A 72,089-nucleotide genomic window follows, 5' to 3' on the forward strand; every position below is an offset into this window, starting at 1 on the left:
CATTCGTTTCAGCTCAATCATGGGGGGAACTCTTCTCAGTTTTCTTCTAACAATTACTCATGTGTCACTCCTACTAAACTCAGCCATTGCAGTGAATCCAAACAAAGGGTTTAGTTTAAAGATGTAGACTCCAAAGAATCACCTTTATACCTAGGTGACCATTTAACACGGGAAAAGAGGCTTCAAAGACTCGTTGAGCAATCCAGAGCTCGAGGGCGTTACATTTAGTCACAAATATTACTCAAGAGCAATGCAACACACTCCATGAATCCTGATGCTACACGATTTCCTACAGTTTACGAAGCAGGAATGTTTTACGTTGCAAAGGTTGGATTAGGTACGTTTCCTGGTAGACAATAGACATTCATGAAAACTATTTGGCAATTGATTCAGGTAGTGATCAGACATGGCTTCAGTGCGAAGGTGTCGTTATAGCTTTTGTTCAAGATATGCCACTTTATCCTTGGAACTTGTCAACTACATTTCATCTTGTTCCTTGTAACACACCTGAATGCCCGCAAGGTCACTGCAATGATGGTGGTCAATGCATTTACATAGCAGCCTATGCCAGTGGATCAGCTACATCTGGTGTTGTTGCTAAAGAGACGTTCACTCTAGACTCTAACACTGATGCCGTCGAAAATATCGATTTACACGTGAGTTGCGGTCTCCGCCAAGATAATTTTGATCGTTTGTTTGGTGATAATCATTCACGTGGCAAACCTAATATGATTGCAGGAATGCTTGGTTTAGGGAAAGGCCAATGGTCTTTTTTAAATCAATTTGGTACTGCCCGGACAAGGTAAATTTTCCTACTGCTTCGAGACGTTTATCTAAAATATTAAGGCATCCAACACATATTTAAGGTTCGGTGAAGATGCGACAATTGGATTCGCAGCTCGAAACGTACATGCAACTCCTATTGTGGTGCGGGAGCAATTTCGGACGACATACTATTACTTAAATCTAGAAGATGTTAGTTTACGTGACAAAACAGTAGGATTTCCTAGAGATACCTTCAAGCTTAACGATCAAGGTGAAGGTGGTGCTTTGAGAGATTCTGGTGCTAGACTATCTTTATGTATAGAGATCATTTTGACATAGTTGTAGATCTGGTGAAGGCACATTTTAGCAACCTCGAAGTTGACTACGTTGGTCCCAGAAAATATTTCGCTACTAATTTCGATGCTTGTTTCCGGGGAAGCTTTGATAGTTTCAACTTTCCTCCTGTAACACTTCATTTTGAAAAAGCAGACTGTGTTATTTCATATCATAGAGCTAACTGCTGACACTGTTTGTTTAGGCTTTCTTTCCAATAAATACTAATAAGCCAGCTTTTATCTTAGGAGCAATGCAATAAACAAATAAACGGATTGTGTACAATACCATGGTTGACGCGCTCTACTTCGGTGATGAGAATTGCACATCAAATTCATGAAACTAGGGACGATGGCATCCATCTAGCTGGGCATTAGCCAAGAATAAATTCAATTTTATCTGAAATTTAATAAATTATTATTCATTTTAATGTATTTGGATTTTCTCCTGTTAGTCCTGAGGGAGTTTGAGGGAGTCTCTCCAAATCACCGTTAGTCGTGGGGGAGTTTAGAGGAGTCTCCTAAACTCCCTAGAAAACACCTGTTAGTCGCTGGGGAGTTTAAAAAAGCTCTTGAACTCCCTGTTAGTCATAAAACCCTACAATATTAGGGAGTTGGTTTCTTTGGGGAGTTTGAAGGAGTTTTTAGTGTATTTTGGTCTCACAACAAATCTCTCAAAAGAGTAGAGATTTTAGTGTATTTTGGTCTCACAACCAAATTTGGTTCAAAATCTTTCTTTTCAAATCATACGGATTTCTCAAATCTCAGCAACAAAAATTTTGTTCCCAACATGATGAAATGATTATCAGATGATGGCCATTATGATATGGTGAAACATTTCTATGAAAATATTAGGATAGTGATCTAGAGTCCATGAAAACGTGTGGATATATAGATTTGTTTAGATCTACATATCCCGTAAGATGCACCAGCAAAAAAAAATGTAGAAGTCTTCACAATTAGCGCTTCCCCGAGTTGAATTACATTACCACTTCTGCAACCACCGTCAAAACTATTTTCTCACCACTACCATCACCACCTATAACCAACCACTACTCCCTTAACCACCCCAAATAAGAACCCTAATTTCAGAAATAAATAAAGGGAGTTAGAATTGAATGGAGACCGTTAAATTGAAGGGGAAAAAAATTATCTCGTTGCACAAAATAGCATACTGTTGATACAGAGATATGATCATTTTCATTTATTTTTTTTCTTTTGATTAAAGATCAATGTTATTTGCAAATGAGGGTTTATTGTTTCTTAAAAGAGAATGAGTTAGGAGTGTGAACTCTCTCAAACTCCCCCAAACTCCCTCTAATAAACTCTCTCAAACTCCCTACACTCCCCCAAACTCCCTGAACTCAAAAACACCAAACTCTCTCAAACTCCCTACACTCTCTCAAACTCTCTCAAAATTCCTGAGATTTAAAATACACTCAACTCCCTAGAAATCACTCGAGGACTAACCCCCTGATAGAGTAAAGTCTTCAGTAAAAAGTATACAAGCGTAAAAAGTAATTACATAAAGTAATAGGAGAAATTTGGTAAAAGTTGTTTCAACTTTCGAGATTTTTTTTTTTTTGATGGAAACAGGGGCTTCAAGAAACCCCTAAATTTTATTTATTAGAATACCTCATTCAAATTGAGGTTTGAAGGATTACATTGATCATTTACATCAATAAACAGGACAATACAGATGGTAAAAGATTTACAATGGAAACTTAAAGAAACGAGATATCAAAATCCTATTAAACTTCTGCAGCCCTTTGAAGGATTGAAAATCCTTATAATGGTTTTAAACCATTTTGTTTCTTGATCATCAAAGATATCAGATGCTTCCATAAAAGGGAAGTAATATGCCCAAATTAATTTCTTTAAAAACGATCTCCATATTTGACGAAGTAGATCGTTTTCTTCCAAAGCAATGCAAATCCAAATCCACCAAAAAACCCTAATTAGAAAATATGAAAACAGGTCCTGATAATTTTGTGAAACCATCAGACCGATCAGAAAACCATAAAAATTATTTAGAAATAGTTTTTTTATTGGAAATTAAATATATACAAGAAAACAAACTCAATCCGTCTGGTAGATCTGAAAAATCAAACCAAAACCGGATGGATCAAGGATTTAAGTTTTGGAAGAAAGTAGTTTCTTTTTTCTTCTTTGGTTCAGAGAGAAAAGGGGAGAGGAACTTTCGAGATTTGTAAGGTCATAAACAGAAGAGGAATTCATTTCATTTCCTCACCATCTGTCTCTCTCTTTCTCTCCAGAATGAAACCCTAGGAAAAAAATAGTCAATTCAAGATACTCTCTCTATCTAATCGTCTATTACTTACTATCCTCCTCCGATCTAGTCAAGGATTGGATTTCATGATGAGGTACAATCTACCAAAGGAGATCGTGCTAGAGATGTTGATTAGGTTACCCACCGAATCAGTATTGTAATGTAAACTGATATGCAAACTTTGGAGGGATCTTGTTCGTCTTCATCATTCTCTCAATTGCACCTGATTCATCTTAATTCTGCTGATGGTAATTTTGGTAAGTTAGGTTTTATGATCTTTAGTCGTGAGGAAGGGCATCCAAAATCCTATTATACTGAGTATGATGAACATTTTTATGATACAAGACTGTACAGTAGTGAAACAAGGATAGATATAAACCCTTTGTTTAAGAATTGTTCTTTTATTGGCTCGTGCAATGGTTTAATATGCTTCGATTCATGGAGGAGAGACGAAAAATTTGGTAAAATACAACATGGACCTACTTATGTCTGTAATCCAGTCACTAGAGAATATATTATCCTTCCGGATCTTGAAAGAAAGTACTTGTGGTGGTATGGGTTTAGTTATAGTTCTTCCACCAATGAGTACAAGTTTGTTAGCATATGCGAGTCTAAGGAAGATTTCAATGTTCAAATTGTCCAGGTATACACTCTTGGCAGTGGATGGTGTGAACACGTAAATTACAAAGGCATTTATATATTCACAAACAAAGTTCGCACTCTAGGTACATACTCGCACTGATGACAAAATTACATTGATTCCTTGGCTCAAAACCTTCGGGTTTATCATAGCCTCATCTAATAATGTTGTGAGAGGTGTTTACGCAGGGGAAGATAAAGAAAACGAAGCATCAAAGTAAAACTCATGGAGCATTAGACGAATATAACGTGCTGAAATGTAAATAAGACTGGGATTTACGTGGTTCAGCACTAAGGCCTACATCCACGAGGTTGTTGTTTCACTATATACTTGATGATTACAAAGATAGTCGAGTGACTTTGGATTTTACATAGGTCTATGTATTGTAAAGGACAAACTTACACTCACAATCCTTCTCTCTCTCCTTCTCTCCCCTAGTTTTTTCCGATCCCCTTACTCTTGGTGGAGAGGGGGTATTTATAGGGTTAGAGTGTGGGACCCATTTCTGAGGGCCGTTTGACACGAGATGTTGTTCCATATTATTCTCTTGAACTAAAGGCTTTAGGTGGTTTTCTAGGTGCTGTTTATTACTACGCTTTCGATCGTATTGAAATATGGTTATTGAAGAAGAATAAAGATAATTATGACTTGATCTGGAGTAAAGAGTTTAGTTTCAGCAGTCGCATATCATCTCCATTTGGATTGACGAAGAGTGGTAGGCTTCTGTGTTATGTGGATAAGAAAATTTATCGTTTCGATTCAAAAGCTTCATCTGCCAAATTGGATGTGAGTTTCGGCAAGTCTATTTTTCAAGCAGTCCCTCACAAGAATACTTTAGTTTCATTAAAAGTATTAGGAGAAAAGCATACAAAAATTATGGAATTTGATGAAAGATTGAGGTCAAGCGAGGAAACAGGAAACACTATTAACTGAAGAAGCCGCAAAACGGAGTATGAGAGCTCTAGGTAGGTGTATTGATAATTACCTTCATTGAATTTTTCAGTACTTTGAGAATTTAGATAGCAAGGGAACTTTTTTGGATCGAATTATTTGACTATATGCGCCGATATTATGTTATATCATGTATGATTTCTTCCTGTAGTGTTTTATTGCTATTTATGTTCTGCATTTTATGATTTAATCTTAATGGAGAATGTGGTGCTAACTTTAGTTAACTTATTTGCTTGTCATAAAAATTTTAAAAACAAAGTCTGAGCAGTCTGTCTAGGAATTATTATGGGAAATAGAGAGCTTTTCTAGTAGTCCCAGCCTTCTAGGATATCTCTTTGATACTTAGTTCTCAGCTGATTTCCTTACTAGTGTTGTCATTCCGAGGTTTAGTGTGTAATTTGAGTACATGAGCTGAATTTGTTAAGTCACAGTGCGTTTGATAGGAAAACAACCGAAAAGTTGTCTTAGTTAATCGATAAATGTAATGTAACGGAAATTGGCGACACTAGCTGGCAGAGCCTTGTCACTGTATGCAAAGGGAATGATGCTGTTCTACAAAGGGAATATGTCCCTATGTTTTTTATTAGGCCAAGTACTATTTCAACTTTCAGTTTTGATTTGAGCATATTAGAGCTAGACATTCTCTTATAACAGTTTAGATGTGACATGATAGGTGGGATGTACCACAAAGCTCTCTGTGTCATTTTTTATCTAAACAATTAAGTGTTCTCACCTCGTTGACCGATGGATAGTCATCATTAGAAGATGTCTGCGAAGGCCTGCTTGGTATGGTAGATTCCTAGGTACTACATTGTGGGTCTAGTAGCCGTCTGACTTTAGGCACATTTGTTGATTTGCTAGCTGTTTGATCCAACTGCACGAAAATTTCATGTGTAATATGATATGGATTAGCAACTGAGTATTTTTCTACTATGTTTTTGAGAAGGCATCGGATTTCCATAAATTTAGCTCTGTTGTGAAGGCGGAGGGATGCTCACCATCACTTATTCATATGTTAGTTTTCTTTGTACACTGTGATCGTTTTCATACACAAGAAATAAATAAACCACCTGGGTCTAACGCAGTGCCTATCTTTTGATTATCTGGATTTGTGTATTAGTGAAACCATCAATTTTTTGTCAGAGTGAATATTTGGTTTTGGTTCTGTTTCCTAATGTGATTGTTGGAGTGTCATTGTTTTTTCTATTTCTGTTTCATTGTTTTTCTGGGCGCTGATCATTGAGTGGCCTTATATGTTTGTTTGTTGGTTATTACATATTTTCTCGAAGCTGATTTTGTTTGGCATTGCAGCACCATTTTCTGAAACAGATGCCGCTTTAGCTGATGGATACACTGGAACAGTCTACTCAGTACTTTATAATGCTTATAACTGACAATTCAAGGAGGCAAAAAGCTGGATAGGAGGAGTGAAGAAGAGAAGTTGTTGTCGCATGTAATATGACTGACGATCTGTCATAGTAGTAGTATTAAACTGACACCTTAATTGAACAGCTTTATTAGTGATATTAACGTGTAAGCATGACCTTGTTTATTTAATGAGGGTGACTCTCTAGCACAGGAGACCCAACAACAATCCATATCGTGCATGCCATGTTTGGCATTAGTTGTGGCAACTTTTTCATCCCATAGATGCATATATCGTGAAATGATAGAGCATTGTTTTGCAGAGAGATCCCATAGATGACTTTGTTTGCTGCTCTTCTCATTCTTACCACTGTGATTTCTTCTGTCGGTAAGCATTTTTAGCTTAGCGTTGTTTTGCTTTGCTTTTTTCTTTTCTGTACATCCTTTTCGGTTGATATTTTCTTTGTGCCCCTTCTTTTTTTCGATGCTATTAAATGCCTCAATTTTACAACGTAAAGATCCGTTAGCATAATTAGAGATTAGTCGCTCGTTATTTCGCTAAGTTAGTGTATTGACATTTTCAATCCGAAAGTTCTCTCTGATTGTCACTTTTTCTCTCTGATTGTCACTTTAACAACACGCAAAATGGATGATTTGTCCAAATATTTTTAAAACAAGGTTCTAATGGGAGAGTAAAAATTAGTATTGGTGAAATGAACACAAAAAAACATAGCAAGAATGAAACTGGATTCATCCTGGCTTAAATTTAAAACTTAGTGAGGATGAAACTGGATGCATCCAGATGTAAATTAAAAATAAGAAAAAATATTTTTTTCCTTTTGATAAAGAATAAGAAAAAGTATTTGAAAATGCGTAAGATGAAATTGTTTGCATCCTGACTATTTTTACATTTTCGTCAATTTAAAACAATTTTTTCATCCAGGAATTGTCGTTACTGAGTTAATTGACGAATCTTTTTGTACAAAACCAGCAATATTATAATTTTATGGAGGTCATTTTGCGCAAGATAACAATAACGAAATTTCATATTTTCTTTTCTATATTAATTATGGAATTTGCACCTGTATATATATTTGGGGATCGCTTCACACTCTTAAATTCAAATTATCTCCAAAATATCGTTAAAACATCAACTCCAATTGTGCTATGCCAAAGGAAAATTAAAACCAAAATATGAGATCGTGTGGAAGTAAATATGTGAAAAGATTTCTCTTCACGTTAAATTTTTAATGAGCTTTTTGATAAAGTACCCCTACTTTTAACATTACATTAAAAAAATGCTCCCGTTTTTTAAAAATTTGTTAAAGTACCTTTGCCTTGACCGTTTTTTTTTAAACGGTAAACGGCAGTTAGCACCTGTTAACGCTTTGGTGGCAGTGTCAAAAAGTTCAAAAAACCCTTCCTCCTGAATAGAGTTGGATTTTTTTGAATCCCATACTTGAAACGCCGAGTCGAGTCGAGTCAACTCCACTTTTCTTATTTGTGCTGTGCAAAATGCAGAATCCACATCTTCTGCTTGAGCTTCATTGACCATCTTCTTCACAGTCCACATGCAGTATAGTCAACAGCAACATAATGTTTCCTACCAACTGCTCATACCCATTTCAGTTCAGTTCCTTTTCTGCAATATACGGATTAAACCCATACATTCATACAACACCAACAGATTAAACATCCACTTGTAGTTCAGCTCAATAGCAGCTCCTGCAATTCTAGCCAGCAAACCAACACCCATCAACCAAAACAACACCAGTCTCTTCTAGCAGCTCAAACTATCTCCCAGTGCTGACCACCTGCAATCTTACTCATTCACAATACCAACAACAACTTGAACTGCAGCTTTCTGCCACACACTTGCAATTGCCTGTAATACCATCGCCACGGCATTTGCTCACTGCATAACCCATTTCTGAGCCAAACACACAACACTACCAGCTTCATGTTTCTATCTGTTGCATCTCACTACTACCATGCCTTCTACAGTTCTGCAACAGCATAAACATCCATTTACTTTGCAACTTCATTACTCAGCTTCATCACTGCAGCCAACCAACACAGCCATTTCCCATTTATCACTTCATGTGCATACAGCCATTACCACCAGCATCAGCTCATCCAATATCTTCTTAGCTCCCATTTATTCTCTACATTCCCAACCTGCACCTACAACTGCAGTGCCATCACTGTGACCATGGAAGTAGCACCAAAATAAATCCACTGCATCCATTCTTGAAATCTCAGTGGCAAGCAACCATCAATGGCCCATTTCTGCCTACAATTTCAGTTCCTTGTACAGCATCAACACAAATCCACCATCTGTGACCTAAGCATACATCTAACCATTACATCAATTCAATACTGCCACCATCTCAGACTCAAGTCCGTTACAGACCCATGATAATCACTATTTCCACCTCTACCAATCCAACAGCAGAGACAACCCCAGATTTCAATTTCTTCTCGGCTTCTCAATCACCAGCACAAGGTCTTCTTTGTTTTAACTTCAATTCACTAACAGAACCTTCTTCATTTGAATCTCCACCTCCATGAACCCTGTAAGCACAGCAGCTGCAACCTTGTTCTGCACCACAAAATCACTGCACATAAAAAATCAAACCCATCTTCATCTCAGAATCACTTTAATCAACTCATCCTCATCCCGGCATCAAACCCTAGTTCAATTTCAACAGCAATCCACCAATTGTTCTTCTGTCTTGGATTATTTATGGCCTAACCCTAAGTTTCATCACCCATTATATCACCACCTGTAATTTCTTCCTCAAAATAAAACTATAACCTTCTTCTTCACATCCTGTTCTTCAAAACCCATCCTCTGATTTCCTATAAATTACTCAATCACCAAGAACCCTAAATCTCTTTCAAATCCACACCAAAGCTTAAAATCAACTAGTAATCCCTATTTATCATCTTCATCACTGAAAGCCCATCTTCTATTCTTCAGTAACATGATTAATTTCACATAAAATCAAAAGATAAACCACAAACCCTAAATTTTGTTACCTGATACTTTCCCTGATTTCGAGTTGATTATATGAATCAATGCCACCATCACCAGCCATTCCATAAACTTCTCCTCTTTCTCTCGATCTTATGCAGGTGTATAGATAGAGTTAATTATAAAATAACTCTTAGAATCAGAACAACAAAGAACAGGGGAGAAAAGAAATAAGAAAGAGAAGAAGAAACATAAGAGAAGAGGAAGAGTGTCGGCTGAACTTTCTCTCATCTTTGATATAGTAGGGGTTTATGGTAATTTGACCAAGTTTTTTTTTGACTAAGTAAATGATTGTAGACTCAGCATGCGGGCCCAAAACGTTAAAATAGACTATAACGGAAGTTTAGAAAGTTTGGAAAAAACGGGGACATTAATTTTATGGATTTAGAAAAACGGAGGCATTTAATCAAAATTCCCATTTTTAATTTTTACGATTTTCAATAATAATGTATATAAAACATTTGCAGACATTACCGCTGGCTTCTTTGGAAACATTTTGGATACCATAGGTGTTGGCAGCAACTTGAAGATGTAGATCGAGTTTGTAACACAAACGGACAAAGAGAAACCATGTTTAATTGGGGCCCGGAAAATAATTAGGGGCTTCACATTATAGGACAAAAAAATCATCAAAGCCTAATCGTGGATTATCCCTTATAAAATAATTAAGGCTAAACTATCCTAGATAATTAGTGTTAATAATTAGTTAAGTTAAGTTAATTAGTATGGTAAGATTAAAATCAGATTTTAAAATTAAAATTTGAAAAAAAAAAGGGTTTTTATAGAGATGTCGTCATCTCAAAATGAGGGTGCTAATGAAGATCCCATTGATTAAAATGAAGAAAGAGTCGATCCATAAAAACTATGCCAGAACTCAGAGAAAGAGTCGTCAGTGTCGTGAGATATATATTCCAACAATTCTAGAAAGTCGTCAATGAATTGATACCACCGTTGACGACTCAAAACCTGCAATTTTTTCAGATTATGAAAAATCGTCATGGTAATATAGTGATCACTGACGATTCAAACAAGGTTCGTCATCTAAAAATTTTCACATTAATGATCCTCAAAGTTAACGACTCCAACAAGGGTCGTTAATGGGCTATTCTAAGCTCTTTGTAGCAAAGCTTTTTATAACAAAGGGTCGTTAGCTTCTAATATCTCTTTGGTCGTTAGCTTCTAAGCTTTTTTACTTTTTTTTTTTTTTGACACAATTAGCTTCTAATACCTCTTTGGTCGTTACTTTTTCACGTTTTTCGGATATTTGAGTAATACTTGTAGCTTGTTACTTCTTCACGTAACTATCTAGCCTAAACGAATTTGTCTGTAATACATAATCAAACAACTCTTAGATTAGTTTTGATTCACTAAAATATGACAATCAAACTTGACATACCAATGCTTGATGGATCCAACCCATCTATGTTCTGACACTTTATATTTACGGTTTTAGGATATGCCAAAGGTTTTGAACAATTTTTAGTGGTCCACGTGGTCTTTGTTTATTCTTCTATTGAGATTTCGAACAATTCAGTTGTGCACTAGTCTTCTAGATAGTTACGTGAAGATGGGCTCTACCTCTGCGCAAATCAGACCATTGGTTTTTACTCTTACGAATTCTAATGTACTTAATGATAGATAATGACGAGTTAATAGACAAATATTTTCGGAAATGGAAACAAAAATAAAAACACAAAATTGATCAAAAAGATCAAAAGCAAGAATTCCTTGGTGAAATAGATTTCTAGGTTTACATATTGTTTATATAGCCAAAAATCAGAAATATACTGTTTAAATAACCAATTTGGTTATTTCACCCAGAATATTTTTTATGAATTAATTGGAACAGACCGATATGTCCCCATCTTCATCAAATGTTTACTGGGTTGGATAAGAACAGAGTAATCTGCAAAAAAACATAGTACAGCAAAAAAAAAAAACATAATTAATTGCTATGTTTTTACGAATTAATTGCAAGCAAAACAGAGTACGTAAAACAGAGAAAAAAAAATAACATAGTACAGCAAAATAGAGCAAAAAACAGAGGTCTGTTACGTCATGAGTCGGAAACTGCGTTGCTCGACTTACTTGGTCCATTAAGTACGATTGCACTGATTCGAGACGTACACAGCAAACATCGCAGACTCATTTTGGATCTTATGTCCGAAATTTTCCAGGCAACATACTCCTTCCTTTAGAACATTCACCGCAAAATATCCCTTCAAAAAATCTACAATTATGCTCATACACATAAGATCATGAAATATCACACTACAAAACATACATGAGGGACTACAACTGTCAGGTGGCCATTTCAGTGGCACGGCTTCAAGAATTTCCTGTTTTTTGCCAAAATCTGCTTGAGTAAGTGTTTCAGCCATCTTCTTCCAAGCCTTCTCAAGAATATGTCATTAGAGCCATGAAATAGTGCATCCGTAAATATCGCCAGAAGCAAGAGCTTTAACATTCCCTTGCTCCAAGAGCAACATTTCAAGTACCACATCCCACATGGTTAACTCCTTATCCTCCCTCACACACTGACTCCAACCCATGTCCCCTTCAGGGATGTATTCACCAACAGTGTCATAACATTCATGCCCACTTACCATCATGGGTGGAACTGATACAGGTATCCAGGCTCCAGTTTCTTCGTAGAGAGGTGGTTTTCATAGCAAAAGTATCTACCTTTCTTCTTGGGTTCAGAATCTGAGCTTATCTCAAGGTCTACATCTATGGCAACATCAGAAGTTTCTGGCTCATTCATTCTGGGGTATTCACGGATCATAATAGGTCTATAGTCTTCACTGGATCATAAAACCAGTTTCATCCTAGTTTAAACATGGGAGAAACCAAATTCCACCAAACATAAAACTGGATGAAACAAGTTTCATCTGAGTTTAAAAATGAGTGAAACTAAACTCAACCCGATCTAACACACAATGAAACCAATTTCATCCTATATTAGACATAGGTGAAGCTAAATTCAAGCCAACGTAACATTAGATGAAACTATTATCATCCTGGTTTAAACATGGGTGCAACCAAATTCAATTCATTGTTGAATTAGATGAAAGTGGTTTCATCCTGGTTCAAACATGGATGGAAACAAAATTCTATTCAATCTAAGAAATGATGAAATTGGTTTCCTCCTATTTTAAACTTGTGCGGAAACAAATTTCAATTTTAACTCAATTTAAAACGGAATGAAACTGGTGTAAATGTGGATGGAACCAAATTCATTTTCATCCTAATCATTAGAATTAGGTACACCTACATATCACATATTAAACCTGGATGAAAGTAGTTTCATCCGAGTTTAAACCTGCTGAAACTGCAGATTAAACCTGGATGAAACTAATTTCATCCTATTTTATAGTAACATGGTTCACCAATAACAACTCAATACAACTTCACAGCATACACACCAATTTCACAACAAATTTCAGGTTTACAAAAACTTTGACCAGATTTAATAGAACTTAAATGTATGATTTCAGTTTCGTCCAATTTTAAATGGGTAATGTGCAAAATTGTCTTAAAATTAAGCATGTGAGAAGATTATGGTGAAATTAAGAAGCAGATGAAACCAATTTCAAAATCATAAAAAGATAAATCAGAGAAAACCTAAAATTAATATATAGAAATGGTAATTACCCTGTTTGTGGTGATGATTAAGCGATTTATTGGATAGGATTTTTGGTGGTGATGTTGATTCGTGAAGATGAAACTAATTAGAGTTTATTGGGTGGTGGTGGTGGATGTCGAATATCAAGATTCGGTGTCTTATGGTGGTGGTGATATCAATGCCAACGATGATGTCGATGTTTGTGGTGGTGGTGGAGGAAGGTGGTGGTGTTTGTTGTAGATGTCGATGGTGGTGGTTGTAGTTATTGTCGATGGTGGTGGTGGTAGTTGTGGTCATAGTTGATGATGGTGGTGGCGGAGAAAGATAAGGAGTAATAACCATATGATGGTGTTAGAGTTTTTGGTGGTAACGATGATGGCTTGTTTTTCGATGGCGATGATGGAGAACTCGGAGAAAGTTTAGATCTGGTTTTGATGGGGAAGAAGAGTGAGTTTGTAATGGGAAATGGGAAAAGATAATGGAGAAGAGGGAGTATAATGGTCTGTTTGAATTTCTTTTCTTAACTGTCCATCTCACCCAGACCCTATTTTTACCCGTCCATTTGACCCAAGAAAACTACATTTTTGGCTATATAGCCCATTTTCTGAAAGAATAACTATATATTCTTCAAAGATTTGACAATTATACATTCGATTGAAAAGCATCACCAGCCACATTGATTTCAAAGTTTCGTTATTTGACTTTTTCTCCGCTCCATATAAGCTATAGATATATCGAGATTATTACTTTATTTTATTTTTTTTGCTTTTTTACATATTGTTTGGTACCATGAAAAGAATAGAATCTTCCGGGAAGAAGAAGGAAGCAGTTACCGTTTATGATGAAGCACTATCAATATCATTGGTAATTTAAGGGGGAAAAAGGAAGCGGAAAACTGCAAGTAAATGTAAAATCATAAGAAAAAGTAGTATTGTGTCAACTATATATATATATATGTAATTGTGAATAAGACGAGAAAAGTTATGATGTTAATATTTCTGAAAGAAGACAAAACAATTTTTCCTATCTCCTGTTCCGGTGCAGTATAATTCACTACTTCCGTTTCTAATAATAGGAAGGTTTATGTGTAAATTTACACATAAACCTGCCTGTTATTAGAAACGAAGATAATATTTATTATGGTTCTATTTTTGCTCGTATTTTTTCACCTTCTCTTCTTATTATCGGTAGATAATGCTTCATCGTAAATAGTAACCGGCTTTGTCTTCTTTCCGGGAGATTCTCTTCTTTCCATAGTATACAAAATAATGTGTAAAGGACAAGAAAATGAGACAAAATGGTAATCTAAGTTTCTGTTATTTATATGGGGCGCGAAAATTGTTGATCAACGAAATTTAAAATCAGTATGATGAGTATACTTTTCAATCATGTAATTACCAAAATTTTAAATAATATATTTTTGTTTCTGCTTTATTCTCCAAAATATGAGCTCATTAATTTACGGTTGTCTACGACTAGGTTTTGCAAACGGTAAAGAAGGATAAAAATGGTTTACTGGCGGAGCCTATTACAAGATCTTACACATATAAAATGTATGGGTGATTTCGAAATATTTGAGAGCAAGCAACTGTTCTCTCTCCTCTCTCTCCAAGGGGAAAAAAAAATCTAGAACTTCTTTTTCTTGCTCAGATTTAGTATTTTTGGGCTAGATTTGAGCAAGGATTTTCTATTTTTCATGAAGAAAAATAATGTAATTTGTGGTTTTAGGTTTTGTTTTTGTTGTTTTTGGTGTCTATGGACACATTTCTTCGCTATTTGGGTGATATTCTCTTCGTCTTTAGGACGATTTTTTCTTCGCTCTAATAGCGATTCTCTCAAATCTCTATGGTGTTTCTTGGCTTGCTATTCTCGATTCATCAAGAACATCAATGATTCTGCTCGGATTCGGTTTGGATTCATCTTCAACAAGAGAGATTTAGGGCATCCGGATTCGTTTGGATCTACAAGATTTTGGACAATTTACTCTATTTTATATGGAGCATCTCTTATTGAAGAAGATAATTATTTCAAATGGTCGGAGTTGATTCCGGGTCACACCATCATTCGTCAATACTACTGGTACAAAAATTCGAAATCTTTGCGGTACATGGCTCTTTCTTTTCGCAATGTATTTGCAGAACCCCGTTTACTAGGAATTACTGATTGGTCCTATATACAGAACCCCGTTTAATGGGTGGTCCACCCACTGGATTGTTTTACTCGCTGGTCCGAAAATATGTTTTTGGACTAAAAAATTTATCTTCTAGTCATGTTCACGTGCGAGTGATATAAACCATATTTTTTAAAAGGCGAAATTATCCTTTCGTAGAATTGCAACTAGCAAAAGCTGCGAACCAACCTATTTCATTTTCTCTCCCAATTTGAAGACTAAGTATGAAACCAGAAGAATTTATCACCGGCGAAATCAGGGAATCTCGTCATCAACATCAGCAAGAAAGCTAAGACTTCTTCTAATCTCTCTGATTTTGATTCTAGGTATATTTTTCTTTCAAAATAAATTGTTCTGGGAATTTCATTTGAAGGTTAATCAAAAAAATTTATTTCTTTTTCAATTCATAGAGCTAATTTGAAATTAGAGTGGAGATTCATAATCAATCCAACGTTATCATCGTTTTAATTTACAATTTTTTATTTTTTTCCACAAAATTGTAAGATCGGGTCTTTGCTTATATTAGGCCTATCTCTTAATAGTATACACTGATCCTAAATGTGAATTTATAGTGATGCTTAGCATGATTTAGTCTACATACCCCTCTGAAATTTTCTGAAAATGATTAGATTAACATTATGACCTAATCTTCCTTGACATTATAAGACACCTTGAAGAGTTTCTTAATACATACCTTGATGAATTGGAAATTGTATTCCTAGAATTACCAAACAAAAAATGAAACTTTCTGTTGGTGGTATGCATTATTTGTTGGTATGAGGTCAAGGTTCCATATATTGCAGGAAAGTATACAATTTACTAAGTAACATTATTGATCACCATCACAAGTACGGGACATCTCTCAGTTGGATTGTCCTATATTGTAATTAGCATAACAGATTTGAAGCTATTTAACATGTATTTGTTGTAATTTTTGATCTTCTTCAATTTTTATTTCTTAGGGTTCGTATTTTTTTGAAAATTTTTGTTACAAAATTACTAATTTCATTGTTACCGCTATGAATTTGGGGTTTTTGTCTGTGTAGTGGAATATTGGAAGTTTCACAAAAAATTTCAAGTTTTGGATATATAAATTTAGGAGTTTTCACATTTTTTCTAAACCTTTAGTTCATGCTTGAATACATATAAATATGTAGTAAGGGAAAGAGTGATTAGTTGATGATATATATTGTATAAAATCCTAGCATTGTCTATGCTTGGATATATTGATATGTACTTAGGGAAAAGTGATTCGTTGACGTAATACATGTCAATATGTATCCTTGAATACCAAAGAAAAATATGCGGTATGTGTTAATACTATACATAGCAATACGTATTGTATTGTTGAATACAAGTAGAATTCATCAGCACTACATATCAATATGTATTATATAATGATGGATATGTAGTGTTGTCGAACAGATACTTTTGAAGTACACATACATCAGTACATATCACCATGTACTTGTTAATGTATTCTTGTTACTTTGTTTTCAACCAACTCTCATTACCTTAAAATATCAATATGTACTGTTTGGATATATATGGATAGTTAAATTAGTGTTTTGTGTATAATCTAATAGTACATGTTGGCATGTACAACCCTCTTTTATGCTTGGATATGCATTAGTACATATCAATATGTAGGTTAATGTTGTATTACCTTGCTAAAGAAAAATAAATAAATAAAACGCTTTGTTATTTTTCTTAGGAAAAAAATTGTTGCATTAGAGTACTGTGCTTTTTGAACTATAATTTTATTATTTATATATGATCATGATGTTAGACTCTGACCACCTTTTTGAACTACAACACCTGCAAGAAGATGGCACCAAAGGAGATTTAGGAAGTTTATGCAAAATGCCATGGGAATGAAAGATGTGAGAGTAGATGTCTGTCGAACAAACACATTTGGGAAAAGATTTAGTGCAAAAGGAAGAGCTCTACTCACTTGTCACTGAGCATAAGGCTTGTCAGCTGGATCATCTGGCGTAATACTTACCTGACGTGTGTCATCAGCTGGAGAAACAGGTTCTACGTGCCAGTGAATTGCGCAACCACACTTTTCTTTGGCAGAGATAACTTCTGAATAGGGCAAACCAGATTATCACACTCAAAAAGAATAAGAAGGCTCATCTGGCGGAATTTCATGCTAGTTATTATTGGTGGCATTATATATTTCTTAACAGAATAAACTTGAGCATGTTGTACTTGTTGTGTTTCTAGGGAGGATTATTTTGTTAGTCGGCTCATCAGTTTTATTTCTTTTTTTCCAATAAGTGTAAAAATACACGTAACTTCTGAGTAAGAGTTGTTTTAAAACGATATTTTTTCCAGGGTCTGGTTAAGGCTTTCATATCAGGGATAATTTTACGCCTTTTTCTCCGCTTCCATGGTGCAAATTGTCTGCATTATCTTTTGTTTTATTAATGAAAAACTGCTTTTCATGCTTAACATCACATAATTTATAGTATTACTGCCCTTTTGCTCTAAAAAAATTCTGAGTATAAGTTCCAATTTTCTTATTGTGCATCATCTTTCACAGTACATGCAAATATGTACTGCCCGTATTCAAGGATTCTTACTCTTTTTCCAGTTTTCATACTGACAATATAGAACATCAATATAACTCTACATATAATAGTTAAGAGAAACACCAAAAAGAAAAATACAAACAATGCAACATAATCCATCATTTACATTATAAGATTTCAAATTTCCATACTAATATTTACTGCCAACGAAAACCTAATCCAATTACGTCGTACATACCAATACATATGAATATCCACTGTCAGTAATATTGGCCTACTTTAAAGTCTTCATGTCTTGGATTTAAATTTATTTTTCTGGTGACAAAAACAGTTTTGTTTGCATTGTACACACACCATAGTATTTGATGGCTCTGCATAACAGTGCTTGATGAAGGGTCATTGCTCTTTCCTGAGGTGAGTTTGCATATTCTCTTAAGTTGGAAATTCCCAACGCCTAGTAAACAAGTCAATATATGAAGAAACAAACTCATCATCTGCGGGGTCAATAGATCTTGGAAGATAAATTGTGAGTACCTACAACATCCCAGATACGACATGTTCCACTACTTGATGACCTGTGCGAAAAAGAGAAACATCAACATATAAATTACAAAGCAACTTAGTATCAAACAAACAGTAATAACAGTACACATCAACAAGTACATATCAACAAATTGATAAGTTTATATCAATATCTAGTATCTACTGCTTTCACCCATTACATATCATTATCTAGTGTAGGATCAACGAGTATATAATGATATGTTCTTGTACCTAATACTAAGGTAATCTAGTATCTCAATACAATGATATGTTCCAGTACATATTTTTGCAAGGTAGTATAAGTTGATAAGTACCTAATACTAATGTAATCCAGGTATTCAACAGTACATGTTGATATGTACTACTGGTGGATTCTACTTGTATTTAAGCATAAAATACATATTGATATGTATTGCATCAACAAGTCCTTTTTTTCCTAAGTACATGTTGATATATACTCTAGGATCATGTCAGGCGTAAACTACTGTACATATCGACATGTACATCACTAACGAATAAATTTTACCTAATGTACATATCGATATGTACTGTAGGATATATTCAAGAAGAACCATGCTAGGAGTTTATATGTATTGCATCAACTAATCATTCTTTCCCTAAGTACATATTTATAAAAAAAAAATACTCACCAAATCGAACTCCTAGCAATAGTTTTAACTTCTTCCATGAATCCTTGAAAATGCACAAACATTCTTGCATTCAGTATTTGTGATTGAACTATGAGCAATAGCAAAGTGAAGATTTAATACAACATACATTCTGAAAACTGGCCACTGGAAGGAGAGAATCGTGTGATTGAACTATGGTCATTGATCCTATGCTGATTAATGACCTTTAGGCTTAACCAAGAATGTGAAAATTTGGTTTCATTTTAGGTACAGAACAGAGAATTTTTTCTCAAAGCTCTGAGAAAGCAAACTCATTCATATAAATGGAGACTTACATACCTTGCGATTCAGGTAAGGATGACCTGTTCAGAAGATCTGAGGACCATGCATGTACACTAGATGAACGCACCAGCTCCATATGGTCCTGATACGATTCTCCCCCACTAACACAACCCCCAACACCACCAAAATGACTTCTATCAGGCAAACCATCAGCAGCCATGGCTCCAGACGAAAATGGAGAACCAGATTTCCAACAGAACATATCAAAATGTACCTACTAGATATCCAACAGAACATATTGGATACATATCGATATTTTGAACATCAGTATAACTAACAGTACATATCAACACGAACATCAGTATGACTGCCAATAAATATCGATATGTACTATTGAATATAACCATCAGTACATATCCTAGTAAGTACTTTCAACAATACATATTGATATGTACAATCGAATCGTACACAAGACATAACTCATATCAATATGTGTCGAAGGATATTAATATGTACTGTTTGATTTAATGGTTCTACTAAAAATCAAAAATCATACAGTACACATGTTGGATTGCATTACCTTGTTTTAGCAGAAACACCAGGTTTCTTTGATTTCGCCTTCTTAACAGATTCGTTGTTCTTCCTTGATTTGGTTTCACAAGTAGATTTCTTCTTCTGATTCTTTGACCCTGGTTGAGAATCAGGAGTACTTGTTTTTTTCAATCTTTTTTAACCATTTACTTCGAGAATTTCAGATCACAATACTTCGAGAATTTCAGTAGGAAAACGAATTTATGAGTAACAGGAAAACGAATCATAAAATTAGATCCAAAATGAATCTCCATCAGAATAACTATGTCAATCTTATACGATTTTTCGTTTAGATCTGATTTTTTTCAGTTGATTTTGTGATGGTTTGAACGGATTTTTGTAATGATTTCATCAAATCTAGGGTTTTGTCGTTGATTTTTCTTTTGTTTGCTGATGACCGATTAAGAAGATCACTTGAATACGATGAGGTAGAAAAAAAATGAGAGGAAATAACAGGGAAAAGTTGTTTAATGGAAGAATTGCAGAGAGAGGTTGGTTCTTTAGTATTCACACGTATAATAAAAAGGGTACTCGGGTCTTTTTGCAAAGACCAGAACTTTTTTGGACCTCCTATTAAATGTTTTTTCTGGATGGACTACAGACTAACCCGGATCGGGTTTTATGGACTAAACAGGAAATTCCTTATTGGTGTCATCATTTGTATTTGGGTTTTGATTATCTCGTATTTTGGTGTTTTTGATAATCTTGTAAGCAATCATGTAATCACTATTTTGGTTTGAATGAATTGAAATGTGATTTTCAAAAAAAAAAAAAAAAAAGAGAGCAAGCAACTAAGTCGCCAGTGAACTCCTAAATAGGAAACATAAAAAACCGGAGAAAAGAATTCTTAACTAAAATCAGGAATAAAATTGACATAATTAATGTGATTAGAGTATCTCCAGCTATTGCTATTTGGGCATCCGTAGAAACTCTCTTATTAAGGCTTTTATTCTGGAGAATTTACGCATGTACTTCCTCCGTAACACATATATATAGACGGAGGGGTCAGTTCTCTTGTATTAAAAACGTTACGTTGAATTCATCGACTTTCATGTTTCTTCTTATTTTATCGGTCGAAGATTTCACAGATTAGTTGAAGATGGGCGCCTAATTCCAAATAGGCCTCTATCAGTGCAAGTCAGCTAAAAAGACAGTGTTGTTGGATCGAGAGAAGAATGAGAAGTGGACCCAAACCTCCTATTAATAACACAATTTTCCATGTACAATAAATAAGATATTTGTGAAAAATTTTATCTTGAAAATGGGTATCCACCTACCTAGCGTGACAAAGAAAATCGAAAATTCCGCTTATATACCATGTACAGAAGAAGTAAATATAGGAACTCGTACGGCTAATAAACAATTCCCAATAGTATGCAATTTGACCCTTATATCTTTTGTACGATGAAATCCTAATCATTTACTTTTATTTTAATTAAATAATTATTACAACTGAAATCAGCCAGAAATATGACATGGAAGCAGATCCCGATAGTTTAGATCGGAGGACCTAATTATTAAAGGGGGCCAAATTCCATGTGTCATAAAATAATAATATTTTCACCCCTCAGTGGGAGATGCTCTTGTGCAAGAAAACAAAGACAGTGTAATTGTGAGCTTAATCTTAGCAGGCCACTCCTAGATGTCTCATCAGCGGCAAAAGTCACCTCTCCGTTAGTATGTCATATCTTGCTTCTGCTGCTAGCCATCTCTGTCGTACGAACCAAGGTACTGACCTGCCTATAAAAGCTTGAACTACTACTACACATTGAATCTGATCGATCTCACCACAACTTTTGAAAACCCCATTGAGCAGCCCAGACCAATCCATAGACCACTGCATTAATTTCAGTTCGTGGTGATGCTTAGCCCTATACTAACAGCGCCCACTGCCACAGTCATTTCGATCTAGCTGCTACTCCAGCTCTTGCAGGTCTAGGATTTTCAAGGAAGCCCCATCGCAACATGAAAGAAGCTTAGTTCTTTGAAGTAGATCTCCACAGTCATGCATGCACTTTGAATTCTCATTGATAACCGGTAACCACACATCTTAAACTGAGTCACAGTTTACCTTGGCTGCCTCAAAAGATACCTTGTTACGTAATACCCATAATTCCACTCTATGGCTAGATTAGCCATTGCCGGAAGGCCGTTTACCGTTAGACTTGAAGTAACATTTTATAAATATTTTAGTATTGATTACAGAATTATCTCTAATTAAACGTACATACACTCAATAATAAAAGAGATGGCAATTATTCTATTCCCTCTGTCCTAAAATTTATGTCCTCTATTCTATTTTCGTCTGTCCTAAAATGATGTCCAGCTTCTGTTTATACTCATATTTTTTAGTCAAACTCTCAAATATATCCTTGAAACTTTTACAATTATAAAATTATTTTAAATATCACCAATCTAAATATTAATGATATCTTCCTTAATAGGAAACAAATTTATTAAATCACTCCATAAAGATTTTTCTTTTTATCTTATATTTAAATATTTTTATAAATATTATAATTACCGATGTATTTTTCTTACATACTCCATATACTCCTTTTAATTTTAGTAATAATATCTCATTTAATAGAGGTAGTCTTGTACATTCCTTCGGTCTCCTTAATATCTTGATTTAGTCAAAGCGGACTAATAATGTAATATTGATTACACAATTATCTCTAATAAAAGGTACGTACACTTGGTAATAAAAGATATGATAATTATTCTAAATATTTATTTTGATATTGATTACAGAATTATCTCCGATGCATGCATGCGTTTTGAAAGATATGGTAATGAATCTAATTATATTAATTTACATAGATAAATTATATAGTTCATTTGCATTGCTAACAAAGGAAAACAAAACCGCACAAGAAGAAGGTTTTATATCTCTAGTTAATGTGTACATGCAAGAGGAATGTCGGCATACTAAATTCTTGATATCCAAATATTTTATTGATATGTTTTCCTAATAAATCTTGATATCCAAAGATTTGGTTGTTATTATAAGTTGAGGATCAAATTTCACGTACATAGTTGTGTCTATCAAAATTCGTTTTAGCTCAAACATGGGGAGAACTTTTTTCATTTTTCTTCTAACAATTACTCATGTATCACTCCTACTAAACTCGGTCATTGCACTGAATCCAAACAAAGGGTTTAGTTTAAAGATGATCCATATAGACTCCAAAGAATCACCTCTATACCTAGGTGACCATTTAACGCGGGACGAGAGGCTTCAAAGACTCATTGAGCAATCCAGAGCTCGAGAACGTTACATTGAGTCACAAATATTACTGGAAAGCAATGCAACACACTCCATGAATCCTGATGCTATACGATTGGATACAATTTACGAAGCAGGAATGTTTTACGTTGCAAAGGTTGGTTTAGGTACGTTTCCTCGTAGTGACCAGCCATTCATGAATTACTATTTGATGATTGATTCAGGTAGTGATTTTACGTGGCTTCAGTGCGATGGTGCCGGTGAAACTTTCACTCAAGATATGCCGCTTTATCCTTGGAACTTGTCAACTACATTTCGTCCTGTAATTCCTGTTCCTTGTAGTAACAAAGATCTTTGCCCGTCAGGTAGGTGCAATCATGTTGGTCACTGCACTTACGTAGCAAGCTATATCGGTGGAGCAGTTTCATCTGGTGTTGTTGCTAAAGAGATGTTCACTCTAGGCTCCAACACTGGTGCCAATGAAAATATCGAGTTATACGTGGGTTGCGGTCTCCACCAAGAGAATTTTGATAGTGCGTTTGGTGATAATCATAAAACTGGCCGCCCTGATGTCATTGCAGGAATACTTGGTTTAGGGCGAAGCCCATGGTCTTTTCTAGGTCAATTGGGTTCTGTTGGAGAAGGTAAATTTTCCTACTGCTTCGAGAGGTTTAACCGAAATTTCGAGGCATCCAAAACATATTTAAGGTTCGGTGCAGATGCAACAAATGTAACCCCAGCTCGAAGAGTAGGTGCAACTCCTCTTGTGATGCCGGGGCAATCTCGGAAGACATTCTATTACTTAAATCTAGAAGATGTTAGTGTAGGTGACATACCAGTAGGATTTCCTAGAGGTACTTTCGAGCTTAGCAGTCAAGGAGAAGGTGGTACTATGATAGATTCTGGTAGTCTATTATCCTCAATGTATAAACCTCATTATGACAAAGTTCTAGGTTTAGTGAAGGCACATTTTAGCAAGCTCGGAGTTAAATACGTTGGTCGCAGACAAGTTTTGAATGTTTCTTTGGATGCTTGTTTCCAGGGAGAATTTAATGATTTCAACTATCCTCCTATAACACTTCATTTTGAACAAGCAGACTATGTTATTTCAGATCATAGATCTAATTTTATTAGATTAACTGGGGACACCTTTTGTTTTGGCTATTTGCAAAAAAGTACCACTACTGGCCCAGCTTTTAAGTTAGGAGCAATGCAACAATCAAACAAACGGATTGTGTATGATACCATGGTTGATGCGCTCTACTTCGGTGATGAGGATTGCAAATCAGATTCGTTGAGGAGTGCAAATCAGATTCGTGAAACTAGGGACAATGACATGCATCTAGCTGGGCATTAGCCAAGAATAAATTTATTTTGTCTGGAATCTAATAAATTATTATTTGTTTTATTTCTTCTTCTAGTCCCACTGCCAAAATATACAGAGCTACTTCTCCATCCTCTTATTACTATCTATTGACTTCAGAACCTATCCATCTAACAACTGAATTATCACCTGGTACTGTGGAAATTGAAACGGCCTTCGAATTTGAATTTCCTCACAACTTCTTTACCATTGAGCAATAAAATGCCACTACCTGTTGTTCATTTGTTTCTTCACTTTCCTTGAAAACTCCTTAATGACATTCCTGTCGGAGAATGTTAGAGGAAGATCTTCGTCAAGCAAGGTCAAACTTTGATAAAATCTGTTACTAGAGCTGGTTGTCTTATCAGAAATTCCGGAGTTGGATTCATCAGGTGAGTCGGGCTCTTCAGGTATATCACGATACAAATGTTCAAGTATAAAAAGCGCAGTATCACGATCCCGCCAGTAGTTTCTGCACACCCAGCTCTATCAGTAAGAGAAGAAAAAAAACTCGTGCTCTTGAAATCCTTGTTAAATATATGCATAAAAAGCCATAAAAATGCATAATATTCCAAGAAACTCTTCTTGATACTATTTTGATTTTCTTTCGGTAATTATATAATTCTATTTTATAAGGAGATAATTACTTATGTGAATTAAGAGCTGATATGCATGGATGTTGAAATGTTTTATCCTGCAGAAATAGAAAACTTTGTTATGACAAGGACACAACGAGGTAGGAACTGAAACCACCATAGAGACTGCAATACAGAACCAAGGCAGGAAACTGAACCACACAAACAAAGAATAGCCTATGAGAAATAACAAAAAAATACTATATCTTTTACCGTGGCTGCCTCAAAAGATATCTTGTTACGTAATAACCATAATTCCTCAGAAGGTCGTTTACCGTTCGACTTGAAGTAAGATTTTATAAATATTTTAATATTGATTACAGAATTATCTCTAATAAACATACACAATAATTGATGCAAGATTTTATAAATATTTCGGAGTTGATCGCAGAATTATCTCTAATTAGACGTACACTCCATGATAGAAGAGATGGCAATTATAAATAAATATTTTAATATTGATTAAGGAATTATCTCTAACACTCCATGCATGCATGCATCTTTTAAAGATATGGTAATGAATCTATATATACAAAAGGAATGTTGACATACTAAAAAAAAATACTTCCCCAATTAGTCTTGATATCCAAACATCTTCTTGACATGTTTTCTTAATAAATATGGATATCCAAAGATTTGGTTGCATTACTATTATAAATTGAAGTTCCAAATTGCACTTACATACTTGTAACATTCGTTTCAGCTCAATCATGGGGGGAACTCTTCTCATTTTTCTTCTAGCAATTACTCATGTGTCACTCCTACTAAACTCAGCCATTGCAGTGAATCCAAACAAAGGGTTTAGTTTAAAGATGATTCATATAGACTCCAAATAATCACCTTTATACCTAGGTGACCATTTAACACGGGAGGAGAGGCTTCAAAGACTCGTTAAGCAATCCAGAGCTCGAGCGCGTTACATTGAGTTACAAGTATTACTCGAGAGCAATGCAACACACTCCATGAATCCTGATGCTACACGATTGCCTACATTTTATGAAGCAGGAATGTTTTACGTTGCAAAGGTTGGATTAGGTACGTTTCCTGGTAGACAATAGACATTCATGAATTACTATTTGGCAATTGATTCAGGTAGTGATCAGACGTGGCTTCAGTGCGAAGGTGCCGTTATAGCTTTCACTCAAGATATGCCACTATATCCTTGGAACTTGTCAACTACATTTCATCCTGTTCCTTGTAACACACCTGAATGCCCGCAAGGTCACTGCAATGATGGTGGTCAATGCATTTACATAGCAGCCTATGCCAGTGGATCAGCTACATCTGGTGATCTTGCTAAAGAGACGTTCACTCTAGACTCTAACACTGGTGCCGTCGAAAATATGGATTTACACGTGGGTTGCGGTCTCCGCCAAGATAATTTTGATCGTTTGTTTGGTGATAATCATTCACGTGGCAAACCTAATATGATTGCAGGAATGCTTGGTTTAGGGAAAGGCCCATGGTCTTTTCTAAATCAATTGGGTGCCGCCGGACAAGGTAAATTTTCCTACTGCTTCGAGACGTTTAACCAAAATATTAAGGCATCCAACACATATTTAAGGTTCTGTGAAGATGCGACAATTGGAGCCGCAGCTCGAAACGTACATGCAACTCCTATTGCGGTGCGGGAGCAATTTCGGACGACATACTATTACTTAAATCTAAAAGATGTTAGTGTAGGTGACAAAACAGTAGGATTTCCTAAAGATACTTTCAAGCTTAACGATCAAGGTGAAGGTGGTGCTTTGATAGATTCTGGTGCTAGACTATCCTTTATGTAAGAGATCATTTTGACAGAGTTGTAGATTTGGTGAAGGCACATTTTAGCAACCTCGGAGTTGACTACGTTGGTCCCAGAAACTATTTTGCTGCTAATTTCGATGCTTGTTTCCGGGGAAGCTTTGATAGTTTCAACTTTGTTTGTTGCTGCTAACACTTCACTTTGATCAAGCAGACCATGTTATTTCAGATCATAGAGCTAATTTTATTAGATTAACTGCTGACACTGTTTGTTTAGGCTTTTTGCCAATACATACTAATAAGCCAGCTTTTATCTTAGGAGCAATGCAACAAACAAATAAACGGATTGTGTATGATACCATGGTTGACGCGCTCTACTTCGGTGATGAGAATTGCACATCAAATTCATAAAATAGGGACGATGACATGCATCTAGCTGGGCATTAGCCAAGAATAAATTCATTTTGTCTGGAATTTAATAAATCGCTATTCATTTTAATTACATTCTAGTCCCCCTGACAAAATATACAGAGCTACTTCTCGTTCCTTTTATTACTATCTATTTACATCGAACCCACACCAATTCATCAGATAATCTAAAAGACAAAAACTAACCTACTTACACTTGACTTCAGAAACCTACCGAATTTTCACCTGGTATTGTGGAAATTGAAAACGGCCTTCGAATTTGAACTTCTTCGGCACTTCTTTTGTAATGGGCACCCGTTGTGCAATAAAATTCCACTACCTGTTGTTCATTTGTTTCTTCACTTTCCTTGAAAACTCCTTAATAACATTCCTGTCGGAGAATGTTAGAGGAAGGTCTTCGTCCAGCAAGGTCAAACTTTGATAAAATCTGCCACGAGAGCTGGTTGTCTTATCAGAAATTCCGGAGTCGGATTCATCAGGTGAGTCGGGCTCTTCAGGTATATCAAGATACAAATGTTCAAGTATAAAAAGCGCAGTATCACGATCCCGCCAGTAGTTTCTGCACACCCAGCTCTATCAGTAAGAAGAAAAAAAGCTCATGCTCTTGAAATCCTTGTTAAATATATGCATAAAAAACCATAAAATGCGCAATATTCCAAGAAACTCTTCTCACCCAGGTCTACTGGTAAGAAAAGAGAACCTAGCTCTCTTGAATCCTTGTTACTGAATATGCATAACAAACTATGAAGTGCATCATATTTCAAGAAACATTTGGAATGGAAACTAAGATAATAATGTCCACAACTGAAACGTGCAAATAATTATTAATATAAAGACGGTCTACAAAAAAATGTTTGCCAACTCTGTATGTCAAGCCTCTAGGAATAGATCTCTTGTGAGGAACACAACATGCGGCATAAGCTGCTTATTTCGTACATTTTACTCGAAAAGAAAGGGGTATCAACTTAATATGGATTTAAAAAAATTCAATTTCTTTCGAGATGATTCTAATTTAACTCATAAGTCTACTTACGAATGTGATTTTAGGGCTGATATGTACGGATGTTGAAATGTTTTATCCTGCAGAACAAAAAAAATTGTTATGACAAGGATACAGCATGATAGGAAACGGAACCACTTTAAAGTCTGCAATGAAGAACCAAGGCAGGAACTACACCACACAAACAGAGAATAAGCCTATATGGAGTTTCTGAGCTATAGGAGCTAGTTGCAGTTTCCGAGTTGTAGGGCACAAATTTTAAGTACCCAAAAATGGGAAGCTAGCATATCATTATATCATACAGATGACTTGTGTGAATTGGTAGGGTTTAATAAAGTAACATCTCAATTTGCCTTCTAGTAGCACGCTCACTTACAAGTTAAGAATGTGAACTTGCATGAAAAATACCATCAAACAGGCAGTAATCTCCAGCCAAGTGTAGTTAAAGACCAACAGTTAGACCTTTTCGAAGTGCCATAAGAGTGAACTAACATATAGCTGATACCAAACTTCTCTTATGAACAACTTATGAACAAAAGAATGTACCAACAAACTGAAGTATAATTACTAACTTGAAGTGTGTGATCAATGCGACCTTCTTTACTTCCTGTCAACTTCTCCATCATGATTGAGCCATATGATCTTTCTTGCGCCTCTTGATTACTCTCCGCTGCTTCCATGATCCAAGTTATTAGTGAACATTCTCAAACAGCATTATGTAGGAGATAATTGGTAAACTTAATCATGTACCTTCCATGTTATCTCCATCTCCCAGATGACATAGTGTGAGCAATTTGACCTATTAAATCAGCTCCAACAGTAAGGATTTTGTTTCTCCTCCCATTTTTTCTCCAAAAAATAATTCTTTTACAAGAAGGTGGGGTAACAGACTAGTTGAGGAAAGTGTGACAATAGTATTCTTATCTCCAAAATCTTACCCTTACAGAATGTAGGTGACTTCGAACTATTTGAGAGCGAGCTGCTAGGTCTTCAGTGAACTCCTAGATTACAGACATGGCAAACAGAAGAAAAGAACTCTTAACTAAAACCAGAAAGAAAATTGATATAATGCAACCTCACCCGAAACAGTTCAATTGTAAGCAGAAACTCACCCGAAAGCTAATATGCAACCTCTTCCCGCCTCTGTGATAGGGAATGATTACGGGGCGTTTATTGGAGTATTCTTTACATACAAGTGGCTCTATCCTGTACACAAACAATCCACCATAATAATAAAAAAAAAAGTCAAAAAAACACGGAGATATGGATAAAGATGCAACAGATATACATAAAGAAGATTGAAATGCAAGTATCGCGAACCTATATGCTACAGGGTCGAAGGGATGAAAAATGTTTAACATTTGCTGGCAACATGGCATTTCTTCGCATATGCTTTCATCTTGCCAGTAATCTTGACCCTTGCCTGCATGGGGGGTTTGGGTATATTTGTAAGTTAAAACAAATCGAAACAGAAGAAAAATCAAGCAGCTCCTAGATATCATAGTTTTTCTTTTTTTGCAAGAATATAATATAAGAGTCTCAGACAACAAGTTCTGATGCTGACAGATGAAAAGTACAAAATTAGGCCCGTTCACTAATATAGACTAGGTTCCTAGATCGCACCTGAAATCCTGAAATCACTGACTACAACATAGGACTCAAAGTGTTCGAAATATATGGATCTCAAAAAAGAACTCAACATGCAAAATTAGTCAGTACTACACATGCAGTGAACTGTAGAAACCAAACAATATGTAAGAGGCACCCTCAATTACAAGGCAGAGATAGAATGAGGTCCCAGTGGCTACAGAAGCAGATATCTAGATGATTAGGTAAGTACTTACCAATCCCAATACGGATATTTCGGAGGGCAAGAAAAACACCAAGAGGAGATCCAGCTGCAAAGAATGTGTCTACCTGATAGATAAATCTAAACAATGAATGGGGAGTTGATAGAATCTGGTTCAAGACAGCAAATGATACTTTTCTGGACGCATGATAGAGAGTTGATTCAGAATATATAATGGTGTACATTTTAGACAGCAATTCAACAGCATTAACTGAACAAAGGACAAAGTATTCACTTACCTCAAATTCAAGCTTCGTGTACCTAATGTAAGGCCTGTAACTCTTATGTGTATTATCTACTTCTGGAAGAAGGTGTGGATGGGATTTCTTTAACCTGTCGCTGTCTACCTCTTCACCACCTAGATAAATAGCAGTAATCGCTCTCTTTATATTCAGAGTCTGTTAGAAGAATATATACAAAGCTAATAACATATTCATTCTTCTTGTCTTTTTTACTTTCTTTGTTTAGTTAAGGTTATTTTATGTGCTCTATTTCTAGACAACTCTGACATTGGAGGATCCCAGTGGAGTGCTCCAGCGCCTTCTAAAATATATGTACTATTATATCATAATTCACATGACCAGATAATCTCATGTTCTCAGATGAGAAAATTTTCCAGACTCAATTTGGCCAAAGAGATTTGAATGGGTCAAGTATTCCATAAGCTATAAAGGCGAGCCCAATATATACATTCCATCACCAGCGATGAAACTGACACTTTCCTTTCCCTGCTCCCCATTTGCACCAAGGAAATCTAAGTGCCATATACTTTCTGAGAGCTACCTGGGGGCATATGCTCTCTGACCAGTGATATCCTGGAAGTTAATACCTATGAGAGCTACCTGGGGTCTTATTCTACGGTGCACGGTGGAGGCTCTTTTAACAACTTCTTAACATTTTTCTTCTTTTCTAGATTACTTGCACAAAAATAAGAATAAAAATTAATATTAGGAAGCGTAATGATACCTTGATGGCCTTTTTTATGATCTTCATCTCCACACTCTGATTTCAGGTTTGCTATCTCTGCTCTCAGGGAATTAAGCTACAAAGACAGCAGTTATAACACCAAATTTAGCTCAACATTAATTGCAAATTATGCGAAGGAGAGTAAATAGTTCTAAGCAGAACCTCACTTTATTAATTTGCCCATTTAATTATTGTATCTTTATTGCTATCTTCATATATAACCGCTTCAACCTTATCCAAATCGCTGGCAGGAACTTTGCAATTTACTCTTTTCAGATCCAACTGCTCTTTTTGAGAAAGCAGGGCATTTAGGCCGTCTCCTGGTGGCTCATTATCATTTTCAAACAACGAAGCCTTTTGTAGCTTAGACTCGGATAGTTGATCTTTCTCATTGCTTGTCAATGAGAATGTTTCTTCCGAATTTGATGTCGAGGGATGATATGATGAAACAACAGGATCTTCGAAATCTTCCTCCTTCGAAAAACATTGCTTCCTTGTGAACACGACTTCTCTTCCTCCAAGCTCAAATTTTTGGAAATGGGTTCAGAGTTTGGACGATTTAAATTTATGGGTGATGGGAATTCAGGAGATTTACTAGTTCCTTCAGATTTGGGTTCTTTGTCATTAACATGCTCCTTGTACATCCACTCCATCGGAAATGGGGAGGATAGGGTATGTTGATGACATAGTATATCATATGACAGAACACTTCCCAAAGAATGACCATATACGGAAACCTGAAAAAAAAAAGTACCACTAATTTTCACTGGTTTCTAATTTGTACATGGAAGACGATGACATACCAACAACACCAATATATGCATACCTTTCCATCATAACTTGGATTCCTCTTCATAAATTTCAGATATAACCGATTTAATTGGCTTGATACCTGGAAGAGAAGAGGAGTAGATATCAGGATTCAGGACAAATGTTTCAGCATATGGACAAGCATCACCTAATTAATTTTACCACTTCATAAATAGAATCTCAATTAAATCGATAGCACGTCATTTCAAAAAGGAATATCAAAATGCTGCAATATCAAGTTGAAACGAAAATATACCGAGTCGATTATATCCTGGCAGTAGACGGGGCTCATGTAGTATAACACGTCGTGCACAGTTGCACTTAATGTGACACGCAAGCCCCGTACACCATCCAAAGTAATTTTTTCAACTGCGCTTTCACCTCCAAGCTTCAACCCCCGTCTCCACTAGAATACAGAAGTTTTATGAGAGTCTTCACAAAAGCTCCAAAATCAACATCATACAGCATGCTATACAGTGCACTATAATATACTAGAAAACAGAATGAATAGGGAAGGTAATCAAATTCAGTTTCTCCTGTCCAGCTGAGGGAAACTGAAAGGAAGAGAAATGACGGCATCAAAGACTTTCAGAAAAAAAAAATCAAAATAATGACAGAACCCAACCTGACATGGAATAAATAGTACTCTTTGAGTGTCACGCTGGTAGGGAGTCAAGTGTCGCTCAGCAAGAATGGAAGTGATATGGCGAAAATCTCCAACATCATCAACCAAATTCGCTTTCTCCAACCTCTGCCCGGTGCCATGTACCATAAATACTAGATGACGCACTGGAACCTAAAATGATGTTAACTGATTAAGAACAACCAGCTTAAGAAAACCTGCTTCAGATATAAAAAATTAGTATGCTCATCCAACAACATGAAGCAAGCTTCAAGAAGGAAAAAAAAATACAATAATCAACACCGATAAAGATAGGAGACCAGTATTACAATAACCAACAGATAGAATTCAGGTGTTAACTGTTCAAGACGTCTTAAATCCTAAATTACACACCTGCGAACAATAATCGTCCATTTCCTCTTGCTGCGCGCCTCAGTGTGAAAAGACGGTGCAAGCCTTCTGCTGGCGGATTTCATCCTGAAGAAGGAAAAATTCGGCAAAAATGACGGAATGGTCTAACCAAGTCGTTTAACAACTGAAGAATCCAAAAGTGGAAAGGGTATCCTGAAATAATATCCTAGCATACACGTGTTCGACCAACAACAAAGATATGGCAATGAAATGCAGAACCTGAGTTGGTTTTAGAGATCCAGGCGAAGCACATCCACGCCTCAACTGAATGCCATTTCCTCTCAAGCTGATAACATTAGAAAACCCAGCAGTGCCGAAGTTCAGCCAAGCCTCCCAATTATCATCTTCCCCTATGAAAAGAGCATGCAAACCCTGAACAAACAAGACCAATCAATATACAGCTCTTCTTTAGTTTTGCTTAATAATCGAGTTACAATAACATTAAATAGAACAAAATGGCACTATAAAGCAGTACTACTCCATACCGGACTAGACCCTTGTAAATCAACTCTAGCTGCATAAAGACCAGATGGTTGGAATCTCCTTTGATGCCAAACCTGCCATTTAAAAACCAATAACTCTCGTGACTACTGTATCCTGTATTCGGATCAGATGCACAGTACCCACTACCCACTGTCAGTTTTTCTCTCAAATGTTCAAAATGGTGAACAACTGTTGTGGTAAAGTCACTTCCAGGGCAGTATGGATACTTTGTGATGGTAGAGGCGCTTGAACATTGACCTATTCTACGGTGCATGAACGAGAATGTTACAAAAGTTCTTTCTTATCGAACATGAACTTGATCCCTGGGTCCTAACCATATAAATGCAACTGATTTTTTCTCTACAGTTGCTTTATCTTATCCATTAAATTGTTTTTCTTTGTAATTAAACAGTTGCCGAGTGTATGAACTTACCCAGAAGTCAAAAAAAAAGAAAAAAAAAAAACCATTAAAAACTAGAAGAAAGTAACCTAGTCAGCTTAATACCTGACCACGATAAGCAAACTCCAACTGTTCAGCAACATCTTCCCTCACCGGAAGCCAATCAAGACCACTTTTACGACCAAACCAGTGACCTCGTAGCACTCGGCGATTTTCTCCAGTCCAGTAAACAGGAAAACACTGACGCGTGACTAAATCAACCTACAATAACCCTCATGGAACTCAAGCTTAGAGGTGCGCAATTTATATAGAACAGGAAAGAAATTGCACACAGTGAGAAACCCGAAATATTAAGGGGGGAGGAGTATTATTATGAAAATTGTTATGCAAATAAGGTTCCAACTGGGCATGGCCAAACAGATTAGATTTTCATTCTCAATGTCAGTCTTGGGGACCTAATAACAGGTATCTGTAAGCCGTGTGCCGTGATTTACAATACTAATGCAAAATGAAACATGTTCTTCCTTCTTTCCCACTTATGTTAAATAAGCCTCACCAGCAAGTTATATGGTTTCACTAACAAGGTAAATCGCGCCAAACTCAACAAGCAACAATGAACATGCACATAATACAGAAATGGACTAGTATATTGCTCGTAAACTCATTCACCACATCTCATAAAGAATACACTGAAGATCAAGGGAAAGGACGATACCTCGTAGAGACCTCCTTTGACTGGCACACCAATTCTTTCTTCATCAGCTGCATCCAATTCCGCTGAATGGTCAACTCCATAAGAGCATGCTTGTTGCTGCCCATTCATTTTAGTTTCAGCACCAACGTGGTGCACTCTTGGTCCTTCACTGCATTCTGCAAATTCCTTCCACCAACAAGACAGCAATTCTTCCTCTCTATATAAATAATATACAGTTTAAAAAAATCAACATATTGTTCCACCACATTAGAAGAGGTTCACATTTAAACCTAGCATTGACTTTCAATTTTCCATGTTACATAAACTTCTTCACTTAGCCTCCCCCTATACACAAACGACATCCTAGTTCTTCTAGAGTATCACTAGATTCTAGCAAAATTGATCCATAATTAACAGTAAGCATATCATCGAGCAGCTAGTTAATCAGATAATATGACCTGCAAGAAAGAAGCCTCCAATGCAAGAGAATCCCTCATACTGAATCGAAAATACTCACTCTTCCCCACGATATCTGTTCGAGGAACTGATGCTGCAACCTCTGTACGATTGTGAAGAAAGAAAATGTTAATGCAGAACTAGTTTTGTACTTCTGTGAGGTCTTGTATGCATCTCGATCTGAGAGTATTCTTCTAGTAAAGCTGATGTGAGCTACTGAAACTATTGGCCATCAACTTAGTATCACAAACTTAGAAGGTAATCAAACAATTAGCGAGCCTGTGTTCTTGTCTCCGATACTACTGAATCTACCAGATGTATTCACATCAACTGTTTTCTTTCAATTTTTTTGGTCAAATTTGGACAACACCTAATTTTTCAAAATTGAAATAAATGAAAAGCATAATAGCAGTAATAATAAATCCAAATCGATGAAACGGAAATACCTGAATGATTCTGACTCACCATTGATTCGAAGAGGGATTTTACAGAAATACCATCTAACATCTTCACCATCAGAAGGACTTGTAGTTTGAGCAAGATACTTATGTCTACCTTTACACTGATCAATTACATCTTCTAACCTTGCTATATTTGATGGCGTGTTCTTTAACATCTCAGGATCAGGAGGACCAATTATTGTTTCTTCTTCACCAATTCCATATGAACAACCACCACTGCTGCTTTCCGAAATTGAATTCTTCGCCATCTTCGTTTGCTTGAGATTCAATCAATCAAGACTCGTTCTGCACTCTAAGAATTGAGTAAATTAAAAGCCCTAAATTTCATTTTCTTCGGGTCTTTCTGCTGGAAGCGACAGCGAGCGAGAGAAATAGACACCTAATATAATGGCGGTTGTGAATTGTGATTCGCGCGAGCTATTTTTTTAATATGACCGTTCTTTTCAATAAACACGTGTCGAACGCATGCTGATATAGCCGCATATTCTCGTTGTGGAAAGAATGTTCTGTTGGGAACAAGCTCAAGCAGATACAAGCAAAAGCAAAGACCAAATTAACAACATTGTTAATAGGGGTATCATATTGTTTGGGGGTGTACCACGAGAAGCTCTGTTACATGAATTGATTCACCTGTGGAACCTGTCATCTACAACACCTCATAATTCTGAAATTTCTTACAGGCCTGCACACGATACCAAAATTCTGGAGAACTGCAGATCATAAAAACCATTGTGCTCGACTCCTTCCAATCTCCACTTACTCGCACCTATATTCAGCAATACTTTTCTCCGGATTTCACTCATATTCCAGATCACATCGCATCACATTTGTCATAAACCAAATGCAAACCATGAAGTTAAAGATAGCAAAAAGCCAAACTTTTTTTTGTAGCAGAACTTTTGTAGTTTTCTTTCGCAGGAGAAGTAATGAACACCATCAAACCCTGAGCAGCTAAAATAGGGTGCACACAAGTGTTCCAAACAGAATAGTCCTTTCTGTAATTTCCTCCACAGCATCAGACAAAACAACTTTCCTTTGCAACACGCCTCAGCTGTAACCACTTATTCATGGCTAGTATCCTCAAGTTCCAAAATCCAAACATTGAACAGAATGAGATGCTACCTAAACTCCCGCTGAATCTTGACAACTGCTATATAGCCATAGTTGCAATACAGTTATCAACATTTCAGCATCAATCCCTACTCAGATTCAGGAATCAGGATATCATAACCTCGCTACTAATAAACCCAGTCTATTCTTGTAAGAATTCTGAAAGTTATATTCAGAACAACAAACCCAAGATCAAACTTGTGCGTAGAATGTCAGTTCTTATCAAAGTGAAAACATTAGAACACTTCCAAAATCCATAAGAAAACCTAAGAAGTACTACCAACACTTTCACAGAAAAAAAAAAAAAAAAACTATAATCCAACAACAGTAACAGAACCAGTTGTTCAATCTACAATCGCGATGGAATAAAACTGAACTGAACTGAGATGCAAGACAAGGCAAGTTCATCTGCGATCTCCTAGCTTTCTTTGCCGATTAGCCGGTGATGCTTTTGGAAAACCAGTTGTGTTCACAACCGCATCATATTCAGATTAGCCAGTGATGCTTTTGGAAAACCAGTTGTGTTCAATCTACAACGGCATCATATTCAATTCCATCTTATCTCTGAGAGGAAAAATCAGTCTCTGAGAGGAAAAATCAGCATTATATTCAATTCTATCTTATTTGAGAGGAAAAATCATTGTATCTGAAAGGAAAAATCATTGTGCCAAAGTACATGATATGAGATCCTGAGGTCCTCCCAATAATCCATTGCTTTAACAGAGAATTTAAATGTAAAAAGAGTTGTGTTCCAGAGAGACAAATAAGGCGACGGCGAAGTTTTAGATTAGTTTGGGATGGAGACAACTCCCTCTATGTATTTATATGGGAACTACAACCTCAACCCTAACGGGGAGGGCACACAGAATTAACCCACTGGACAGCATCTCGTTTTGCAACTCCCAAACGAAAATGGTAGGTTTACCGTCGATAACAACAAAGATAATAGGGAGTTGTGTGCTCCAAGAGCACAGGTCTTCATATGGTTATTCAAAGAGAACTACTAGCTAAGGAAAAGAAAACAAAAAGATCCAACAAACAACAGATGTATCAAATATATGAACCAACAGATATAGTCAAGAATGACAGTGCTTTTTCCCATCGAATGTTGATGAAATATGCCTCCATAAAATTTGTTACAATTTCTGTTCCCCAAAATGGTGTTTTTGCTTTTCAAAAGAGAGTAATATCCCTACTCCCTGTACTATTTGAAAAGAAACAGCAATAAAAACCTAAAAAAGGGTTTATTTAAGAAAAAATTTGTTGCTATCCGATCATATCACACCTCAAAAGTGTCTCCAAAATGAATTCAAAAGGGCAGTAAAAGGATTAGGCAGTTGATTGCTTCAGGTAAGCAATAAGGTCGGCTCGCTCCTGAGGCTTCTTCAGCCCTGGGAAAACCATCTTTGTTCCAGGAATGTACTGCAATAGAAGATTCAACGATATAACTGTTCAGTAATGTGCATCACAAAGGAGAAAATTCGTACAAAAAAAAAAGTTAAAAAGTATGCACATTTCATATGGCGGCACATAGAAAATCTAAGACCTAAACATATATCACCCATGCTGCTTTCAGCAGCTCCATTAAAACGTAGTTAACATCCACAGTACACACAGGGACAGGGTAGTCTCATCCAATCTATAATGAGATTTAATTACCGACGAGGGCAGCATAAGAAGAATATGCTTTATTACAAGATACAACTTCCAGGCACACACTCTTTCTAAACCATAAGTCGTGATGGATAATGGATAACAATAATACTGTGTGTATATAAATAACAAATGAATAGATTATACATCCATCTTACCTTTTTGGGGTTAAGCAAGTAATCATAAAGTGTATTCTCTTCCCAGTTCACAGCCTTGTTCTTGTTAGCAGCTGAGTAAGAGTAACCAGCAGTTGTTCCAGACTGCCTTCCGAACAGACCATTCAGGTTAGGCCCTGTACCAAAATTTGCAATTTTAATTATTAAAATTCATTTACCAAATTGCTAGATGAACATAAATTGCTGTTCATACCACAGTAAGTAATTGCCACACCAAATCCAAAAGGTATATATTAAACTATCTTGATTACAAGATTGAACAAATCAATTTGATATCCTATCTTCACCCAACGAAGATAACATCCAACATCCTACAATTTACAAAACCAATTATTCTGTCATACTAACACCACAGGCTAGCAACCTCATCAAACGCCAACAGTTTGACGAAATCAGTTTTTATTGATTTCAATGACAAAAGGACGGCCTCTACATAACCTGAAGGGGTCTAATTTGTGACAAGGTCCAAAGCAACAGGGTCAAGAGAAACAAAGTAAGTTGAATTTGACTCATTCAATAAGAAAAAATAACCTCGAAATAAAAAATTGCAACATTCAACTAGCTAGATGAATAATCAATTCTGGTAAAAAGATATTCAAATAGGTAGATCTAAGATCTTAGATCATGCAAGTAACATAGTAATCCAATATAAACACGAATATGATTCATATAATTGTTAGAACCCTCATATTTTACCCATAACAATTGAAAAAACAAACTGAAATCTAAACAGAATTTTACCAAAGAAACAATTCTACAAAGACATACATCAAGAATCAAAAAAACAAAATTACAAAAAATCAATTCCTATCTCAAAACAGATCAAACTGAAACCAAATTGAATCAAATCTAAAAAGAAATCTGAAAAAAGATAACGGAACAAACCTTGTTTGTGACCAGATCCTTTCTCAACCGTATGGCACTGAGCGCACTTAGTCTTGAAGATCTTTTCCCCAGCCTTAACATCACCAGGTGGAGCTTCTTGGAAAGTAGCCATTTCAAACTTCTTTTTACAGAAAACGTATGGAGGATGAGAGGAAGAAGAAGAAGGAACAACCTTCTCAACTTTTCTAGGGTTTGTTTCTTTTCAGATGAATTTGGGGGACTTGGGAAAGAGGAAAACCGAATTTATTGGACCAAGTACATTTACATGTACGAAAATATCCCTGGGTGGTTCCTTAAATGACACGAGATCTTTCTAGAATTATCGTCAAAATTGAATTTTTGACTTCTTTTTTAAGAAAAGGTTATTGTGTCCTTTTGACTCAGCTGATTGGGGTGATGTGGTGGCCACGCGAATTATTAATTGTTTAGGCAGTGGTTTAAAATATTCCACGTTTTAGTTGGCGGAGTCGGTGTACGCAATTTTTCATGTGCCGATGCGCCATTCTGTGGATCTAATTACATGGGAGCCAGAATTTTATGAGACCTATTATCGGGCTCCAAACATTGGGTTTCGAGAGTTCACGAGATGACAAAATCAGGTTATAAAATAGTAACCAACAAAAATTCATATTCAAACTAACTGGGGATAGCTCAGTTGGTTAGGGTCGAACTCTCGAGTTGTTAGGTCAAAGGTTCGAATCCCGCACGGATCATATCAAAAAAAAAAAAATCTATATTCAACTATTTTTTTCCTCACTTGATTGGGTATACCCAAATTAATTGGGGTATACCTAATAAGACAAAAGCTAGGTCATTTTGAAGTAAAAGAAGCCGTCCCTTAATTTTGTATTTTCTAAATGGTAAAATTGTCCCTGCAATGATTAACACTAATTTAATTGAAATGATTAGATTAGTTAAATTAGTTAGTTGATTTATATGAGTGGATTTGGAAATAATTGAGAGTAAGAAAGAGAATGAAGTAGTAGAAGAGGTTTGGGGGGGGGGGGGGGGGGGGGGGGGGGGGGAGGAGTTAGGGTTTTTGAGAAATTTGTGATATGAGTGAGATGAGTGATTCAAATCCTGATTTTGAAGTGGGGGAGTCTTCTAACTTTCCTCCTACAGATGACTACTTGTATGATGATCTACTAGATCATGATCAAATGGATTATATGCATGACTCTCACTTTTATTTTCCTCAAACTCAAAATGGGTATGGAAGTGATGAATGTCTTGATCCCAACGTAGAATCCAATGACCAAGAAAAAGAGAATGGAGCTGCAAGTAATCAGGTAGACAACTTACGTGGTGAAGATTGTGATTTTTCCATGCAAATGATCGATTTTGTTTTTTTTTCACTTTTGCTGCCCAGTGTCGGCAATCGTCGACCTTGCCGACTGTAAAAGTCGGCGTGGTATATATTACCCAATGCTCCGACTTTTCATGAGCAGTATTTTAGCCGGCAGGGTCAAAAATATGAACCCTGCCGACTACAAGTTTCTTTGCAACACAGAAGTCGTGATTTGAAACATGTTTAAGCCGGCATTGTAGTGGTACGTATACCCTGCCGACTACTGTTTGGTCGGCGCTGTATTTATTTTTCAACCAAGCCGGTTGTTATGTAGCCGGTGTTGTTTTATATATCGACATGCCGACTACAAGATTTTTTGCAGCACGGGAAACGAATTTGAAACATGCTTAAGTCGGCATTGTTCTGGATACGTCGACCCTGCCGACTGTTGTTTGTTCGATACTCTTTTATTCTTCGACCAAGCCGGCGGTTCTTTAGCCGGTGTTGTTTTATATTTCGACCCTACCGACATTTGTAGTATATATCAACTAACTTGTGTTTCTTTGTAGATTGCATTGGTACCGATGACGGATCAGCCTCAAGCTCACAATGTTAGGGTCCTGATACTAACGCACATTATGCTAATGATTTGGAATGGAAGGAAAAAAAACGACGCGGTAAATTGGATTGTTGAGAAAGCAAAAGAGAAGATGTACGTTCTAGTGAAAAACACCCAACAAAGAGGTACGCAGTTTGAAATTGTATGCGAGTGTAGTGGATCGACGGACACAAGTCACAAGAGAAAGGGTTATGTGTATGATAAGAAGACGACTAGGGTGTACAAGACGAAGTCAAAGAAGTGTGGATGCCCATTCAAGATTATTTTTTGGAGGAACAAAGAAACCGATAACATGTGGGGAATAGAGTTGAAGTTGGTTGGCATAACCATAAAGATCCGGAAAGTCTTGTTGGGCACTGCCAAGTTGCCAAGTTGAAACCGCACGAGTTCGAACAAGTAAGAACAAGTTGGGGAATTAAACCAAGCAAGCTCCTTAGCAAGTTCAAGAGGGACGACCTGCATAACCTCTCTTCATTGTCTACAATTTATGCGGACAAGGAAACTATCAAAAGAATTGAATGGGATGGAAGAATCACAACGGTTGGAACACAAATACAACTACATGGTGAGACACCATGAGTCATCGGAGGGGAAGGTGGATCTATTTTTCTTGCGCATCCAGATATGATTCAATTTGTGCGTTGCTTTACCAAGTTTTGTTCATGGATTGTACTTATAAGACGAATAGGTACAACATGCCTTTGTTGAACATTGTTGGACAAACCTCATATAAGAAATCGTTCACGGTGGCATGGTGTTTTATGGATTGTGATAAGGATGATAGCTATATTTGGGCATTGGAAACTTTGAAGCTTCTCTACCATGAAGACGAGACTCCCGGGGTTATCGTGACCGACAATGAGCAAGCAATAATGAATGTCCTGAGGATAGTTTTTCCCAATGCGCAAAATTTGCTTTGCACTTGGCATATAAAATGAAATCTTAGAAAGAATTTTAGGAATCATATCAAAAATCCAAAGGCAAAGAAAGGCACTAAACGTGAAAATGAGGAAGATGAACGTCCTAGTAAACTAACTGAAGAGGAGAGAGCGGAAGAGAAGAAGAAAGAAGAGGAAGAATGGAAAGAAGGTGAGATCAAGTTTGGATTATTCATGAAAGCGTGGGATAAGTTGGTTTGGTCGATGAGTGTGGCAAGATATGAGATCAACTTGAAGGAGTTCGAGGATGATTGTGAGACTAATTACCTAAAAGTAGTGGAATATTGCAAGAGACAATGGTTGAGGCCACACAAAGAGAGGTTTGTATATGCTTTTACTTACGACTATAAACATTTCAAACTTGAATCCACAAGTATGGTAGATCAAGATCATGGTTGACTAAAAGGTCTAATTTTCACGAGTCAAAATGGGATTGTGACGGTGCAACATGCTATCCATGAGTACACAAATAATGATACCAATAAGATAACAAAGCAATTCGAAGAAAGTAGGTACCGGAAGTTGAAGGAGATTAAGGAGGATAATTGGTTGCTTGTTGGTATACATTGCAACGTCTCACATTGGACAATACGTTTTATGATGAAACATCTCAAGTTGTATCAAAAGTATGACAAGCCGAGCACTCCTTGTAAGTGTAGGAAAATGAAGGCTATCAGATTTCAATGTCGTCATATGCTTGGTAGGTATAAAAATCTCATTCCGATTGAAGATATCGATCCTTATTGAAAGCAACTATCTTTCAAACCGGCTCCAAGAGAAGATCCCGGTGAAGAGTTTGGAAACATGGAACTTGGGAGAATAATCCTCGACAAGTACCCCAAGTTGAATAGGTTGGACAAACAAACTATGAATCACAAGTTGATGCCGATTGTTTACCTTTTTATGGAAGAACTTGAAGAACTGGCGAAACAAGATCCTTGTGGTAGACCACCTACCACAAATACAAGGGTGGAAGAAAGGGAACAAATTAAAGACTAATTGAGTACAAAATACGATCCATCCAGGCATGACTATACCGGGCGCAATACAAACAGGAGCCGGATAAAAAGAAAGAGGTCGTCCTAGGAAAGAAACAACTACACCAACGGTTTCAAACTTGAATCCAAATAACACTCCACCTCTTGAGATTCAAGCAAGTGTGGAAGTTGTTGTAAAGAAAAAGGGTCGGCCGAGCAAAGAAACAACTACCAACTGTTTCAAACTTGAATCCAAATGACACTCCACCTCTTGAGAGTCAAGCAAGTCAAAGAGGTGTTGTGAAGAAAAGAGCTCGTCCGAGGAAGGTAGTAAAATTGGTATTGGAAGAGTATCGCGTACAACTCCCTCAAATTATTCAAGAGTTCGTTATTGGTACCGACGACGTCCTAAAGGATGGAAATTATGAGTTTCACGATGCCTCCCAAAAATTGGGACACCTAGGTGGAGCAGTTGAGGAGAATCTCACTCAATGTCAATACATAAGAAAGAATATGGCCGCCCAACTTGAAAAAGACAAGGAGTTTTATATCTCAATGATACTAGAAGGTTCCATGGAGGACAAAGAAGCGACTTTTTAAGATTTGCTAACTAGTGTTAAAAGCCTGGAGGGAAATGCACCGGTCAAATGGGAGCATTGGTTGAGAATGCCGGAGTGTGGCCATTTATTCTCGGATACGTGGTCATGCGTGGTACATTTTTTTAGTAAAGGACTAAGTGTAGCATTTGCACCGAAACATGCGGTTTGTGTGGAGCAGCTCAAGCATAGAAGAATTGTTATGGCTTTGGTGGATAATAATCATTTTATTGGTCTACAACTCAACAAGGAATGTCCATTACCTCCTCTTTGTAGGTTTAGTTTTTGGGAAAAGTTCATATTCAACAAGAGAAGGGAATGGATGAAACTTTATGAGGACAACATGCACCTTTGGAATGCTTTAGATGAGTCTAGGCAATGTCCCATAGATTTGACTAAAGGAGGTTCAATAGATTTGAATGAACTCCCTCCAACAGATTTGAGTGATAAGTGATTATGATTAGGGAATAAGGAATCTTTTTGGAGTACTTTTGTAATCGCATTCGTGTTTTGTGTAATGTACTTTGGAGTACTACAAATGAACGAAATAGATGTGGTTTTTTTGGTGTATACTGCTTTGGTCGGCATTGTATTTATCACAAGACCCTGCCGACCATCACAAGGTCGGCAGGTTATAATTTCATCAGGTTGCCGGTTGTATTGCATGACAACACAGGAAAAAAGGCCTGGTACGGTCGGCAAGGTTGTTTCCCTCCTACGGTGCGGACTGTCCCAGGGTCGGCAAGGTCTTGATTTCGTCAGGTTACCGTGCATGGTTTATGAGGAGAAAGATTCCGACCAAAACAGAAAAAAATGTTGTTCCTGGATGTTCCTCACACATTGTAGTCGACAGGGTTTATGAGGACAACCGTGCCGACTATATATGCGCCGGCAGGGTTGATAAATTGTTAAGTGCCGACTATTAAGCATCCGAATTTAGTATCATGCCGACTAAAATTGAATACAATGATTGTTAAAAACTTAAAAAACTTTTGAAACTTAATTAGAGCATACAAACCTTAAAAACTTAATTAGAGCATACAAACCTTAATTAAAGCATACAAATGTTAAAAACTTAACCCCAACATATTTGGGACATAGACAGTATCTTTTTCCGGTATACAATTTCTTAGGAGAGGTAATTCGCTTCATCTTACCGTCGCAACATGGATCTGTGCATGGTAGAAGGTTGCTTTTAGCAACTTCATCTTCATACGGAACTAAGCGCTCATCTATCCAATAGAAAAACCCACAGCAAGTGCATTTTGAAGCATACGGCTGATATACATCTCGTATTGCATCTTTCATGAGAAATAAGAATCCCTTACAACCTTCAATGGTGCATTTGCTTCCTTCAAAGGGACAATCATTTGTAAAATGACCACTTAGTGTACAAAGACTACAAATATTTGGTTGTGTTGCACTTGAAACTTCCATTCTTTATGCAAGGTTGAAGATGAAGTTGAGAATGCTTTTATAATAACAACACACTTAATGTCTTGATTTTGAAATTTCTAGCCGTTGAGCATTCAATGGGTTGTACTTTGTACCTAAAAAATAATATTTTTATACTACTAACGTACAAGTCGGCAAGGTCGATATTTCAAACCATGCCGACTACCTATCCCTGACATCATTATAGCATATATCCTGGGATGGTCGGTAAGGTCGAGCTTACAAACCATGCCGACTTAATAAAATTCTAATATTATCTAAAACTGCACAAAAAAGATAAAGTTCTAAAAAAACTGAAACTGAAAATTAACATAAGTTTAACAAGTCTAAAACCATAATCTAAGAGTTCAAAACATAATGTAAGAGTTCAAACCACAAACTAAGTTTCTAAAGCAAGTAAAACATAACAAAGTTTAAAAATTTCATGGATCCTTCTCATTGTTGTTATCTTCTTCCCCATCACTAGCTTTTTCACCAGCATCAGCTTTTGCTTTTCCTTTATCTGGACCTATTTAGTCACCGACCTCATTGTAATAGGGGTTCGCTCCAGAAAAATCACATGCCCTGAAAAAAGTTCTTGGATCAACCTCCTCTCCTCCTCTGATGATGTGCATTCTTCATAGTTGAGGGGATTTCTAGGACTCTCCATAAACCTTGGAAATTCTTCAGGATCTTCCTTACCCGTCAAAAGTAACTTTCTTACAGGGAAATTCTTTTCAGTTTCATCTTTAGGATCTTCTAAACCAGGATAAATACTGTCAATAAATTCCAATAACTCTGCTGTATTGCTAACAATACAAGGGATATCTTCTATTTTTTCCTCTGGGAACCTAAACATTACAAAAATAAGAGATATGAAAATTCTACACATTGAAACATGGTTCTGGTAATACATTCGGCAGGGTCGATAATATGAACACTGCTGACTAAATCATAGTCGGAGGGGTTGTAATCATATACCACGCCGGCTAATACATAGTCGGGATGGTCTTATTCAAGAAATATGCCGACTATTAACTAAGGAAAATCAAGTTACGTGACCTAAAGTCGGAATAGTACAAGTCTAAGACAATGCCGACTAGATGTAAGTCGGAAAGGTTGGTTATTATACCCTGTCGGCCCTGGTTATTGTCTAACAGTCGTCGTGTCTGTTATGAAAAGTCGGCAGGTTATTCATCCTGAGACCATGCCGGCTCTTACAAAATATCAATAGTCGGCGTGGTTTTAAATTATCGACCTTGCCGACTAGAAACACATAAATCACAATTTTTGATAATCTAACCTAATATAACAATCATACAACACATCGGAATAATGAGTTTGAGTTTAGAAATCACTTACAATCTTCTTTTCGCCGGTGGATGGTTCTTCTCAACATTCTCAGGGATTGCATTCTCGGGTTTACTCATTCCAACTTTTTCCTTACCTTTTCCCTCTGATTTGGATCTTTTCATGTTACCCGTTGAATCTCTCTTGCTACTGGATCGCTAAGAATCAACCATTTTTTTTAGAATATCAAAATTGAAATTTTTGGTTGATGGAATAAGATGAAGGAAGGAGAAGAGGAGAGGGATTTGAGAAGATAGATTAGAAGAAGATTAATCAGTTTTTAGTTTTTAAGTTGAGGGTTTAGTTTTAGGTTAATAAATACAGGGGTACTAAAGTAACTTCACCATGTTTTGGCCTCCCCTTAGTAAGGGCACTATGTCCATTTAAATCTGGGTATACCCCAATTAATCTGGGTATACCCCAATCTCGCGAGGTATTTGTTGTAATGGCTAAAATACCATCCATGAATTATAAAATTAAATTTATTATCTTCTCCTTTTTTCATTCATAAATCATGTTGAAGATGATGATCATAATTTTATCATGATGAAGATGATGATCATATACAAATAACTAAATCTATTATTTTCTCCTTCTATTTTCATTCATAAATCATGATGAAGATGATGATCATAAAAAAAAGCCATATCATTCTTCTTTCTCTCTTCTTCTTCTCCGTCGCGATGAAGATGACGATCACAAAAAGAATAAACTAAGAAAACCCATCACTTATTTTTTCTTTTGAAAGCCCCCAATTTCGAATCGTAAGCTAACCTACGGTGAGGAAACTTCAATCGAACCAACCGTATGTAGAAGTTACGATATAGAAGTATGATTTTTGCAAACCGTAGGATTTTTGAACCCAGAATATACGGTTTGGAAGTTAAGAACTCCAAACTGTAGATGACTTACAGTTGGGAAACTAAACCATAGGCATTGTCTACGGTTGGGAAACCAAACCGTAGGCATTGTCTACGGTTGGGAAAATTTATACTTCCAAACCGTAGATAGTTCTAAAATCGGTAGATTCCACCTATCCATGCATTAAAACCAATAAAATGAGATGGATTTTTTTATTTTTACCTCATTGAAGTCATTGCGGGTGGATTAAGTGGTGTTAATCGATAATGAATTATTTTGAGAATTGACGATTAGTCGAAGAAATAGGCGACGGGGAAGAAGAAAATGGAAGATTTAAAAGGAGAGGAATGAAAAAAAATATAGTTTTAGATTTCAATATTTAATAGGTTAAGGGTATTTTAGTACTTTTCATACGAATTATGTCCCCTTATCTTCATTGTAGGATATTTGAATCCTTAGGAGCCCTTAAAACTCTTTTATTTGAGCCCCTATAAAAGGTTTCAATTTTATTAGCCAGATGCAAGAGAGAATTTTACTGAAGAAAGGAGAATGTACAAGAGTTTACAGAGAGTAAACTACAAACAAAGAATCAATGAAAAATAGAGTCCCAATTTTGGATAGTAATTGAAAAGTTAATGTGAATTGTTTGCCCAGATGCCGCGGCCCAAGTGAGGACCAAAGTTTTCTCATCGGTACTCAATTCCTGGTCAGTTTTTAAATTGTACTTCTTTTCAAAGTTGCGCCAATTTATTTCTCTCCACAGGACCCAGATTATTACAATAAGGATAAATCGCTAGGCTACCTGTCCAGAGACTGAAAGATTATTGTTTAACCATGTATGTACAAGATAAGCCATTGTTTCACGAAACACCCTTTCCCAATAATTTGGCCCTATATCAGACCATGTTCTATAGGTCACCTTACAGTGAAGAAGTAAATGATCCTCAGATTCTGCATGGTCACCACATTAGGATACAAGATCTATATATATCCATACATTTTTGCCTAAGCATGTCTTGAGAGTTAGTATGTCCATGAATTGCACACCACACTAAAAAATAAATTTTATGTGGAACTTTTTTCTGCCAAACAAATTTGTGTAGAAAATCCTTTATGCCCACTTCTGCTATTAATGAAGAATATAGTGATTTCACCGTAAAGGTTCCAGATGAGTGAGTACTCCACCTTCTAGTATCAGGTAGATGATCTCTAACTGGTGGAGAAAAACCAATAACGGTAAAGAGAGCTAATAAATTATCGACTTCATTACTAGACAATTTTTTTAAACTCAAACTTCCACGAATTTCCAGCTGAAATACGAGCATCTATACTAGCCATTTTTTAATTATCTAGCTTGTACAGTACTTGAAAAGATTCTACGAAACACTTATCTCCAACCCATCTGTGGTGCAAAAAGGAGATAAGCGTACCCGAATGAATATAAATAATAGAGTTTGTAGATATTAGAGTACCAGTTTCAGTGATTGTTCTCCAACAAGAAACACCATGCGGGGAGTTTATTTTACCAGGAATCAAATGTGAATAACTACAACCATACTTTTCTAATATAAACTTGTACCATAGATAAGTTTTTCCACTCCGAACCTCCACACCACTTGGAAAGTACATATTGATTCATTACTCCTAGATTTAGGATACCAAGCCTCCCCATATCATTAGAAGCACAAACTTGATGCAGGTTAACTACTTAAACGAATGTGTTTTCTACTACCTTCATTTCCAGAAAAATGATATTCTCCCGTAAATTAAGATCGCCATAGAGTGGAGCATTTGTTATTACTGGTGAGGTTGAGGTTACTAGTTTCATGAAGGGGGTAATTCTCAAAGTCAACGATCATAGACTGAAAATTGAAGGTATATGATGAAAACTTCACTACGAGGAATTGGACGTGGTTGGACTTCAAGTTTTACTCGCCCTGGAGGAGTAGTGGGAATATTAAGTCGGAATGATGACGTTAAACTAAGCGCTACATGGAAAGCAACCCATTGGTTTTGTACTGATATCCATTTTGTTTTTAGTTTTTTTAGTGTGCATATCATATTTTACATTCTCATCTTAAATTTTACAAATATATCCTGTGATTTAAGGAATTTTAGGGATAGCACTGCGTTAGCTGCTATCCTATGTTTGGTGATAATCTATGATTGATGACGGTTGGAAAAATGTTTCCTCGAATATATTTCTCATAATTGATTAAATCTTTACTTATTGCTTTGTTGTTTACTTTGTTTTATAACTTATAAACAAAATCCTCCGTTTGTGACATTTCGACAACTGAAAACTCTTTGCTTCTTGTGGGAACGATCCTTACTACCATTATCTTACTAGTTAATTAGTGAGAAATGAAAACGCAGGGGGTACCAAGATACACCACTAACTTTTTCTTAGGCAATATTTATGGACAAACTCAACATAACTCCGAGAGTAAAAAACTCAATCAAGGAAAGTGCCTAGAGTTATATATATATATATATATATGTTAAAACGTTTACAAAATTGAATATGTTAAACTAACTACAAAGAGAGTTTTTGGACGGTACCAAAGACCAATATCCAAGGATCAATCAAGTATTTTCCAACTAACAAGGTTGGACCTAGCTATTGTGATTGATCAATGCACAACCTAACTATGCGGAAAAAGAAATAACACAAACACTAGAAGTTTTGTTAACGAGAAAAGTGCAAATGCAGAAAAACACCGAGACCTAGTCCAGATTGAACACCACATTGCATTAAACTGTTACAGACACTAGCCTCACGGGATTCTGCAATTCACATCAAGTATCGCATTTCACTACGTTCTTCATCGATGCGAGAGCCGAGATATCAGTTGCCAAGAGTCGTTCAAAGATTGGATTTCGCGACACCTACCGCTGCTTTTCTCTAACCGAGGCAGGAGAAAGAGAAGAGGCACTCTACATTCTAAGATTGGATTCTGCAATTCACACCAACTACGTTCGAAGAATGGATTCCGCTCCTTACGCCTCTTGAATCTCGCAAGACTCTGAGCAATTGATTCCCTTAGCTGATGCCACCCACAACTAAGAGTTTCTTCAACCTCAATTGAAGATTTTAAATCAAATATGCCTCCCACATATTAAACCTATAATTGATTTCTTGATTTACAATCTAAACGGATGATCAGATCTAACGATAGATCCAGGTGATGGAAATCGATAGCAACTTAGGCAAAAGTCTGGCTATCCTACAAATCCAGACTTATGCAACCCGAAGTAATTCCAGATTATTATTCACCTCACAAGTATAAACTTGCAGAATCAACAAAGTATGAGACGAAGAGACTCTGTTAATTTATATCTATCTTGATCGTTGGAGCAAGCTTTACAAACAATCAAGATCAGGATACTCAAGTTATCAAGATAAAATATAACTGGACCTGACTTCATGAATCCCTGTGAAGTCTTTATAGTCGCTAAACCCTAAAAAAAGGTTTCTAGAAAGGACGACTCTAGGTACAACTAGGACACACCAAAAAGTAGTGTCAGGATTCAAAGATCCAAGTTTCCAAGAGTTCCCCTTATATAGACTTCAAAACCTAGGTTGTTTTAGGTTTAAGCTAAGATAGCTTTGGAACCAAGCAAACAATATTCACCGTTAGATTGAGGCTTTGAATCTTAATTACATATACAAGATATACACTATGGTTAGGTAAACCGTAACCGAACCGTCTATAAAGACTATGTTCAACATGTAGCCGAAACTAGCCGTTTTGAACTTAAAAGCTTAACACTCATTTTCATCTTCACTAAGACATTAAGATTGAGTCACAATAATGTGATAAATTGAGTCTAGTGTTAATTAGTGAAAATATCAAATACAAATTACTTCATATAAATAATTTAATCGCAATTCAATCATGATCGACATAGTTTGTAAATGTACAAGGTACAATTACTTGAAACGTTCGTGAATCAGCTGAGTCACAATACGCAGACCGGTTTGCAAAATCATATGCAATCACCGAGTTCTGGAGTCTACATAACTTTTCAGTTCATAAACGGGTTTGCACACTTATACAATTACCAAGTTCCGGACTCTTACAAAACTTTTTAGTTCATGTAACGATTTGCAAACTTTATACCTTTTCCAGTTCTGGATTTTACAAAACATTCAGCTTGCGTACCGGTTTGGGTACTAAACTGGTTCTAGAAAATAGAACTGTTTTGGCTCGCATACCTGTTTGATTATTTTAACCTGGTTCCCTCACCATAGTTACACAATTGTTTGTATACGAATACACATACCTATTTGGACCACGAAACAAACAGATGCTCCCATAATGTACATACGAATATACATATCACACAAATATGAAAGTCGATATATAGCTACCCCGCTACGTGTACGAATACATGTAATACGGCTTCAGACATATAACAATTTTCTAATTTTGTAAGACTGATAACACTATCTTTCATTCCGAATATAATAGTTTTATATTGCCCTAAATCAATTTGAAACATTCCTGAATAACAACAATGACACTTATCACTGTTCCAGGCTATTTTCGAATGATGAACTTGAATCATGATTTGGTTCTGAACAATAAATTGTTCTCCACCGAATTTGATCAAGTATGAACAAATGTTCATTAAGCTTACTCATTATATTTCGAAAAATTCGTAAACTAAATAATTAGTTCTCGACTTGAAATTATTGTCTATGCAAGCTAGTCTAATTAGTTTTGCGACAATCGTCTCAAGATAGAAAAGTGAATATAATTTCAGAAATAGGTGGTTCAGTCTTCACCTACCTTTTGTCGATGAAGTTCTCCAAAAGCTTTGATTGATCTTCGTCTTCAAACGGTAGAACGCAAATGATGACTGACTCATTTTTAAACTCCACTATCCTAGACCGAGACTTAACTAATTGTATCCTAGAAATTTGTAAAGACCCTCAAGTACGTCAACGCTATTTGACTGGTCTAGTGATGGTCAAGGGACGATTTAGCCGATAATGACTCGATTAGTTTAACACAAACCTTAATTAATATGAATTAATCTAACAACGATCTATATACGAAACTAGTATCATTGAATAGGTCTCGAAAAATTATGCGAGATGGACTACTCGAACGCGTAAATCGGATAACAGGCGAAGAAGATATGAGACCGGGAAGATGGAAAAGAAATTGGTCAAAACTATCATTGACCGTTACACGGCTAGGGAGATACACCGCAATATTATTCTTCCTTATGTGTGGCAACACACATCTCATACATGGATGTTTATTGTTATTTATGGATGTTTACTATTCTTGTAAATTGCTTTGAAGAAGTTTCTACAATATGTATTATTGTCTTTCCATGTATTATCGACTTTCGATGAAACTTGCATCGTTTTCAAATCATATTAATGATTTATTGAAAGCTAGTTGTTATGTCCATTGGGCACCCCTTTTAGGGATGATGTGCTCACCCATTCCCACTTTCAGTTTCAGAGACAGATCAAAGTTGCGCAACGGAAGTTTTGTGGCGTTGAGTTATCTGCTATGTTTATTATGTTGTATATTTTATTTGCAAACCAAATGACTATTGTATATGTAACATTTGAGAGGAGTTCTTGTATATATATTTCAGAGTGGGGCTAGTCTTTGGGTTAAGTCTTGTAGTATATTTCTTAATTGAATGCTTAAGTTTATGATTTAGATTCCTTGGTGCCTCTTTATTTAGTTAATCTCTTGGATTAGTCAGATGCTAGCTTTGGGGGCGCTACAAAATCAAGATATAGTTTTGACAACAAGCTTGATATTGCAAAACTTGTGAGTTCGACCGAGAAATGCTCTAGAAATATCTTGATTAATTTTTTGCACTCACGACATGCACCACTCCGGTAAGTTAGCAAAAATATAAAATTTACAGTTGTCACTTTGGGATCAAGAGCGATAGAAGTAACGTTGGTGAGAAACTAGATTGTTATTAGTTTTTTCTTTGATTGTACTTGTGACTAACACGCAACCATATTCTAGATAAATTCTTGTTTATTATATGGTCATTCTCTTTTGCAATAAGGCCACTCAAGAACTTTGAAGATCGATCTATAGAGATTAAAGTGATTCAGAATTTGTGGATAGATTTATTAATGCACTAACGTTGACAGACTCCTTTGGCGTGATAGTCAATATAGAAGTAAAGTTATTTTGCAGATGCTACATTGAATATTTCAAAGATTGAAGAATTTTAAGATTAAGACTTTGACACATATATCTTGGCGTGATAGACTGAACAAGTGGTTTGTCTTTGATAAACATAACCTTATGGGTTAACAAGTTGTTTGCTTTTGTAAACACGATACTTGTGAAATTAAGTAGTTTACATCGACAAATATAAACCGTGATTAATCTCTTATCAAAGGAGCTAGTTTGATGTCGGTTCATCTTTTGGATTCAAATGTGTTGTAATTAAATGAAAGATCCTTAACTTGGAATATTCATCACTTTGTATATTTGTGATTTGACCAAGTTGAAATCATTCAGTTTATCCTTTGATGATTGATTGATGTCCTAAAGGAAACCTTAGTTGTTGGATGTGGCGGGAATCGTCTTTATGATGGGTTATGGAACAACTCTTGATATAGTAACAGACTTATGTAAAGAGATTCACGTGCATTGTCTGGATTGGTTGTAGGTGAGGGATACCGAGAAAACTGAGTAAATATGGGGTAAATTATTTGGTTTTGAATACACGAGTTGTATTGTAAGCAAAAGTGTAGTAGCTAAATTCTACGAGTATTCAAAACTGAAATAGGTCCCTAGGTTTTTCTGCCAGATAATTTTCCTCACTCACAAAATCTTTTGTGTCATGTTTTTATTTTATTTCTGCATTATAATTGTTGCTATTAAAATTAAAGCATAAACATTTAAATGAATAAGATCATATCTGAAGTTTTTGCCATATAAGTAAAAACGAAAAAGAATTAGTGGTGTACGCGATACCCTTTTATTTTCATTAACGATATATTTGATTTTCAGTTTGAATGTGATGGACCTTATTCCATCACATTTGATATCACAACTATGGGATCTGCAATAGGTGATAAAATTGGTCATGTTATTTCATATCAATTGCAAGTAATTCACAACGTTGTTACCATGAACTAGCTAGGGGTGGTTTATGAAGCTATGCGGAAGCAAAACCAATGATGTGTTGGCGAAGTCAGATTTTTTTTATTGTTAAAAAAAAAAAGGTTTACTGTTAATGCACTCATATATATTGAACAAACATCATAAAAGTACCAAGATTGGCAGAACTGTTTATCACTTTGCTAAGTTGATTAGTTTCTATGTTGATACATATTTTAAAGGCTAGTTCACACTGGAAGTTGGAAGGTTTTCATATAAAAAGTCTTCTTATTATTGTACATCTCTCAAAATTTGCTTGTGGAAAAGCGGCACATGAGATGCAACTGCTTATGTATGATATCTTATCCCATACAAAAGTGCTTTTTTAAAATATACATCGGAAGACACGGTATTATAATGAGAAATATATTAATCGGATAGTGGAAAAAAATATAATTCATAAAAAAACATACATTGATATGAAAGTTTGAAAAAATTGTGTCGACTAGTATTATTCATAGTTTCGTTCTCTAGGATTTATAATTTAGGATTAGTGATAAGTTTACTAATGAATTTTTTGATTTGTTTTTAATTTACAACGATTATCACATGAAAAACTAATACTCTTTTTATAATCGAAGCCTAATTATGAGGGAATTTTGTGTTTTTCGGATTTATGGAGATGCGAACGACGAAAACTTGAGGCTGACGCACCAGATCACCTAAAAGCTAAGTTTGAAATAACCACAAGCTCAAGTTCCAAGATTTTTTCTTGGTACTGTGATAATTATGAGGTCAAAGAAGATAATGAAGATGATGAGGGATGTCAACGATAATGAGGACAAAGAACGTGCCAAGATCACGATATCTTTAAAGTTTGAACTTATGGAGAAGGTTAAGTCATTCTGGATGCTTTCCATGACCTGGAAAGTAAACATGCCTTAATTCCATCAAATGAGCACGTTGGCTTTAGAAAATTTATTGTTTATACTACAATGAACTTTCACTATCAACATTAAATTCAACAATAGTTTGTGCAAAATCATCATTATGTTGAATAATAAAAAAAAAGTATTAGCATAAACATAATTTAGTATTTGTTATTGTTAAAATATTAGTGTCCGTAATTGTTAGTTAGATTATGTATTTTTTAATTTTTTTTTAAATTTATGATGAAATAGTATAAAATATTAATTAGTCAATTAATTGTTGATTAATCAGTGTTGTGTCTGGTTTGTATATTTATATATGTATTTCAAAATTGATTTAACAAAGAAAAAAACTACAAACAATCCTTTAAAACTTTTTGTTTTTACCTCAAGCTAGTTCAGGTGATATAAATGACAAAAAAAAATTCAAGTATTCCACCTGTAATAATTTAGTTTACGCGTAAGCTAACTAACTTTTTTTTAGTTTATCATGGAAGAGATTTTGTTGGATGATAACCAATTCTTCGTCCATGAACCTGTTTTAAAAGTAGACGTATCCATGATCATTTAGGTACCCAATCAAGTTCCACACACGATATTCGTCTCTCTGCAATATATTTTTTTAATGATTTTTAGTATCGAAGTTATAGTTATATATATATATATATGTATAATGAAATGTGGATCAGGATTTCTGTACCTGTTTTTGAAATGGTTTATATATGTTGTAATGGTTCAGAAGGGGACGGGATTTTTGAATATTGCTCCCGTATGGACGCGCCATTTCATACTGCCGAACTAAGGAACTCTCTACCGTTAGGGGTTAAAAGAAACTTCGAAATGACCCGTAAGTCCTTTTGGTGTACATGACAACAAAAGAATATCAACCATTAGTCATTGCGGGAATATCAACGATAACTCATACGGGCAATATGATTGGATCAACGGATATCAATTGTTGCTCCCGTATGACTTGTCCTTCATACTACCGCTATGACTTATCGCTCATAGCAGTTAGTATCGATCGGATGGCCGATTATAAGTTTGCAGTGAGATTTCATATAGAGATCGGTGGGGGTTCTGAAGGATATGCTTGTGTCCATTGTTCCGAGGGGGTCATCTGAATCACAATCATAAACTATCCCGTCCTAATTATCATTCTCACAGAACTTCTTCTCCATCCTCGCCATCCTATTCCTCAAAATCCTCAGCTTCTTCATACAACGAACGTCCATAAGTGTCAACAAGGGAAAACCTTATTCCAAAGCTTGATAGAACCCCATCCTACATCAAGCTGTGAAATAATTCATGTACCACTAACCTCTATAAGAACAAGAGATGTCTATTGTCATTGATCAAAAAGTCCTTTTGGAAGTAGAAGAAGAACAACACTAGTTATCTTGTAAACAGCTGGAGCAAGCATCAAGAGATTGGAATTCTTTGCATTATCCACTCATGTTCTTAATTGAGAGGTATAACCTATGTAAATCCGGTTAAGGAGCTTGACATAATCTAAAGATGTTATTGTGTACGGGTCCTCGAAATGCATGAGTGGATTGAAGGAGGGGGGTTAGTGGTACAAAAGATTTTGAACAACAAAGTACATGCCTCACCAATCACCATCCGTGAAACAAAAGGCGTTCCATGTTATGGGGAATCTTGTTCAATTATGAATTTCCTTGAAAAAGCCTGTTACGTTATGGGCTTGAAAAAGCCTGTTACGTTATGGGCTTGGAAGTGATGAAGATTTCGAGTCGCGTTGAAGATGCCAAGGAGATCAAGTATGTGTATAAGAAGCTTTTTTTTCCTTTTTTGGAATCCACATGTATTGATAGTTTTGTCACTAAAATTGACAAAGGGGGATATTGTTAGAGCATTGCTCGGTCGAACTCACATGCGTTGCTATCTCAAGCATGTTTGTCAATGTTAGTGATCAAAACTATGAGTCTTGATTTCTAGCCTATTTGTAGGTGTCTTGGACTAGGACATAGATAGTGTAGTCGAGCTTAAATCTCTCGACGTTCATCTCTTGAAGACGAAGAAATACTAAGGGGATCTTGTAGAACTTCTTCAACAAAAGGTACGTGGAGACTTGAACTTATATATCACTTGGGAAGTTTATTTCTACTATCTCCTATATTGAGACATAATTCGTGTTACGATATAGTTTTCTCTATAAACATTTAAGATTTCGAGCTGAGTATATCTCGCTTACATATTTCTCGAAATATGTATTGGTAAGCTTTCGCTTCGACCAAATTCATCTTATATCATGAGAAAATTGTCGAGTAACATCTTACATGGTTTGTGTGATACAATCATTTGGTGTAAGACTTGTAAGGCTTTAATAATGATTATTTCAATATCTTAAAATTGCTTTGATGCTAATAGTGTCTGAAAACGGCTATTAACATTATAGAAGAATGTTTCAATGATTGAAATAAAGAGTTGATGATGTAACCATCTTTGGATATAAGCATATGTATATATATATAGTGTGTTCGCACATTAGTGTATAAGTTCGTAAACCAGAAGACAAGAGTGTGCATATGTGTGTATACGGAATTGGTGAAGGAGACAGGTTAAGTATGCGTACCCGTACGCATACTGGCGGAAGTTCTCGAACCGAGAATTTCTGCTGAGTTTGGTTTTGGAAAAACTCTTAACTAGTCACCTTAAGTATGCGTACCCGTACGTATACTGGCGGAAGTTTTTGAACGAAAAATTTCTGCTGAGTTTGGAAACTTTACAAACGCAAAAAACCGGTTGCTTAAGTACGCATACCCGTATGCATACTTAAGCTGGTTACTTTGTCAAATTGGTCAAGTCCATGAACTTAAATATTTAAATCATAAGGAATGCAATCTTTGCAAACCGTGGCTATAATGTTCATGATTGATTCAAGTGAATCAAACTGATTTGATTTCAATTGTGTTTTCTAAACAATTGAACAACTCTTTAACTAGTTTCATTTGAGTCACTTGAACTAGTTATGATTGAGATGAATAAGGTTGATATGAGAGTAATCATATGGCTAACTTCGGTTAAATATTTGTGATCCAACATGGTGTACACGTTTAGGTACGGCTACATAAACCTAAATGAGGGTACATTTTATTTGTATGTAACAAGATAAGTTCGATCTAATGGTTGAAAGATATTAGCTTGGTTGAATCAGATTTTTCATCTAACAGTGATTATTGAATGCTTTGTTACCATGGTAACTTAGATTGCAAACCCTGATTTGAAAACTATATAAAAGAGAACTCTAGTAACTGGGAAAGGTAATCCCCACACCTCATGTGTGTTACTAGTTGCATAACTAGACTAGATTCTCCTTTAACCTTAGGTTTCTTATCGAGACCCCGTAGGTTAACGACTTGAAGACTTCATTGGGATTGTGAAGCCATACCCAACTATTATCTTTGTAGTTGCGTGATCTGATCTTGTTGTTTCTATCGTGTTTATTGCAATTGAAATAATTGTCTCGAGATTTTATATCTCCGATACGCAAGATAGAAAAGTAATCACAAAGAAACTTCGTCTTATCGTTTGTGATTCCACAATAAATTGTTTCGCTAGTCGATTAAGTTTATTGTGAGGTGATTGATAATACTAGGTTGTTCTTTAGGAATATAAGTCTGGTTTATCAATTGGTTCATGTTTACCTTGATTTATCAAAAGACGGAACAAAAACTCTTGGGTATTTTTGTAGGAGACAGATTTATTGATTCCTATAGACTTTTCTGTGTGAGACAGATTTGTCTATCAAGTCTTCAACTTTGGGTCGTAGCTACTCTTAGTTGTGAGTGAGATCAGCTAAGGGAATCAAGTGCGTAGTATCCTGCTGGGATAAGGGACGTAAGGATCGCAACTGTACCTTGAATCAGTGTGAGATTGATTAGGGTTCAACTACAGTCCAGTCCGAAGTTAATTGGTAGTAGGCTAGTGTATGTAGCGGCTTAATACAGTGTGGTGTTCAATCTGGACTAGGTCCCGGGGTTTTTCTGCATTTGCGGTTTCCCCGTTAACAAAATTCTGGTGTCTGTGTTATTTCTTTTTCGCATTATATTTTGTTATATAATTGAAATATCATAGGTTGTGCGTCAAGATCAATCAATTAGAATATCCAACCTTTGGTTGTTGATTTACATTAATTGACACTTGAACATTGGTCTTTGGTACCGTTTAAGTAACTCCTCTTATATTCAATCAGGCTCGCAGATTTTTATTTGCTGATTGCGGATTGAATTAAGAGTCAGAGATATTAAACTCTTTGATATACTTTAATCTAGATTGAGTGTGACTGTCTAGTTGATTCTCTAGAAAGTGTATTGGAGTAAGTCCTCTCAGATTGCCAAACGAATTGTTGGGTGTGGTTGTTAGACCCCCGCATTTTAAGAAGGGTCGAATAATTGTCGAAAAGAATCTATTATTAGAGCCTTGAACCCAGAGACAACATTCTTTTCTTCACCTTGTTTTAGTGTTAATTTTACAACAAAAGTTTTGTGCTTTGATTATCTTTTTTTGTTCTATCATTATGATTGATGAATATTATCGGGTGCTGACAATATTTTTAAATTCAGATCTAATGATTGTGTGTTGATGAGTTTTAAACATGGATCCGATATGAAGCAACATTGGCCTACTTTTTTTTTTAATTATTTTTTTCTTTTATTTTTGACAAAAAAGCGCAAATTTTACAAAAGAGAAGAAACACAATCACTAGAAAAGTGACTAAGTTATGAAGTTACATGGCTGTATCAAAAATAGCTTCCCGGTTACATTATTTATCACAAAAGTAGCATAACAGTTTTTTTTTTCTTGTTGCAATGGCAGAACCAGCTCCATTACACCTACGAGGTCCCTGGAATATGGTGAGCAATATTTCTTTCGATTGTAACATAAGATCTAGACTTCTGAATTAGTAAATTCATCATCTTTCACTTTTGCAGATGATTATCAGGACTATTCTTGCTCTGAAAGCTGACCAACTAGCAGCTAATGAGGAGGAAAGAGTTACCCTGCAAGATGTAATACATCGTCTACCCCTAATCCATCACTAAGTGAATACTGGTGATGTTTATGGGCAAGTTCTCGGAAATGTAGGAAATGGAAAAGAGAACCACTCTTTACAAATCTCGAGAGCATCTCTACACTATCAGAGAAGAATCCCCAGAGAACAAGAAATACGAAAAATATTATCCTATTTAAAAATTTCTTTTAGTGTAAACTCTTCTGAAGTTAATCTTAATGAATATGAAGTGATTGTTTTACTTTCCAATTGTATTATCTGGTATTACTTTAAAATATTATTTGTGTAATTTACTTGTCCCTTAAGATCAAATCGGCTAAGAAATGTATAGTATGTATGACAAACACCTAAAATATGAAACAAAATCTTATTTATGTTCTCTCAAATTGCATGTTATCTACGGTCATTTTGTTCATAACAAAAACTAATTTGAAATCTTTAATGTCATTGGCCCAGGCTAGAGGTGTAAAACGTGTGAAACTAATAAATTAACTTGACATGAGATAATAAACCGGGTGAAGAAGTTCGAAAGGTTCAGTGGAAGTAAAATACATGTTAGTTATCTATTAGTATAAATTGTTAATATGAGAGTTAACGATCTTAAAAGGTATTCTAAAAGGTAGATTCCTACTACAAATTAAGTATACGTGAAACTATTAGATGATTTATCAACTTACTCTAATTCATTTAATTAGTAAAAAACTATGAAAAAATCTTTCTTGATCATTTATTTTATTATTTTCAGATAAAAAGTTTATAGAAAGGTGGGTGACTATTCATGTGAAACTTGCCTTTGAAGACAAAGTGCTATAATATTCCATTAGGCTAATGAAAATTTTAACATTTTTTAATCTTTTGTTAGATTATTTATTAAGTGCGAGTCGATAAATTTTTTTTGGAGAAGAAACCTTGAGAATTGTTTTGCATTCTAAATTTTAATGGGGAAGAAAGCCCTTAATTTTAATTTTTAGTTTATACTGGAGCGACAACGAGAGAAAGACACCAACAAATAATGGCGGTTGTGAATTGTGGTTTCCTTGAACTATTTTTGAATATAAGCGTTTTATAGAGTAAGCATGTGCATAATTAGCACAGTCGTTGATCAAGATATAAAGAGTTACTACACAAAGTCTCCAAGACTTCTAAAACTTCTCAGATGACATATAACAATGATTTTTAATTTTTTCATGACTATCCCTTTTGTAAGAGCTCATATTTTATTTTTCTTGGCCGATTAAAATGTAAAGCACACTGCTTATATTGCTAGCAATGATTTGGTTAGCTCTATATAAAAGTTTGTTTTTACGGGGGTTTGTATTCAGATTTTGAGGGAAATGAACAATACACCAATAAATGTTTTACCCTTGAGGTTAGCCTCATGGTATTCAGCTTAAGCTAAGTGCTTATTATATAAACATTAGTGATACCCAGAGGTTAATAAGTTTTTTTATCGACTGGAAACTATAATTTGGTGATCTGTCCTGGATGTGGAGATATTATGATAAACTCGGATAAATCTATGAGGGATTCTACCGCAGGTTATGAGGTTGTTTTAAGAAACAATCATGGTGATGTGGTTGGCTGTACCTATGACGGTTGTTAACCTATTTCAGTTACTGCTCATGAGCTTCATAAGGTTAAATTGCACTTGAAATTGATTTCAAGGCAATCCATTTCTTGCTTTATATGTTGGATTCTAAATCCCCTTGGAATTTATTCGAGATCTGGAGGAGAATTTCTTGTGTGTTGGAGTTTTTTGTGAATAAGGAAATTAGTCGTTACTACATGTAGGGAAACTAATTGTGTTGCACATAGGATTGCTAGTCTACATTCTAACTAAAGTTTTGCGCCTGTATTCGGATAAATTTAGTCATGAATTTGAGATGATAAAATATAAAAAATAGGAAAGTCTATTTTAGATAGTTTTTCTGCCCTAAATTTTTGTCTATTTTGTTTGTTTGTTTTGGTTTTGATTTATTTATCTTAACCTCGTTGATTGTACAATAAAATGAAAAACAAACTAAAATTACTTTTTTATTTCACCTAAACATCCTCAACAAGTTGCAATTTCTATACTAAGTAGTGTTACCTTGTTTCTTTTACTGTATTCACATCTTCACAACCAATGGTATGGTTTTACTGTCTAATGGTATGGATTTATTGTCTTCACATCTTCACAACCATAAGATTCAGTCTCATCACAACAATGATTTTGATTTTTTTTCTAGCACACAATGGTATGGTTTTATTGTCTTCATACCTTCACATCCATAAGAGTTAGTCCGATCATAACAATAACGTGTCAGTAGTTGTTAATCAAGTGAACCTGCACATAAAACTAAGTCTTATGGTCTAGATTTGACTTCTAAAATAGGCAAAAAGCGTTGCAAATTACACAAATAGCGCTTCCTATTCTTTAAAACTACTTCTCTTTCCAGGTATATCGCGGATTCCAACTAGTTGCGAGATAGTTTCGCTGAATGGTTCATCGTAGAGAAAGTCAATTTTTCGCCATTTGGTTTAACGCAGATTGATTTATGTTTCACTGAATGGTTGTACAAGCTTCGAATCCAACATTTTTGTGGGACTTCAAGTATCCTGACGACAATATTCATTGACCTATTTATGCTCGCCAATCTAGTTGGGAAGGGTCGAATAATTGTCAAAAATAATCTATTATTAGATCCTTGAACTCAGAGACAACATTCTTTTCTTCACCCTGTTTTAGTGTTAATTTTACAACAAAAGTTGTGTGCTTTGATTATCTTTTTTTATTCTATCATTATGCTTGATGAACATTCTCGGGTGCTGACAATAATTTTAAATTCAGATCTAATGATTGTGTGTTGATGAGTTTTAAACATGGATCCGATATGAAGCAACATTGGCCTACTTTTTTTTTTTATTATTATTTTATTTTATTTTTGACTGAAAAGCGCAAATTTTACAAAAGAGAGGAAACACAGTCACTAAAAAAGTGACTAAGTTCTGAAGTTACATGGCTGTATCAAAAATAGGTTCCCGGTTACATTATTTACCACAAAAGTAGCATAACAGTTTTTTTTCTTGTTGCAATGGCACAACCAACTCCATTACACCCACGAGGTCCTTGGAATATGGTGAGCAATATTTCTTTCCATCGTAACATAATATCTAGACTTCTGAATTAGTAAATTCATCATCTTTCACTTTTGCAGATGATTATCAGGACTATTTTTGCTCTGAAAGCCGATCAACTAGTAGCTGACGAGGAGGAAGGAGTTACCATTGCAAGATGTGACACATCGCCTCCCCTTAATCCACCACCAAGTGAATGCTGGTGATGTCTATGGGAAAGTTCTCGCGAAAGTGAAAGAAATGAAAAACAGAACTACTCTTTAAAAATCTCGAGAGCATCTCTACACTATCAGAGAAGAATCCCCAGAGAACAAGACATACGAAAAATATTATCCTGTTTAAGAATTTCTTTTAGTGTAAACTCTTCTGGAGTTAATCTTAATGAATATGAAGTGATTGTTTTACTTTCCAATTGTGTTCTATGGTATTACTTTAAAATCTTATTTGTGTAATTTACTTGTCCCTTAAGATCAAATCGGCTAAGAAATATGTAGTATGTATGACAAACACCTAAAATATGAAACAAAATCTTATTTATGTTCTCTCAAATTGCATGTTATCTACGGTTATTTTGTTCATAACAAAAACTATTTTGAAATCTTTAATGTCATTGGCCCATGGTAGAGGTGTAAAACGTGTGAAACTAAGAAAATAACTTGACATGAGATAATAAACCGGCTGAAGAAGTTCGAAAGGTATAATGGAAGTAAAACACATGTTAATTATCTATTAGTATAAATTGTTAATATGAGAGTTAACGATCTTAAAAGGTATATTCCTACTACGAATTAAGTATAGGTGAAACTATTAGATGATTTATCAACTTACTCTAATTCATTTAATTAGTAAAAAATTATGAAAATTTCTTTCTTGATCATTTATTTTATTATTTTCAGATAAAAAGTTTATAGAAAGGTGGGTGACCATTCATATAAAACTTTCCTTTAAGACAAAGTGCTATAATATTCCATTAAGCTAACGAAAATTTTAACTTTTTTTAATCGTTTGTTAGATTATTTATTAAGTGCGAGTCGATAAATTCTTTTTGGAGAAAAAACCTTGTGAATTGTTTTGCATTCTAAAAATTAAGTGAAAGCTCTTAATTTTAATTTTTGGTTTATACTGGAGCGACAACGAGAGAAAGACACCAACAAATAATGGCGGTTGTGAATTGTGGTTTCCTTGAGCTATTTTTGAATATAAGCGTTTTATAGAGTAAGCATGTGCATAATTAACACAGTCGTTGATCAGGGTATAAAGAGTTACTACACAAAGTCTCCAAGACTTCTTAGACTTCTCAGATGACATATAAAAATGAATTTTAAGATCATTTTTCACGACTATCCCTTTTGTAAGAGCTCATATTTTCTTTTTACTGGGCGATTAAAATGTGATGCACACTGCTCATATTGCTAGCAATGATTTGGTTAACTCTATCTAAAAATATGTTTTTTACGGGGGTTTGTATTCAGATTTTGAGGGAAATGAACAATACACCAATAAATGTTTTACCCTTGAGGTTAGCCTCATGGTATTCAGCTTAAGCTAAGTGCTTATTATATAAACATTAGTGATACCCAGAGGTTAATTGGTTTTTTATCGACTGGAAACTATAATTTGGTGATCTGTCCTGGATGTGGAGATATTATGATAAACTCGAGAAAATCTATGAGGGATTCTACCGCCGGTTATGAGGTTGTTTTAAGAAACAATCATGGTGATGTGGTTGACTGTACCTATGACGGTTGTTAATCTATTTCAGTTACTTCTCATGAGCTTCATAAGGTTAAAAATTACACTTGAAGTTGATTTCAAGGCAATCCATTTCTTGCTTTAGATGTTGGATTCTAAATCCCCTAGGAATTTATTCGAGATCTGGAGGAGAATTTGTTGTGTGTTGGAGTTTTTTGTGAATAAGGAAATTAGTCGTTACTACATGTAGGGAAACTAATTGTGTTGCACATAGGCTTGCTAGTCTATATTCTAACCAAAGTTTGCGCCTGTATTCGAATAAATTTAGTCATGAATTTGATATGATAAAATATAAAAAGTAGGAAAGTCTATTTTAGATAGTTTCTCTGTCCTAAATTTTTGTCTATTTTTTTGTTTGTTTTGTTTTGGTTTTGATTTATTTATCTTAACCTAGTTGATTGTACAGTAAAAGGAAAAATAAACTAAAATTATTTTTTTATTTGCACTAAACATCCTCAACAAGTTGCAACTTCTATACGTAAGTAGTGTTATCTTGTTTCTTTTACTGTCTTCACATCTTCACAACCAATGATATGGATTTACTGTCTTCACATCTTCACATCCATAAGATTCAGTCCCATCACAACAATGGTTTTGATTTTTTTTTCTAGCACACAATGGTATGGTTTTATTGTCTTCACACCTTCACATCCATAATATTTAGTCCCATCATAACAATAACGCTGCTTATTCTTTAATGGTAGGTTTGGATGTATAATTTTAAAAGTGGGATTTATGGGTTTATGGGATTTGGTGGAATTATGTTTCCTTCGATATGTTTGGTTGTCCAAATCCATGTAATCACGTTTCCCATGGGAATCATTTTCCAGCAAATCCTCCATATGGAGTCCGACCCCTCCTCCCTAAGATTTGCTGGGAAACTTATTAAGGGATTTATGGACCCATTTTTTTAACTTTAAATCTCATATATACACAATTTTAAGATTCTGAGGGTAATACCAAACAATATATGGATTTTAAAACAAGACAACTCTATGAATCCGAGGAATTTTAAATGAGTTACCAAACACACGAAGGGATTTATATAAATCCCAGAATTTGTACTCCCACGGGATTACAAATCCTAGAAATCATGAATTCCGCAAACAAACCCACCATAACACTACTTCTCTTTCCAGATATATCTTGGATTCCAATTAGTAGCGAGATAGTTTCGCTGAATGGTTCAGCGCAGAAAAAGTTAATTTTTCGTTGTTTGGTTCAGCAGATTGAATTATTTTTTGATCCGACGGCTGAGATGTTTGTGTTGTTCCATATACAACACGACCATGAAAAATTGTTCAGCGCATCTAAATACCATATTAGAATTACCATAAGAATTAAGTAGATAATTCTAGTTCACGTGGCCCTCCAATGGAAGGCCATAAGACTTGGCCATTGTTACGGTTTTCTTTGGATTGGAGGTAGGTAACCATTTTTGTTCTAGGAGATGCCGTTTCAGAGAGCAGTAATGAAGAAAAGAAAAACTACTCCAAAATATAAGTTACTCCTCCACTTTTACCAAACACCCTCTGAAAACCCACTTCTGAACTTGACCAGTTCTTTCTAGTTTCTCCCGTCTCTTTTTCTTTTTGGCTGTGACCTAAATTTTTTTCAGCTCCACTGCAAAAAAAAAAATGGATGTTCTACTCGGATCAATTGATGTACGAGAACTTCTATCAACACAAGACATTGAAGAATCATCTCCACTATCAGCTCCAGATCTTCATCTTCTCATTGATCGTTTACAAATTCGATCTCTCCACATAAAACAGAAAGTAAAAGACTACATTCTCTCCCACCAAGCCGAATTCTCTCAAATCTTCACTTCTTGTTCCGATTCCATTTCCAAGACTGAAGAAATCTCAGCAGACCTATCTAATGTCGTTCGACTTCTATCTGACAGTAATATCGATGTCGAAATCAGGGATGCATCGAGGGAGATTTGTAGTGTAAGGAAAGATTTGAAGGAGAAGAAAGAGTTGTTGAGTTTGGTGAAGATTATTGTGAATTTGGTGGAGAGATTGAAATTGGTTAGGGAGGATTTAAAGGTTGGGGAATTGATTAATGCGGCGGAATTGTTGAGAGATTTGAAGAAGGATTTGTTGATCGTGGATGGTGATGGAAAGGAGGTTGGTGGTGGTAAGAGAGAACCGGTTGTTTTTCAGTTGTTGAGGAAGGAGTGGTTTGATTGTTTTGATGAGTTTCAAGAGGTTTGTGTTAGGGTTTTGGGTAATGGGATACGTTTTGATTCTGGAAATGGTAGATTAAGAATTGTGTTTAAGTTGAGTATTGAGAAGATGAAAGATGTAGAGCTTCGAATGGTTTTGACAGCAATGGAGGTCGGTATGCGTTTGCCCTTTGATTTCTTAGTTTATACATTGTGGGTTGTGGCACCTGTATCAATTTTGTTGCGATTTCGTGCTCAATTTTTCGTGTTTGTGGTTTTGTGATGTGCAGGTTGCAGGAGTACTCCATTATGGGCTTGCTAAGGTGGCGGACTTAATGGTCAAATACATTATAATTCCAATAGTAAATGATGGGTGTAATTTTGATCTCGTAGAAGAATTACTTCCTAACTCGGAACAAATGGATGAGGCAATTCTCAGTCTAGTTTCGTCTTCTGATTCTAAGGTATGTTCTTTAACTCAAAGGCAGTAGAGGAACTTAAGTTCCGCACCATTTTGTTCCTTCAGTTGAAGACTAAAAACCTTATAAGTAGTAATAGAAGCAGGGAAATATACTTCCTATGACAATGTCGCAATAGCAATGCTGTAGTTTTTCTTTTAAATGTTAAGACATGTTGGACATTTGTTTTACTAAATGTTTATAAATGGGATTTGTGATTTCCAGTTCCCCACTAGCACCCGAAACAGTAGTTTTAGAAATGTTCCTGTCATTTGTTTAGGGATCTGTCACGTCTTTTCACTACATTGTGTTATCTTATCGGTTCACATTTGTTCGTTAGTCTCTCTATTATCTTAAGAGTTTGTAACTTTTAAGAGCTAACTCCACTTTTTTTTTTAACAGCAAGTCATTCTGTTTCTAGCCCATTTCCTTGAACTTAAGAAATGATCTTTTTTAGGGGATCCAAGCGGCATGCTCATTAATTCTGGACTAATATTCTGATATCTGAATTTCATATTCTAGCGCTAAAGCTTTTTAAGCTACCTTGCGTTCAGTACTTTTTCATTAAACCGTTTTTACATAAATCTTAGATCCATTATGACAGTTTATGATCACCACTGGCCAACTGACCACGGATTTGTAACCACTGCAGTACTCCAGTATTTCTTCTGATATCTATTTGTTTAGTTTTCATCTTGAATAATAGAACTATCCCAACATGTTGCTGATAACGTATTACCAAATAACACATGTTTTATCCTTTAGATATGCTGCCATGTTGATCTTATTTAACTATCTGCAGGTTGAAAGCACAAACATTTATTCTAGGCTAATTCAAGCTATAAGTTTTATCCACAAAACAGTATGCTTCCAAAATGGTAGATGGATGATGTGTTTTGGAAGACTGGCATGGCCAAGGATTTCAGATCTGGTTATTTCCAAATTCCTTTCCAAGGTATGATTTTACCTTCTTTTGTTGGACTCTTAGACCCATTAAATCTTTCGTCTGTGTTTTGCATTTGTTAATCTTTCGTCTGTGAAATATACTGGTTCTACCATGCTGGGATCTTACATCATATATATACTAAGTTATAAGTTATAACTAACGGAAACGGCTAGGAGATAATAATCTCAAAGCAAGCACTAATTGGCTAGCAATAGCATACTATGATCGTAATTGCTTATGTAATTATTATTAAATTGGCCCATCGACCACTTTTTATGAGTTAATAACAACATGAGTTTGATGCTATCCAAAATGATATTCTTCACTCAACTTTGTGCTTCAAATGGAAAGAAAAAATCCCTGACTGAGTAAGATGTTATCTCCTTAGCTTCTGGTTGTACTTTATCGATTCATAAGCTTGGTTTGCGTGTCAATTATATGCTTTGATGTGCTAATTTTGTTTGTGTGGTATGCGCTTCATATTTTGTTGGTATGCTATATTGCCATGTATGTATTAGTTTAAGTAACGCATGACCATATGTTAAATTAAATGAGATTGTTACGGATTTGAGTGCATCCAAATAACATTTCAAAGTGGTCATTTCAGGCCGTTCCCGATGATGCTTCAAAACTCGCAGAGTTTCAGAAGATCATAGAACTTACAACCAAATTTGAAGCTACTTTGAAGGATCTGATGTTCATTTCCGCAACTGATAAATAGGATGAAAAGTTGAGCAGTTTTGTCCAAAATGTCGAAGTTCACTTTGCAGCAAGGAAGAAAAAGGAAATTTTGGCAAATGCCAGAAACTTACCTCTTCTTTTTGATTCCTCCAATCCTTCAGTGAGTATGACACAAATGTTATTTCGTACGATCTATTCACTTGAGGGCATGCTGTTTCGTTCAACTCACTTTTTCGCTGTTTCGATTTGGATTACCTATTTTTCAACCAATTCAACAAGTCACTGGTCAACTCAGTCTGGATTACCTATTTTTCCTCAAGTCACGAAAATTTACTATGTGCAGTTAGAGTTGACCTCAACAACCTTGCTTACAGTTTGGCTATCCACTATTCTGGTCTGTTACTACTTACTTATATGCAAATTATATGGTTTTTTAAATCACAGAGAATAACCATTAATATCAGTTCTCTTTCATTCAGGATTAGATGTTAAAATGATATGAATGTTTTAGTTGATCACTTGATCTTGTACATAATTAGGTTATTAAAATGGTAAACTGCTACTGTGCAACGTATACTAAACATTAGGATGTCATATTTTTGTTTTAAGAAAATCAACCATGGATCACTGATTCACCATCCGACATGTGATATCCCCACAAAAAAAAAAAAAAAAAAAAACGCTTCACGATTTTATTCAGGATTAAATAACTTAGCTTGAGAGCTTAAGGATTGATTAATTATTGTTATTGCAGGACTACACGTTTAGGCGTCCTAGTCTCAAGGCTCATGAAGTTGCTGGAATAATTTCTGAGAATCCTGTCGGCTTGCTTTTTCTTCCAGATAGGTGTATTATCTCTAAAGCAGCATCTCAACTTATGGAACTAGTGCATCAAGCGCTTCAGGTGATTTTTCTGCAATTGTGCCATACCAGTAACTTAACTCATCAAGAATCTGTTATTTTTTCATCTTAATTAGTAATGAACTATGGTTGTTGGATATTAGCTTCACACTAGACTCTTGTATGAAATAAATCCCTTTGCTCATCAAAAGTCAAGTTATCATAGTTCCCTTTGCAATTATATATATATATATATATGTTTGAGGATCATGTGATTGATATAAGCTTTGAATCATGTAGGATGCTTGTCTCTCATCTGCAAGAGTAGCCGTGGAATTCTATCATGCTGCTAGAGATGCTTTATTTCTGTATGAAGCAATCATGCCTGTGAAGGTATGTATACAAACGCCATGCCTCTAATTACTCATCAAAATGATATTTTTTTTGCTTTTCCCCATTTTCCATATTATGGAAAGAGTTGGAAAAGGCAAATTTAGTGGTGTTTCCATAGTTGTACTCATTAGTGAGAGCCATAACAAAGCATTTCCATTCTGTTTATATCTTCAAAAAGCTTTTTGATACTTGTATCTTGGAGATTAAAAGAAATCTGCATCTTGTGAAGTAGCCTACAATCATATCAGTCGCTGAATGATGGTTAGTTAGTTAGTGAATATTCTGAATGAAACTTCGCTTGGGTAAAAGCATATTTTAATTGACAATACATTTGATGCTAGTCATGTATTACCGCGATATACATTAGTTAGGCTTATAGTTTGCTTTTCTCTTACAACTGTAGCTAGAGAAGCAGCTTGGTAACGTCACCCAAATTGCTGCGCTCGTGCACAATGATTGTCTCTTCCTTGCTCAGGAGGTTCTTGGGCTTGCATTTGAGGTATATCTTACCACTTATCATCACTCAACACTATTGTTCATGTTTTATATTATTGTGTTAAATTCTTTGTTGTCATATGACATATTAAAGGACTTTTATCAGATGCAAATTAGAAAAATTACGTCCATGTTGAACTTCTGGAAATGTTAAAAACTTACAGCCCGTTGGTTTCAAGGAATTGCATTCCCTGGAATCCAATTCCTAGGGAATGCGTCCAATTCCTTGAACCGAACGGTGCAAATGAACTCTATGTAATTGGGAATTTTAATTCCTAATAATCCAATTCCCTCCAAAATGATAGTTTTCCATTGCATTGGTCCAATGATGTAATGGAATTGGATTCGGGCTAAAAACAAAGGTTATTGAATTATCTCAACCGAACATGAAATTTTTGGATTGGAATCAAATTCCTTGGAATCCAATTCCAGGAATTGGATTACCCCATAATTGAATTCCTAGGATTCTAATTCTCTCAACCGAACGAGCTGTTAAAAGTAATTTGAATCCAAAATCTGAGATCTTGAAATTTCATGAACATTTTTGGATGAAAACTTATCTTGTACTTTAGTTTTTCAGTATCGCCCAGATTTTCCCAGTTATATCAAAGAACAGGCTGTGTTTATTGATATCGCACCAAGGTTTCATCAAATGGCAGATGAAATACTCCATAAACAAATCCAACTAGTTTGCATGAACTTGGAAAAGGTAAAGGTTTTCATATTTTGTTGTTTTGTTTTATAGTTTATATTATTTGTGAGTTCATGCTCCATTCATGACTCAAATTAACGTCTGATGTGTCAGGCAATAGATGGGGCTGATGGGTTCCAGAATACACATCAAATGCAACAATACGAATTGGCAAAGTCTAGTATAGATCAGGTAGCTATTGAGATATTCCCTAGATTTGCAATTAGTAGTTCCACAAGTTTCCATTCAGAGGTTATTACAAGGAAATTTTTTTGATGGCTGAA

The 72,089-nt window shown here is 35.6% G+C and overlaps 5 protein-coding genes and 1 pseudogene across 5 annotated transcripts; 4 read left to right on the plus strand and 2 right to left on the minus strand.

The window, feature by feature from the left end:
* The first annotated feature begins 264 nt into the window (after positions 1 to 264).
* Positions 265 to 1,104, plus strand: LOC113359142 (aspartic proteinase nepenthesin-2-like). Its single transcript, XM_026602819.1, has 3 exons — positions 265 to 337; positions 394 to 802; positions 867 to 1,104. Exons 1-3 carry the CDS (start codon positions 265 to 267, stop codon positions 1,102 to 1,104), a joined length of 720 nt encoding a protein of 239 aa, XP_026458604.1.
* Positions 1,105 to 22,930: 21,826 nt separating this feature from the next.
* LOC113359143 (aspartic proteinase CDR1-like) lies at positions 22,931 to 24,343 on the plus strand. Its single transcript, XM_026602820.1, has one exon. It carries the CDS (start codon positions 22,931 to 22,933, stop codon positions 24,341 to 24,343), a length of 1,413 nt encoding a protein of 470 aa, XP_026458605.1.
* Positions 24,344 to 25,946: 1,603 nt separating this feature from the next.
* LOC113359144 (aspartic proteinase nepenthesin-2-like) lies at positions 25,947 to 26,768 on the plus strand. Its single transcript, XM_026602821.1, has 2 exons — positions 25,947 to 26,019; positions 26,077 to 26,768. The coding sequence occupies exons 1-2, from the start codon at positions 25,947 to 25,949 to the stop codon at positions 26,766 to 26,768; spliced, it is 765 nt and encodes a 254-aa protein (XP_026458606.1).
* A 400-nt stretch (positions 26,769 to 27,168) lies between these two features.
* Positions 27,169 to 35,842, minus strand: LOC113359145 (phospholipase SGR2-like). The gene is made up of 22 exons (XM_026602823.1): positions 35,313 to 35,842; positions 34,850 to 34,950; positions 34,413 to 34,610; positions 33,803 to 33,958; positions 33,300 to 33,371; positions 33,034 to 33,186; positions 32,860 to 32,880; positions 32,797 to 32,826; positions 32,407 to 32,577; positions 32,038 to 32,187; positions 31,798 to 31,863; positions 31,373 to 31,708; positions 30,972 to 31,047; positions 30,245 to 30,363; positions 30,001 to 30,073; positions 29,477 to 29,579; positions 29,269 to 29,362; positions 29,095 to 29,157; positions 28,907 to 28,955; positions 28,729 to 28,826; positions 28,190 to 28,236; positions 27,169 to 27,715 (listed from the first exon to the last, which is right to left on the minus strand). Exons 1-22 carry the CDS (start codon positions 35,554 to 35,556, stop codon positions 27,472 to 27,474), a joined length of 2,664 nt encoding a protein of 887 aa, XP_026458608.1. The 5' UTR covers positions 35,557 to 35,842; the 3' UTR covers positions 27,169 to 27,471.
* Positions 35,843 to 37,448: 1,606 nt separating this feature from the next.
* LOC113355513 (cytochrome c) lies at positions 37,449 to 39,357 on the minus strand. Its single transcript, XM_026598383.1, has 3 exons — positions 39,133 to 39,357; positions 38,230 to 38,363; positions 37,449 to 37,840 (listed from the first exon to the last, which is right to left on the minus strand). Exons 1-3 carry the CDS (start codon positions 39,242 to 39,244, stop codon positions 37,748 to 37,750), a joined length of 339 nt encoding a protein of 112 aa, XP_026454168.1. The 5' UTR covers positions 39,245 to 39,357; the 3' UTR covers positions 37,449 to 37,747.
* Positions 39,358 to 66,673: 27,316 nt separating this feature from the next.
* The window catches only part of LOC113355514, a 7,074-nt pseudogene continuing 1,658 nt past the window's right edge, over positions 66,674 to 72,089 (plus strand).

This window comes from Papaver somniferum, chromosome 3, assembly GCF_003573695.1.
Source record: "Papaver somniferum cultivar HN1 chromosome 3, ASM357369v1, whole genome shotgun sequence".
In the NCBI taxonomy this organism is placed as follows: domain Eukaryota; kingdom Viridiplantae; phylum Streptophyta; class Magnoliopsida; order Ranunculales; family Papaveraceae; genus Papaver; species Papaver somniferum.

Bases quoted from the DNA above. Each gene is read 5' to 3' on its own strand.
- LOC113359142 (XM_026602819.1), top strand. From the start codon at position 265: ATGAATCCTGATGCTACACGATTTCCTACAGTTTACGAAGCAGGAATG. The intron at 338-393 runs GTACGTTTCCTG...CAATTGATTCAG, and splicing joins CGTTGCAAAGGTTGGATTAG to GTAGTGATCAGACATGGCTT. The intron at 803-866 runs GTAAATTTTCCT...CACATATTTAAG, and splicing joins TTTGGTACTGCCCGGACAAG to GTTCGGTGAAGATGCGACAA.
- LOC113359143 (XM_026602820.1), top strand. From the start codon at position 22,931: ATGATCCATATAGACTCCAAAGAATCACCTCTATACCTAGGTGACCAT.
- LOC113359144 (XM_026602821.1), top strand. From the start codon at position 25,947: ATGAATCCTGATGCTACACGATTGCCTACATTTTATGAAGCAGGAATG. The intron at 26,020-26,076 runs GTACGTTTCCTG...CAATTGATTCAG, and splicing joins CGTTGCAAAGGTTGGATTAG to GTAGTGATCAGACGTGGCTT.
- LOC113359145 (XM_026602823.1), bottom strand. From the start codon at position 35,556: ATGGCGAAGAATTCAATTTCGGAAAGCAGCAGTGGTGGTTGTTCATAT. The intron at 31,864-32,037 runs GTATATTTTCGT...CTTCTCTTCCAG, and splicing joins GCCAGGATATAATCGACTCG to GTATCAAGCCAATTAAATCG. The intron at 29,580-30,000 runs GTAAGTACTTAC...CCCCCCATGCAG, and splicing joins AAATATCCGTATTGGGATTG to GCAAGGGTCAAGATTACTGG.
- LOC113355513 (XM_026598383.1), bottom strand. From the start codon at position 39,244: ATGGCTACTTTCCAAGAAGCTCCACCTGGTGATGTTAAGGCTGGGGAA. The intron at 38,364-39,132 runs GTTTGTTCCGTT...ATTTTGGTACAG, and splicing joins AGGATCTGGTCACAAACAAG to GGCCTAACCTGAATGGTCTG. The intron at 37,841-38,229 runs GTAAGATGGATG...CTTCTATTGCAG, and splicing joins ACTTGCTTAACCCCAAAAAG to TACATTCCTGGAACAAAGAT.